A 72,089-nucleotide genomic window follows, 5' to 3' on the forward strand; every position below is an offset into this window, starting at 1 on the left:
AACAGAAGGTGAACCGTGGAGGTAGGACGATTAGAAAAAACCAAATGTGTGAAGTATAGTCTGGAGGAGCAGAGAGAACGGCTAAGACGCTGATAAGAGCAGAAGACAGAGAGCAAAATTGATTTCTATTTTTGGAAAAAAGGTATGACCGATGGTTGGAATGAGTCTAAAACATGTTCAGTTTCAAAGTCACACATACGTACTTTCTTGTATGTGCATATAAACATGCAGATCAGACCTGTCACAGATCGTGCATTCAAGATTGCGAGCAGCAATGTAATTGCTTTTTTCTTTCGTTGCGGTGGTGGCGGCTGAACGTGACTTGAGCTCCTGAGTGTGCGCGGATGTCTGCCTTGTTACGGTGCAGCCGCAGCCATTAGCCATTTGGTTTAATGGGCAATCTGCACCACGGGCTCCGCTGACCCCCGGCACTCGGTAGGAGGAGCAGGCCAACCTATTAACAAAAGAGTGAAAAGCTCCGAGCTCACCCTATCACGCAAGGCCACACTTAATTAGACTGTTTGTCTAGCAGACTCTAATGGGAAGGGTAGCGCGTGTGTGTGTGTGGGGGGGGGTTGACTTCTCTCCTTGAAACTGCAGGCTGAAAAGACATCTGGCCAAGGATGTAGACTGAGGACATGGGGGGGCGGGGGGGGGGGGGGGGTACTAGTGGAACGTGGCCTCATCACGTTTTGGCGCTATCCATAGAAATAGAGAGTAGAACGGACATTGACCGGTTTTCATTTTACTAGTGCAAAAAATAAAGGCTAATGTTGGTTTTCATGGTGACAACACACGTCAGTGGGGCCGTTAGTTAGCTAGTTAGCTCGTCCTTCTCCGTTATCAGTCAATCAGTCAAAGTTTTATTCATATGGCACCTTTTTAACAAATCAAATGCAAAATCAAAGTGCTTTAAAAATCGAAAATGGAGTGAAGATAAAGAGACTAATGCACACCAAATTAAGCTAAGACAAATAAATAAACAAATAAAATACAACAATGAAAAGAGCATAACAAAATAAGAAATAAAATATGTATAAATACTAAAACCATAGCCTAAAAACGATGTAGAAAATCGGATGTAATAATAGGCAATGATAATAAAAAACAAAAATGATATAACACTATATCAGATTGAATAGATGGGTTATTAGTTTCTGTTTAAACATATTAATATTTTCAGCTACTCTCAGATCCTTTGAAAGGCTCTTCTGTATCCAGTGTAGCATTAAAGCATGGTAGAATTAGCCAGCTAGCTAACTAGTTTACCCTGCTAGCTCCACCATGCTTTAATGCTACACTGGATACAGAGAATCAGCCGAACAAAGTTGTCCCTCATCTGTTGATAGCAATGATCTTTGCTACGCTGCGACAACAGAGTGTGGATGAAGCATTAAGTTAAGTTTTACTCATTAAATCAGGCTCTCTGCGCTTCGTAACGTTACTACTCCACTTCTTGTTTTAGTCGTTACTGTTGAAAGCTCACCTTAGTGAGTCCGCAACTTGCCGTTAGTTTATACAGAAGTTATGTTCCCAAAGGTCCCAACGGTCCCAACGGTACTCGTGTTCTATTCCTACGGCCTCCTCTCATTTTCCCAGGGCAAATGCAATGATGCAGATCAACAATGGACAATAATCATAAATGTTAAATTGAGTAATTACAATAACGTCAACATAATTATAGCCGGAGAAAAAGCACACAAACTCTGAAAGGCCAGAACACATTGATTAGATTGATCACGCAGCGAGGAGAGACAGTGAGTGAGTTTACGGGTATTAAGTCAGTAAGTGACAACAGTTGGATACATCAGGGACACAACCCTTGTATGAAATTATATCTAATTAGTGCAATCCTTCAGAAAAATTACATTTCTCTTCTTCATCCATCCCTGTACCCTTTCAGCCCTCTCCCTTGATGCCTCTCCCCGTTGCAGAAGGCTAATTAAAGGAGAGGATTTGGATATGGACCTGTGCGCACACTAATTCAGCTAGAGAAAGAGGAAGGAAGGGAAGGAGGGAGGAGGGAGGGAGGGAGGAGACTGAAGGGTGAGGTGGGGGAGAAGTCGGACCCGGAACGAGGGCACTGGATCAGAACCGTGACGCCTTGTCACTTCTCTAGGTATTAAAGTGACGGCGAGGGCGGACAGGATGAGAGAGTCGAAGTGTGAATCCAAAAGAAATCCACCTCGTGTTGATCCTGATTTATGCCGAGGCGGACTCTCTTTTACCACTCCATCAATCTCTGGGAGGACCTGCAGGACCAGAGCATCAATGTTTATCTACAGAATCACCCTCCTGCACACTGGGGTCAGACGTCTGAGAGGGGCACTTGATAAATCCATCCAAAGCAATAACTCATTGAAAATGTCCATCAACACAAACTCTAATAAATGGTTTATTCATTTGAATGAAATTGTATTTCTATTATAGCGAGCTGTGTTAAGTGCCTTCAACCTGAGATACAGGATTTATTATCGAGTTCCTTTAAGGATAATTCCTCTTTATTGCAACTTTGGTCGCATTTCCAGAGTTTTCGCCACAATGTAAGTCAAGTCAGAAAGGGTAAAAAACGTAAAGGTGATCCCCACCGATTTAGCATTTCAAAGTCTGTTAACATGTCTTTGTGCTAGGGATAACCCTCGAACGCCGGTTCTAAATTAGTAAAACCCGGAGTATTGATTAGGTCCAGAGTTAGCAGTTCTGCTATCGGTACTTTCTTAGTTCTGCAGTGAGACGTCCTCGTCTCAGAAGTCCTCTCTCTGTCTCTTTGTCTCTCTGTTTCTGTGTCTCCTCTCAGTACAGCGTGAGACTCACATCATGATCAGAGAGAACTCTGGTCGTCTCAAACACAATAAAACCCTCACAAGTAAGTTCATCACAACATGTGACCAACAAGCAGAACATCAGTCTGTCTGTGGAGCAGCCAGCAGGTAACGGTAGTGATGTCATACGTTAGTGATGTCATACGTTAGTGATGTCATACGGTAGTGATGTCATACGGTAGTGATGTCATACGGAGTTTGATCAGAAGAACAAGATGATCAATGAGATCATTGATTAGATGAGAATGTGGTTTAAAGATTTTAGAACGTCTTGTGTTTGCTGCTCAAGAAAGACTTTTTGTTTACATAGAAGAAGAATAAAGAAATGCGGATCATTTTCGTAATTAATCGTCTTTTATTCTCACAAAATGATCAAAAAGAACTGTTAAGAGTATCGATAAGGAACCGAATCGATAGGCAGAATCAATAAGAGTACTAGTATCAATAAAATCCTTTTTTTGGCCCTTTGAGCTCCACAAGCCAAGCACCATCTAGTCTCATAATCACATCTCCAACACTCTGTAAATAACACCAGAACCATCTAGATCGATAAGCAGCACTGTAGGTAAGATGAACGATATGCGTTTTTGATTTTGTCCCATTAATGCGATCATAACCAGTAAAGAATAACGGCCAAAACGACAAATATCAGACCCGAGCTGTAATAAAAAGTTTAAAAATCCTTTAACCTTTTAAGATGTCACTCAACCGAGGGAACAATTTATGAGCACGGTCGATCTTCATCAGTCCTGTCGGGACATTTTTGAGAACTGAAGCAGTTTATAGAGGTGATGGTGATCCAGGTGCAGCTGCAGGGCTGAGAGCTGATGATGGATGACAGGACGGAGTGTGTGTTCCAGAGGATTCTCCCTGCGCTGCATTGTATGCGACGATGGACACATTAACACACACACACTGTGCCTCTGTAAGGGTTAACACACTATTACCAGTTTTACTTCACTACAGAGGCCACTAACACATTTGGCTCCAACACCAATTGCGCCAAATGGAGGCAGCAGCCAGCAAAACAACAAAGAGTGTATTTGTCTGTGTAAAGCTAACAAACCACACCCCCCACGCCTCCACCATCGTCCCACCCACTGAGGTGCTGGCTTCCCCCTTCTGCTTCATCTGCATGTTCACACACACACACACAGACTTAAACAAAACTAATATGTCAACAAAATGAAACAATCATTTTGAACCTGGCTTCATTCAATGCTCCGATTTCTGTTCTGGAAATGAATTCAAACTACCACATATTTATTAAGAGAATGCCTCATTTGCATATTTTAACATAACATTTCAGAAAACTTGTAATACAAAAGATAATAGCCGTCATGTCAGTAATGAACTGGTGAAGTTTCATGCTGATATCTATTAGTTAAATATTTTACCCTATTCACCTATAGTGTCTCCCCTTAAGGAGGAAAACCCTAAAACGTCGACCCTCCTACAGCGGTCTGTCGACCCTCATGCTCAGAGAGACATTAATTAACGGGTTGTGTTTTGGGGGGGATTTGTCTCCAGCTGTGTGCTCGTCTCCATGAGAGCCTGTCAGGGTTGATGGCGAGCTTATTCACTTATGTCTATCAGTGAACGGATGGATGGAAGCCACCCCGGCAGTCTCTGCACTGGACAGGATCTTTGGATATCCTGCATGCTGAGCTTAGCCAGACCACCACACACACACACACACACACACACACACACACACACACACACACACACACACACACACACACACACACACACACACACACACACACACACACACACACACACACACACACACACACACACACACACACACACACACACACACACACACACACACACACACAGTGTTGCCTCCAGTGGCGTAAAGTAGTCACGGTGGTGCACACTATGTCGGGCCCTAGTGCACTCTAGTCATGAAGCACACAAACCATAGACTGTACATAAGTGAGTGGAAGTGACCATATTTGGACTGAGGAGGAGAGACGTAGAGACGCCGTATACGTCTCTGGTAGAGACCTGTCAATCACCGTGTAGCCCCGCCCCTAAAGGATCCCCTGCTTTATGGTCTGTTTGACTCTAAATGGACCATAATGTACTAAATGAACATCATGCTGTACTGAAGAAGACTTAAAACTAGAGATTGAGACCATAAACTCATGTTTACAATGTTTACTGAGGTAATAAATCAAGAGAGAAGTAGAGTCATTTTCTCATAGACTTCTATACAACCAGAGGAGTCGCCCCCTGGTGGACACTAGAGAGAATGCAGCTTTAAGACATGAAGCATCGGCTTCACTTTTCAGATCCGGACATTGCCACCTTACACAAACATGCATCGTCATGTCCTCAAATGATCAAATAGAGACTTGACATTTGACAATATCAACATGAATTACCCAGCAATCATCACTGCATATCTGTGTGACATAACTACCAAAGAAAATAAGAAATTACTTATTTAATTGAATATTTTTTATAGTTTATGTAAAGTAAGCACATCATTTTGTGACCGCTACTAATTATTTTTTCCCCCCAAACAGATAAAAATTAAATTAAAAACATTACAGAGATGGTTTCCAAATCACACACATTGACATGCAATGTTACTTCTCCTTAGAAAACAAGTGTTTTACGGTACAGGCCATCAAATAGATTGTTACAATGGCTGTTTTCTTTATGCAGCCCAGAAGCCTGTGCCTGAACCGTCTTTATATTTACGCCCCTGGTTGCCCTCATGCCTGTTCTTGCTGTGAACAGACGAAGGACCAAGCCGCTCTGTTCCTCCTCTGATAAAACATCCCTGCTCCTGGATGACGTAGACAACACAGTGCCAGTGGCATCATTTGTATGGCTGCTTATCACAGATATGACAGCCAGATGTCCTGAGAGATTTTAAAGCAATAATTACATAGCGTGACTCGCTGTGCGGCAGCCAGATAGACGGAAAATGTAATTCTCTCAGCAATTTACATGAAGATGTGGGACAAATAATGTCTATTATACCATTTAAAATTCAGATTTCCTCCCCTTGTAATTGATAGTCACAGGCCTGCAGCTGACAGCCCACCGAAGACTGTAACAGCGACCTCCTCACAGATGGAAATCAATGCCAACGTTAACAATCACCTCCGCTATCATGCTGAACAAAAACATTCACGGTTACCAAACCAAGTCCAGGACGTCCCACAGTGAAATGAGGAGCAGTCTGATCTCCATTCTGACGATGGAATGAAGTATTCCTGTGTCTATTTCTTCATCGCAGATTTAGCTTTAATAATGATTACACCCCAACCAACAGCTCTGGGTGAAATAAGATAAAACATTTTTTACAAGTTCCTCCCAAACAACAACTCTGTGATCTTTCAGGGTCCCTGGTTCTGTTTGAGAATCAAAACCCTGTGTATGTCCTCAAACAGTCTTTAAAGTTGAAGTGGCACGGCACACTATCAGCCCATGGCACCGAGTAAATTAATGATGCTTAAGTAAACTATGGATTAATTATAGATAGCACAATGTGTCAAGCGGCATACATGCATATGTGACCCAGTGTCCTGCGTCCCAACAAAGAGGGAACCTGCCTCGGTAGACGGAGGACAGATGGGAAACACACTTGGCGTTGGCTCAACACTGACGCTGTCACACGCGGTATTGCCCTTGAGCAGAGAGAGCCTCTGATTAGGCTTCACTTAAGTTAGTTAGCCCGGAGCAAACACCGGCAGCCGAGCACAAGATAAAGGGACAACAACAACAACAATACAACAATTATATAAGAGCTTTTTATGCAGAGAATGTTAATGGCTTTTTCAGCTTTGTCCCTGAAGCTGGAGAAGTAGGCGAGATATCTCGCAAGAGGCCTTCAAACTGCAGGAATGTGACCTCATCTAAAGAGTTGTGGTCTGTTTGACTCTAAATGGACCATAATGTACTAAATGAACATCATGCTGTATTGAAGAAGACTTGAAACTAGAGATTGAGACCATAAACTCATGTTTACAATGTTTACTGAGGTAATAAATCAAGAGAGAAGTAGAGTCATTTTCTCATAGACTACGATACAACCAGAGGAGTCGCCCCCTGGTGGACACCAGAGAGAATGCAGCTTTAAGACACTTCGGCATCGGCTTCACTTTTCAGAACCGGAGGTTGCCTTCTGGTTTCCAGACTATTGCCTCCATTCTGTTTCTAAAAAATGATCATCATGGTGTTTGAAGCAGGCAGCCATAATGTATCACAGACACATCGTCGAATAAGCGGAGGCAAGAACTATGACGTGCGACTGAACCTCCGTGCCTGTTTGTCAACAACCTGAAAAACAGCTCAAGATGTTTGGCAGTAAAATGTCGACCAACTTTCTTAACAGCCACGACAGTTGACAATCCTTTAAAGCCCGGTTGGCTACGAATTTCAAACGGGAGAAGAAAGCCAGATGTAAACTTTGTGTAAATTGTTCGACATCGGCAATTGTGAGCCATATGCAAAGTAAGAAAACTCCGTAGTCTAGTCAAAGCGTCCTCTGCACCGTGGGTTACAAAGTCAAATACAGGGTAAAAAAATCTACAGAGAAGTTTGGAAGTTGGAGTCAAGAATGAAAGAAATGTGGGGTTTGCTGTCACACCAAAACCAACACAACAAGCCAACTAATCCGAAACTATTTTGATAATCTAAGTAGTTTCTATATTTCTAAAAGCAAAACAACCAAACATTTGCAGTTTCCAGCTTCTCAAATGTGAAGATTTGCTGCTTTTTCTCAGTTGTAAAACATAATACATTGAAAATCTTTGTCAGTCAGACAATACAAGCTATTTGAACATTTTGATACTTTTCACTATTGTCTGACATTTAATTGAACGAAAATATTGATTCGATTACACACGAACGAGAAAGATACATGTTCCTAGTCTACACTTCAAAACAATATGCTTGTATTTACATCGGACTAGTTTGTTTTTGCATTTTCAGTGAAGTTTGTGTTTGTAAGTGAAGTTAAACTGGTTTGGATGATGGTGAGGGTGTGTGTTTGGTTCCTCCTCGTTCAGGACCTGGAGCTCCACTCCTTTGATTTCTCACATTTCTAAAGAACATGACATTTATTTTTGTCTAAAAGGGCACCTCTGTTTACATCATTTTGTCTCTATTATTACACAAAACAAAAGCACGAAGAACAAAGAGCGCTGCCTCATTGTTAAACTGCTGAGCACTAATTCATCCAGCTGAGGCAGGTGCTGGCCCTCAAACAGAAACAGAAAGAACAAATAGAAGCACGGTAAACACTGGACTTCTTTCCAGAAGAATTTGAATGAATCTGATTCTGATTTCCAGTAGAATGTGTCGGCTGCTTAACATATTAATACAAATATACCAGAATAAGGCACCAAAGAAAAACGGTAGATACTTTGTGACTGCATGTGGTCATTCATAAGTTTCACAAGTTTGTCAAATTCAATAAAAGACAATAATAGAAGAGTCATTTTGTTTTGACGGGATCTGACATCCTGCGATGATTCAGCTCCAGGAGATTAATCCAAAATCAAGTAAATTACACACATATTGTAGTTTCTACAGCTACATTTACCTGCTACTGTATCTTACAGTGACGCTTTTGATGAATCACATAAAATCACAAATATAACTGTTAGAATAATGTAATTTAAAAAAATCTGAAAGTAGTGTAATGAGCTCATTATTGAGTTTGGATGCTGAGGGTCTGGGTACATGCTGTGTAGTGAAATAAATACGCGCTCCTACCGTCCACAGCCATGCTCGGTCTCAGCGTGTATCGCTCCGTGGTGTCAACAGGGCTCTCCCATCTCTCTCCGCCGGATGGATAAATAAAATAAAAAGATGTGGTGAGGATATAAAGAGTGCTGCTTGCCCTCTCTAACCTACGATGTGAGCATGGAGACGGCTCTCATGTAGTCGCACAGAGAGAAGGAAAATAAATCATGGATCACACTCCCCCTCTCTGTCGGTTCACGGCCATTTGTTGTCCGGGACAAGTCCGATATGAAGCGGCTCCTCCTGAATCTCTCCCCCCCCTCTCTCTCTCTCTCTCTCTCTCTCGCTCTCTCTCTCTCTCTCTCTCTCCGTATACCTGACCGCCTGGAGACAAATGGTCATTAGGCATCGACACCAGCTGTTAGTGGATACAGATAGCCCGACGTCTGTCTCTCTCTCTCTCTCTCTCTCTCTCTCTCTCTTTCACGCACGAACAGCCACACAATCACGCCTCTTTTTATGATTATAGCAACGCTACAATAGGAATATTATTTGGTATCTTGGTATTATTTTCAGAAAAATATTCATTTAAATAACACCCAATATGATTTTTTTTTTCAATAAAGTGACACAAAGCTGACAAAAACAAGCATAACATCACTTTAAAGGCGCTAAATTATATATTCTGAGCATTGATGTAGCGTCAAACTAATATTGTCTAAAGATATAGTGGCGCAACGGTGAGTATGATATTTTACCAAAAGTTACTCCTTGTTTTTTGTGCGTTTTCCTACGTTTTTTTTTTTTTAATTAGTTAGAAAAAGATCATAAAATGCTTTGTTAGGTTTAAGAAAAAATCGTGAAATATTTAATTAGGTTTAAGAAAAGATCGTGAAATACTTAGTTAGTTCTAAGAAAAGATCGTGAAATAGTTAGCTAGGTTTAAGAAAAGATCGTGAAATACTTAGTTAGTTTTAGGAAAAGATCGTGAAATACTTAGCTAGGTTTAAGAAACAAAACTACTAGTTTGCTTTAGAAAGAGATCATAGTGCCATAACTACATTACGCAGAGTTAAAGTTATGTACTGCTCTTATACGGCGCTAAGCTTAGCGACCACCCTCCGGTTCCCCCTCAGGTAAACACTGTTAGCTCTGTCTGTCAGCACATTTGCGGTAGTTTGCTACAAGTCCCCAGGAAGAGTGGCAGGGTTTGAGGCTAATTTTACATCGTGGCCAAAAAACTTCAACTTCTGGGTCAGTCACGTGATGCCATCTATGGGGAAAGACTTTTCCCCATGAATATCAATTATTTAATGTTGGTGATATTACTGCAGTTACTGTGAGCTGAAACTGTCAACTGAGCCACAAAAGACGGGAATTCATATCAATAATTGTGTCTGTGCATTTGCGGTGGTGCATAAAGGGAAATCATGGTGTTTATCAATATTTTTGTTGTCTATGAATCTTGGTCGAGATAAGGTTTTACTCAACAGCTCTGTTCTAGACTTTTGGGAAATGCCGGCTGACGTAAGGTGAAGGAGCACAAGCCTCCTAGTCTTCAAAAGAACCCTCACTTTAACAGAGATGTGATGAAATACTTGCCTTTCTATCTGACTGTAACACGGAAAGTAGTCAGCAGGGAATCTCTCTAAGGAAGAGCTCCCTTTATTGTATCGGGGCAGCAATGAAACATGCACAGTGTGTACCTTGTCATTTTATTTGTTGCAGACAAGAACCCTCGTCTCGTCTTACTCGAACAAGCTAAACCAAAAGTGAGCCGCCATCTCAGACCGACATAAACAAACATGCATTCATGAATAGAGCAAATAAGTCAGCCGGCATGTTGACAGTATGGATCAGCTGTATGAGGCTTTTCGTGTTCACTTTCAGTCACACTCGGCTCTTTTTTGAAATATGAAAGAGATTTGACCCACAAGTTTCCAATTTCTTTGCAATGTCGGTTGTGAGATAAAACATTTTTATGGCAAATAAAAATGCTGTATTGCACTTCCATAAAGTTTAGGTTCTCACAAGAGACAGATGAATTAAAAAAGAATAACAATAAGCAGAGGTCGAGATATCCAGCATCCAGCTTCAAAACTGTCCTTTTAAAAGGGACAAACGTTTCACCGAGTAGCTCAAAACGATAAATACGGTGTGTTTATGTTTAAGCCTTCTGGTGGCTGTAGTACCAGGCAGCTGGGATGATGTATTTCTGTACGGAAGTTAGCGTCGCACTGGTTCCCTCAACAAAAAGCCAATGAGGTTTTTCCATTGGATTTTGGATTAATGCAAAAAACCATCTCTGTGGCAGACACACATTTACGATACTTATACGTTTAGTTCAGCAAGATAATCCTCACAAATAAACACTACATTTATGATTTTTTTTAAGCGTGAATGTATTTAGAAAAAGTAAAAGCTTCAAAACTCACCAGAGGGGTTTTTGCTGACCTTTTTTATATCATTGAAACAAAACGTTATAATCTCTTGTTAACCACAGACTTTAGTTCAGGCATCTAATAAAAAACACACCGACTTCAAGACGAGGTGAACGGGAAGCGCACAAAGACGTATTTTTATTAATACCACTTGATTGTTATTGAAACCGTCACATCAAAGGACCCCTAACCTTAAAGAGGAGGAAGTCATTTCAACCCAAACCATGTTGTTTTACTGAACCTAACCAAGACGTGTTTTGTGCCGAACCAAACTTTAACCTCACGTAAATTGACATAATGCAACAAAGTAAGGTGTGTCATTAATCAACTGTTATTCGGGCCTCATCTTTGAAATTCCACATCTTGAATATGTAACGTGGCTTTCTGTCGATAATTTGACATCATCAAGGTTATTTTCTCATCTCCCTCTGGAGGATGTTACACTGTACGCAGCTGTTATTTAAATGCTGAATAGTTCTCTTCACGATGAATCAACTGAGTTTCTTTGTGTGAAGTCGGTGGAGTGCCTCTTTAAGGTGGAAAAGCTTCACTGGAACAAAAAGGTCAAGAGCATGTGTGGGCTACCATCTATGCAAACACACGATCTTTGCACAAACCAGGAAACAGAAAGCAGGATAGGAGATCCACTGGGTGCTTGCAGAAAATCCTAAAAACAGCCGCAGACACCCACATCAGCCGCTATCCGTCAAACAGCCGAGCTTCACTTCAAAGAGGAGGAATTCAGGAGCAGAGTTTGTGAACGCGTCTTTGTCAATGTAATCTCACAACATACCTGGCTAATTGATTCTGCCGGCGCATCAGATGCACGAAGCTCTGCTCAACGCTGGTGGAGACACGTCTCTGAAAGACTTCAAGACAGTCCGTGGGTCTGCGTTGGAGGTCGAGGGCCCTCCCCAGAGTCCAGGCACTGGATCATCAAAAGGGTGAAGAACGAGGAACACGGCTGGTCCATCGGGGCTTCACCAGAAACACACGGCTGCTCATACAGATTCACAGCATTGCACTTACTCTGTGTTTCTCTGTGCGTGGACACTCATTTGTCTCTGCTCATGCTCTCAAAGACAGAGCTTAATTTAGAAGTGTGCTACTGTGCGCCCAAGGACATTTTGTCCTGTAAAACAAAAAAGAAATAGAGCAGTTGTAATCTTTAATTCAGAGGATGGTCAGCGCCGTGAATAAGGAACAGGCCGGGCCCTGCAGAGATCAAGGGGTTAGACTTGTCGAGTCCCGGCGCCGCTGGTGACAGGTGGCAGAAAAAGAAGATATATATAAGACGACTCTTGTGAAAAAGAAATGTTTGCACAGAGTTCTGTGGCGCGGCACAGATAAACACGAGGGAATAGGAGCTCAGGGGAAATGGAAAATGTTAGTGTTTATATTCATTCTTTACTCTGGAGTTTCCACTGAGAGTTTGGTTGAAGCATCCTCCGGTGATAAGCAGTCGGGGAAGGGAAGAGTGATGGGAGTCTCTATACAGCCAATACGTCTTGTAACTAACAGACGATGCCATTAAACTTTTACTGTCACATATGGCCTGTTCTCTTTGTGCCAAGAGACCTGCCTTTGTTTTGCTCTCACAGTGCCACACAAACGCATAGAAAAACACATAAACACACACACACACACACACACACACAACTTAAACAGCTGTAAAAATAAAAAAACAGTACGTTTGAACAGAAACATCTTGATTATAACATGATGAAAAGGGGTGTCTGTGCTAGAGAGACGGAGACAGACAGAGACAGAGAGAGAGAGACATAGAGAGAGAGACAGAGAGAGAGAGAGAGAGACATAGAGAGAGAGACAGGGAGAGAGAGAGAGAGACAGAGAGAGAGACAGAGAGAGAGAGACAGAGAGACAGAGAGAGAGACAGAGAGAGAGACAGGGAGAGAGAGAGAGAGACAGAGAGAGACAGAGAGACATAGAGAGAGAGACAGGGAGAGAGAGAGACAGAGAGAGAGAGAGAGAGAGGCAGAGAGAGAGAACCCTTCCTCTAGAGACACATAGAGAAGCCATTGATACTGGAGTGTAGCATCAGCCTTTACCAAAGCTGGTGTCATGGTGAATGGCTTCCCCCCGAGTTGGCACTTAGACATAATGGTGCCAAATAGGACAGGCAAAATAAAATGGTGGAAAAAAGAGCAGTTGAGGAAGAACCGGACTAACTTCAGGTGCATCGAGATGCTCAGAGTAAAGACTCAAAGAGGAGCTGGATTTCTGTTAGAACATAAGCGTTCTCTACTGCCGGCTCCTGGGATCTGAAAGGGGAAGTCTCTTTCAGGTGGAAGTGAAAAGCAGTCTGATGAATTCCCACAGGAAGCTATTTCCTCCACCGAGATGAGTGCAGATGATAGAGAGGAATCCACTTTATAGTGTTAAATTGTGGCCCTGAGCTGTTTTCCTAATCAGAGAACCTTGGAGACTTTTCAGTGATTCTTAACGCGTCGTATATATAGTGAGGTCTCCTTTGAAAAGAAAAAAAAAGCCGGCGTTGCCTCTCTGGATTTATTGAGGATGTGAAGTACAAAAAAAAAAATACAAAAAAATGACAGAACCTATTTGAGAGAGATATTCCCTCTGCCACTCCCTGATCATCACCGCTTTTCTCCTGATCTGCACCCTATGTGTGTGTATATACATGTATGTGTGTGTGTGTGTGTGTGTGTGTGTGTGTGTGTGTGTGTGCGTGCGTGCGTGTATGTGTGCACATATGTGCAGGGAGGAAGGGATGGATGGGAAAGGGAGACGATTCACATTCCACTCACTCTCTGATGGTGACCTCACTGTTATGCAAATGACCACAGTGTAACAGACAGTGTGTCTGAAGCTGAGCTGAACAAACACAAACTCTCACACACACACAGACAGACAGACATACATACATATTCTTGTCGGTTCAGGCACATCTAGCCGTCTGGTTTTCTATCCATCTATTTTCTTTACAAAGTGCACGTCAGTCTTGACTGAATAAGGAAGAATTCAATCCTGAGCCTGTGGCTGAATGTCATTGATTCCTTTGAAACAAAATGCTCTGTAGACCCTTTTTCTGTTGGTAAACATGAAGACATATTTTTGTGAGAAATAACATTTATTTTTTACAGTCAACGCTTGAAATGATGAAGGCAGTTGCAAATGACAAGATAGCACAAAATGTAAACCATACTTCACTTTTACCTCTTTCCTTACGATTTCTTTAAAGAGCAGGCTAATTAGCTAGCTAGTCTCTGGAGCTCCCACCCAGTGTTGCCAACTTGGCGACTTTCTCGCTAAATCTGGCGACTTTCCAAACCCTCATGGCGACTTTTTTTGTCAAAAGCTACTAGCGACAAATCTAGCTCCTTTTTCTGGTGTTGTTGGAGACTTTTCTGGTGTTTTGACTCTGACGTGAAAGCACGTACCGTTCGGCACGCGGAAGCTGCCGTGAGCACCTCCGCCGCCTCAAAGCACTCAAAGGTGTTTAGTCTCACAGTAGCCCCTCGCGCAGCAGTCCCAGCTGCAGAAAGAGGAGACCCACACTCTCCGTGTCCAGACTGCAAATGAATCGCGCATGCGCAAAGCCGCCGCTGTTCCCACCTCTCTCCTACAGCGCTCATTACAATTATGCAAATTAGGCGATGACGTCATTTAGCGACTTTTAGGACAGTCAATAGCTACTTTCCTTACTGAGGAGTTGGCAACACTGCTCCCGCCTGCTCTCCTCCTGGCAAAGTATTCTCTTAGCGCCCAGGAGTGAGGCAGAGGGACCGTTAGACCAAGCTCGCTGTTGGTCTTATTTTCTGTATCCAGTGTAGCATGAAAGCATGGTGGAATTAGCAAGGTGGCTAGCTAACTAGCCAGCCGCTAAATGAGTAAAATTTTAAATCATAATGCTTCATCCAAACACTGTTGTCCCAGTGTAGGAATGCACATTGCTATCGCCAGATAAGTGACAATTTAGTTTGAATCATTTTCTGTTACCAGTGTAGCATGACAGCATGGCGGAATTAGCAAGCTAGCTACGTATCAAGCCGTCCGCTAGTTAGCCTACTAATTCCATCATTCTTTCATGCTGCACTAGTTACAGATAATTAGCCCAACAGTCGGCCATCTCTTTGCCTCTCTATTAGTTTAGCCTATTAGCAACGTTTATGTCCATCTTTCTAATAATTTAGCGGCATCTGAGGTTAGCAGAAGGCTAAGCTAAACTATTAGCAATATTTTCACTCCATCTCTGACATGCTCTGCCGATATTGTAGCTCGCTGAGAGCCTCGAATCACAGTTTATCATCTCACATGTCTGCAATATGGATTCTGGCACCAAACGACACAGCGAGATGACATTTTCAACATGTAACTTCAGCTCACTACTCCGAAATGATTCGTGTTTAGCCTCCAGTGTTTCCTTTGTTATGCCTCCACTTAACACTGTGACGTAATCATGACCTTAGCTGTAAAAGGGTCCATATACTGTATGTGTATTTGTGTGCAGAGTGAGAAACGACCAAAAAAAACATTCACATCCTATAAAGGCCTGTGTGACATGCATGAACAAACATGCTTAGCACGCCCAGTTGATTTTCATGTTGGATCAAGATGACAAGAAGGAAAAGATGTAACTGACAAGGTGAGTGCACATTTGAGTGTATGTGGTGCAAAACCCACCGGCACTGGTGTTCAAATGTGTGTGAGTTGACCCTCCAGGGAGGTGATCTGTTATGCTGTAAATGTCTCTGCAAATAAATTCAAATTTATTCTGAGTGATTATCATAATTTTATGATGATACATTTCTACGCTGATGAGAGTGATCTCTTTCAGGATGACAATGCCTCCATCCAGAAGGGCACGAGGGGTCACCGAGTGGTTTGATTAGTGTTAGAATTATATGAATAATATGCTAAGAGCTGAACAGTAGTCAGATCTCCATCAACAACATCAATACACCAAATCAGGGAATATGTTTTTGTAAAAATGCTGTTTACCGTTCCTTCAGTAGGACACTTAGAATCTGTGCCAACGTCTACTATGACCATTTATCTCCCTTTACTGTAGCTTACTGACATTTTATCTCTGTTATCTCTGTCAGATTAGTTAGGAGGTGGACTGGATGAACAGTTGGAGCTATAGTACAACTCCTTTCCACACAGACTGAGAAAAGAGTAGCAGTCGGAACAACCACTGACACAACCCCCAAAAAATAAAGACATTGTAAAAGACACAGCAAATGAAAATAGCAGACCCTGCAAGTCAAAAAAGAAAGGAAAGGCAACAATTGCACCATCACTCATCATCCCGCTCTCATCGAGCCTCATCTTTGAGAGGCAGCGCCGCTGGCTCCAGAGGTCACTCTTGTCTTTCTCCAGAGATGGTTCCTTTTGAGCATAATTGCTTTACTGAGAGTTGATTTATCCCTTTTTTTTCAGGATTTTCCCTCGATAACGTTTCCTTAGATTGGCAACCCACGGGTCTGAAAAATGAAGCCGATGCAAAAGTGCCTTAAACCTGCATTCTCTCTAATGTCCACCAGGGGGCGACTCCTCTGGTTGTATAGAAGTCTATGAGAAAATGACTCTACTTCTCTCTTGATTTATTACCTCAGTAAACATTGTAAACATGAGTTTATGGTCTCAATCTCTAGTTTCAAGTCTTCTTCAATACAGCATGATGTTCATTTAGTAAATTATCGTCCATGTAGAGTCAAACAGACCATAAAGCAGGGGATGCTTTAGGGCGGGGCTACACGGTGTGTCACATAGTGTTTTTAGATCATGGAAGTTAATAATTGTAACATTTTGGTCGCTTAAAAATGTCTTATTCTGCGTTCTGTTGTACTTAGCTCCACCTATTCATGTCACTTCTGGTTGCAAAAACCAGACGCCTAAATACCAAGATGGCAACCGGCAAAAATCCAAACGGCAACTGCCAAAAACCCAAATGACGACGACCAAAAATCAAGACGGCGACGGCCATAAGCCGAAATGGCAACGGTAAAATAAAAGACGCATATGGCCAAAAAACAAGATGGTGACAAGCCAAATTCCATGATGGCGATGGCCAAAAAACAATATAATAACGGCCAAAATGCAGAACTCGATTCCTCAAAACGTTCTTCAGATTTTAAATTGGGATGACCAAATAAAATATGCACACTTAGCTCCACCACCAACTTGTAGCCAATATCAATAGAAGAACAAATACTAATCGTGTCTTTAAAAGGAGATTGCAGTAATCTGTGTGGAATATAATCAAAATTCACATCAGACAGTAAACACTTATAGATCTTTCAGCACTTCAAACAATGAATGCGTAACAGAAGACACGTGTCATCACTAAACTCCCTTTCTGCTATCTGCCATCTATACGTCCTGCTTGTCTGCAATGTCTTTCATATTACAAATGTCACTGCTGCTTGAAACAACTGTGTGTCCTTTTCCAACCTTTAAACTGCATGTCCTGTTGTTGTTTCTGTTTCTGATGTGTTTTAGGAAGCCCATTTAACACCTCGACCAGGAACTACAGATGAAGACCTCTTGGCTGATTCTGGCATTTTTCACACCATGTGTATTTATGAATTTACACTTTTCCTTCTCTCAAATAAACTAAAAAACACACAAGGTACAACAGAAATATTTTTAATTTATGCAACACAACTAGTTTTACTGCTTCTGAATACATAAAATGTAACACTATTCATTTTATTATTGTCCTCACAAAGGCTGTTTTATCACGAGGGAACAATTATTTAAATGCAAAGCACTAAAAATGTGAACAAATATCAAAACTAGACATTGCGTCTTCGCTGAATTAGACATCACAAAGACAAGAAGACGGTGCCAGGTTCACTTTCACCTTTATATATACTGTATATGTAAAAAATAAAAGATGTCTTTGTGTCGAGTCTCCAGGGATGCTTCTGTTCGGAGGGAATCCAGGTTTATTCAAGCTTCTACTAAGTTAGAAATGTCAGGATCGCTCTTCTCCAATCCTACTCATCTCTCTTTCTGTCTCTCTCCCGTCATGAATCTTTGTTTTTGCTGTCCATACCTGTCCAAACAACTCAAGCAGTGTACAGTCTCCCTTTTCCTCTCCTCTCAGGAAAAAAAAGAAAATGGGTCAGAAAAAATAACCCAGTAAATGAATCATGGTCTGATACAACCCAGCTGAATACCCGCCTCGCTCTAACAAACGGGTCTGCAGAAAACAGTTGCACGTCAATAATGTAATTTATCTGCTGAGCCATCGGGGGGAAACAAATCCGCTCTGCTGCGGGGTCACGTTAGGTGGAAAATATGAAAACCCTCTCACTAAACCAGTCTGAGTGTCATTCACTCTCCCTCCTTTCTTCTCAGTAAACCTGAGTGCTTACATGGAGAAATGTAACACAAGAAGAGAACACGTCAAGCTTTGAGTTAAACTGCTGCTGTACGAGCATCTTTAAGTCTTCTCCCTCAGACTCAAGGTGAACCCATGAGGAGTGGAAGGGTGTCCTTTTGTTTCTCTTTGCATGGCGATCGGGCCGAATGAATCATTTCCGATATGATTAACCCACAGCTTGTGCGTGTCACATTTGTCAAGTGCATTAGTATTCACAACACAAAATCAACCATCTTTCAATCCTTTGTGCAGAGTCTCAGATCCTACCCTGGACTAATTACCGGACTGTCCTCATTCAAAGCTTTTGTTGTCGCACTAAGCTCCAGATCAATGAAATTCCATTTTGAGCATATGATGCCCAATATGACTCTGGTTTGTCTCTCCCTAAAGGAAGGCCCCCTTATAGCAATTTACAGTTGTCCTTTTCTCAAGGACACTTCTCTTTGTGTCTGAATAATACACCGTTAATAATAAGAGCTAAATAAACCATTAATCCTCTCAGGACTTTCTCCCATGTACCAAATCGGGCTTTGTGCACGTATAACCGCTTTCAACTAAGAGATGGTAATGGAGTTTAACATGTGTGTAATAGTGAAAAATGATAATGTCCATGTCCTATTTTTTTCTTTCTCGCTTTGCCCACATTGTATTGTCGAATATAATGAGCTAAAATTAACTCACAATGCAGCTTAGGCTTTGTGAATGATGTGTCTGTGTTTCTTTGTGTGTGTTTGCATGAAAGTAGATCCATCAACCTGTCATCTCCACACATCTTCTCCTGCAGCTTTCTCTCAATCACCGTTTTATTTGCGTGATTTCGTCTATTTTAATTTCTGGTATCTTTTTCTGCCTCTGCTGCATGCAGCTCCACCATACGTACTGTACAGCACATCTATTTATCATCACACTCTGGACATCTGCTGCGACAGACAGGACAGATAGTCCGGTGGCCTTAGCCTCCGTCCCCGTATGTGCACTGAATAAACAGATTAAATGGATTCGAGCATCCGTGCAAACTGGCACACATACCAATGCATAAACATACAGAGGCATGAAGATTATTCTATACTTGCGCGGAAGAAGACGCACTATCGTATACACAGTATACCCCGGCTATAATCTGCCTTGTTTATAGCTCGTCGTTTTAATTCCGCAATTACTTCTTTTCTCACACATCAGTTCGTTTCCGCAAATTGAAGTATTATTCACAAAATGAGGGATATTATTTTGTGAATCTCTCTCATCCAAAATGCAATTCTATCCAAATTAAGTGATTAGTCTTTGTTAAAAAGAAACAAAAAAACGGCTTAGCAATTAAATGACTGTCTTTCAGCTTTCCTCACATAGACAAACCTCACTAATGGCTTATTCTAAGAGAAGGAAATTATGTTTTTTTTGCCTTCAGCATAATAATAATCTTCAAATAGACTGTCAATCAAAAACCCAGTGTCAATTAAGATCACTTGCTTTTATGTTGGAAAAAATTATTAAAGAATTATGTGATTTCAGTGCAAAACAACTGTTCGTCATTGACAGCAGTCCCTTTTAGTGTCATGATTACAAGTTGTTGTGATGCAGGTAAACTAGAATAAGATGGTTTCTTTTTTATATCTTTTGTTTTCCAGCTCACAGCTGCGTTTACAGGAAGCTTTTGCCAAAAAAATATCATGGCAGCACATGAAAGGGAATGAGGTTCGATCTTCTGGTAGGACCGCAGTTACTCAGTCAACCGTCACGACCCAAACAGATAGCACATCCCAAGAAGCTATCTTCTGCTGCCACTGCCTCCACAATTGCAGATTTGTACCGTGTGCGTGTGTGTGTGTGTGTGTGTGTGTGTGTGTGTGTGCGTGTGTGTGTGTATGTGTGTGTGTGGTGGAGATTGGTGGATCAGGAAACACTTTTAACACAAGTTGTCAGAACTCCTATTTTAGCCATTTGTGGACAGTGTGGTTACTAAATGAACCCCATACTTCTGCAAATTAGACAGTAGCCTCTACGTGTGCTTGGACCAGAATGTGAAGGATTTTCTCCGTGTTAACGTTGGTCAGCATTACTAATGATTTATTTATTGCGGATGAGACTGACCTGGATCACTCATCCGTGGGTCAGCGCGATGATCCGCACACACCCACACATCATCTGGGGTTTGGTTTACTGTCTTTGTCTTATTGTACAGAACATACGATGCGAATTCAAGCTGCACTTCATGCTATCTATGATCGTAAAGATAATTCAGATTAAATGAAAATAATCACAGGAGTGTAAAAGAGGCCGCGCGTTAGAGATGTAATGAATGCTTGGGTTGAGCTTCATGTTTAAACTGGTCTTCAGCTGTGGGAGCTATATGTCCTCGAATGTATCTGACAGTCCATTTCCATCATCACGTTCTTCTCCCAGGGGAGAAATAACGTCTGCCCTCCAGGCAATGTAAGTGAAGAAATGATGTAAAGGCCCGGGCCGAGGATCAGTCAGCGGATGGGTGAAGTTAAAACGTGATTCTGACTAATTGATGTATGGCCTCACTTCCTCTCAAGGGATGAAACCCAGAAGTGTGGCGTTAGAATGTGATTACCTTTACTGCAGTCCAATGTTTGAATATAGACTCTCCAACATGGATGCTTTTCACTCACAATGCAAGAGTTGTAACACATACACATGTCAAGATTTACTCTAAAATCCCTTCATGAATGGCTGAATCCACTCTAAATATCCTCTTTAAGACCTGAATTCTACTACTATTTTATTCACTACTCTTACTGAGCACCAGAGTCTGCTTCAGTTAGGGCCCAATACAACCTGCTGTGGCTGTAGAATACTGATCCCTTTTTGAATGCAGGAGCCCTGTGAGAGCCCTGACATTAAGAAGAATGGGAAGGTTCATTTGAATTGAGCAACATGCAACCTTCAGGGGCCTGGTTGTTTATTCAAACAAATGCCAGCGGTGTCATATGTGCCATGATTGGGGTCACAGGTCCATTCATGACACTCTGTCAAGGGAGGAAATTAAATAGTGCACAAAGAGAGTATTACGCTGATTACTATTTAAAAAATAATAATTAACAGGCCTATTGTATATGCCTTTGAAATTTGCATGAATGCTCTTTAGAAGATTGTGAGAATATTACAATAAAGTAGCCCAAATATAGAAGAAAGACGTTCTAAAATTATGCCCACCCAAATTAATTAAGTTGAACTTTCTGGGAGAACCTTGTACAAATACATCATGATGTTAGTTCAGGCAACACTCACTGTAAAAAGGCTCATTAGGAATACTAATCTATGAAGCTTACAGGTCTACTTCTAATGTGATTGATAGCAGTAGTTTAATAGGCCTGTTATTTCTCAGGATGTGACGCCCTCATGTGGCTTCCCTGGAAAACTGATATTAAATTTCCTATGAAAGTCAAATAATAAAACAGTTACATTGTGAGGCGTGGGCAAATCAGCACATTTCACGATTCACGTCAACAATTTAGATCTAAATGAATATCATGAGTGTATATATACACTGTATACACTGTGTACATTGTGCAATACAATTATTCTGTCTGTATATATAACATTGCAATACAACAAGTATTCTATCTGTATATATAATATTTGAGTTATTGTGGGTCTTTTACTTTTTTAATATTGAATATTCTTTACTGTTTTATTATTATTACTTATTTACTTATTTGTACTTGTACAAGATCAATACTTGTATTGATCTTGTTTTTACTATGTAGCTTGTTTGCACTATCCACCATGCTGCTATAATCCTGTAAATTTCCCCACTGCGGGACTAATAAAGGATTATCTTATTTTAATTTATCTTATTTTATGAGATAAGTGCAAATAAACAGAAACCCGCCTGTGCTGTAGGGGGCACTGTGACAAACACCAACCGACACGTTGACACGCGCACAAGGGGTCGCTGGTTGCTCGCCACTGACGGAAGTGCGACTGTTGTTTATCCGGCAGTTAGCCTCCTCGTCGTCGTCGGAAAAACGAAACGATGGCAGCAATAAAACAAGGACCTAAAATTGTCTCCAAGTTGTCTGCGGGAGGCCCCGGGGCCGCGGGGGTCGGCGGCGGCCTCCCGGCACTACCCATTGCTTCTCCGCTCATGGGGAAGAAGAAGAAGCCGTTTCTGGGGATGCCCGCTCCGCTGGGCTACGTGCCTGGTCTGGGTAGAGGGTAAGCTAACATGACTAGCTTAGCATGCGAACTCTCTGTAGCTCTTGAGCTAGCCAGTAAGATAGGTGATGTCTGTTAGATTGAAGTTTGTTCAGCTAACAAGCCTAGCCTAGGATGCTAACTCTCAATATCTATTCAGTTAGCCAGTAAGATAGGTGATGTCTGTTAGATACAGTTTGTTCAGCTAACATGCCATGCCTAGCATGCTAACTCTCAGTAGCGCTTTAGCAAGCCAGTAAGACAGTACGCTAACATGCCTAGCTAGCATGCTAACTCTCAGTAGCTCTTCAGCTAGCCAGTGAGCTAGGTGATGTCAGTTAGATGAACTGTTATTATTTATTTATTTATTTAAACAAAACATTTCAAATGTAAACATTTTCCCGTTCTTCATCTGTTAAAACTAATTCATTACAATTAAAATGTAAGTGCAAAATACACTTTTATTTATTTTATCTGTAAAATGAAGATTTTCTGATTTTATTTATTTAGTTAAATGTGCAGCACTTTGAGCTACTTAGTCTGTATGAAATGTGCTATATAAATAAATATAATAAATATGGTATTATCAATAGAGGCATTGATTCGTTATCCTCCTCGTAGTGTCAAAATAAACTAAATTAAACAGCAGTTACTCTTAAATTATTAACTTCTATTTATTTCTGACCACACATTTGTTGTGGAAAGTGAAAACCTGTGTTGGTCACATAACTAACGTTAGTAGTGTCTTGCTGGCCAACTCGACAAGTGACAAGGCAGCATGATCTACCGTTAAAAAGTAAATTATCAAAACGCCTTCATCAGCTGGTTGTGTATTTAGATGAAAATCCCAGTGAATGAACACCCATCACAAGTTTACCCAGGTTTATTTGAGTGAAATTAAAATGAATTGCTCCTCTTTAGTGCAACTGGTTTCACTACCCGATCTGATATCGGTCCTGCTCGTGATGCCAACGATCCAGTGGACGACCGACATGCAGCGCCAGGGAAGAGGACGGTTGGGGACCAAATGAAAAAGAACGAGGACGAAGAAGAAGATCTGAACGACACAAATTATGACGAGGTGCTTATGATTGGACTGTCTCTGCCTTTAATTTGATGATAACATTTGCTGTCGGGCTGTTTGCAAGGACTTAATCCGTCCACTCAAGAGTTAAAGTTGACCAGACAATATCTCATCAATTCTTCATTCCAGTTCCATAATTTTGCTTCTTTTTTTGTCTTATAGTTTAATGGATATGCGGGTAGCTTGTTCTCCAGTGGGCCTTATGAGAAAGATGATGAAGAAGCAGATGCTATATACGCAGCACTGGACAAGAGGATGGATGAAAGACGCAAAGAAAGAAGGTCACTACTAAACTAGTCTATTTCCCACCCAGTCTTTGGTGGACAAGCGAATCCTTTGTTTTCCACAGTGTGTGTGTGTGAGTGTGTGAGAGAGACATCCTGCTCACTTGATGCTACATGTGAGCGTTGTTTTGAATGCTGTGCTGTTTATTTTCAGGGAGCTGAGAGAAAAGGATGAAATCGAGAAATACCGTATGGAGCGACCCAAAATCCAACAACAGTTTTCAGATCTAAAGGTACAATAACAAATGATTTGAAATGCTGTTCGCTTTCTTTTCACCCTTTGCTCACATTGTATTTTCCTCAACTGTCCTGGTCTTACGCCTGTCTCTTAACATTTTAGGAACATATAAGATTTTGTCACTGTTGTGCCTACAACCATCTTCCCAAACGCACAAATATAAACTTACGTAGCTGGACTCGTAACTGCTTTATATTATCACAAACCTGTGAACTGACACACGCGAAATGTTTTTATTTTAGAATTATACGGATCAACCGTTACACACATTGTAGCACTTAAAATGATCCTGTGATCAGAGAGAAGTTTCAACAACGTTTCTGACATTCCATGTCGATTCACATCTCTCACTGCTTGTTTAGAGAACAGTTCTGTCTTATCTTTACTTTAATCTGTCCCGCTTTGTTTTCCATAACAGCTGTTTCTTGTAAGCACTTTGAGACAGATGCAAAAAAGGCAAACTTCGCCAATAAAGCTGATTCTTTCATCCGTCATCATTTCCTCTTTTCCATCGCTTCACAGAGAAAGTTGGCCGAGGTGTCAGAGGAGGAGTGGCTGAGCATCCCTGAGGTGGGAGACGCCAGGAATAAGCGCCAGAGAAATCCTCGCTATGAGAAGCTCACACCTGTCCCCGACAGCTTCTTCTCCAAACACCTGAAGACCGGAGAGAACCACACCAGTGTTGACCCTCTGCAAGGGGTCAGTACACATACAAACACACGTCAACGTACTGTAGACATCCACACAGAACTCGCGTCGTTGGAAACACATGGTGTAGTACCAGCGTGCACCAGCAGGAGTCAGGAAATCTCACTGGAAACAAGGAAATCACTTCAACTGTGGTGTTAATGCTCCTATTTCTTCATGCAGTCATGTAATCTCTCTGTATAGTTATGTTGCACCATATGGAAAATATCCTACCAATGTTTCTGATCAATATCAATCAATCAGAGTACCTGATCGATGAGAGTAGAAGCATCATGTCTTCTTATATTTTACATTATCACCATGAATTCAGTGCACAGTATAGTTCGGCCCTGCAGCACATGAGAGTCTGGTTCCCACTCATAATTTTCACAGGTATCATTTACGTTGCTGAGAAAGGTGTCATATGATCCGGGCCTGTGTTTCATAAGCCTTTTTTTGCCGTAACATTATTCTCACAGAGCGTATAATGCTCCGCTTCATCACCACTGTGTCTTCTCTCCACTAGCTGGGAGGTCTGAGCACACCGTACCCAGGAAGCATGACACCGGGCACGGGAGAGCTGGACATGAGGAAAATCGGTCAGGCCAGGAACACGCTGATGGACATGAGGCTCAGCCAGGTAACCAACGATCAGCCATCACCCTCGTTCCATCGGTCATGCTCTCCATGTAGATACACAGGATTTATAGTTTTCTCTCGTCTGTGTCGGCCTTCTATCGATCTTCAGGTGTCCGACTCCGTGAGCGGACAGACGGTGGTGGATCCTAAAGGTTACCTGACAGATCTCAACTCCATGATCCCCACACATGGTGGAGACATCAGGTAGAGACACACTGGTGACTTCGCTCCTTCATAGGGTGTGTTTGTGTTAATACGATGTGTGTCTGATGGTCTGTCCTTTGGTTCCGCTCGCCCCAGTGACATCAAGAAGGCTCGTCTGCTGCTGAAGTCGGTGAGGGAGACCAACCCTCATCACCCGCCGGCCTGGATCGCCTCTGCCAGGCTGGAGGAGGTGACCGGAAAACTGCAGGTGGCCAGGAACCTGATCATGAAAGGCACCGAGATGTGTCCGAAGGTAAAGGATGGTGGACGAGGATATTTAATCTTTTAGAATGGCAGGTAGATAGGAAGCCAGGGAGGTAGGTAGATGGGTAGGTTTGCAGGCAGGTAGGTTTCTTCTCCCTAATGTGTAAAAACATACTGAACCGTGTGCTTGTTGAACCGCTGCACCGCTACGGTCCAGTTTCAGTGGTGAAATAGGTCCTTTCCCTCCTGTTGAGGTAAGAGTTTCTCTTATTCTCTTTTTCTACCAGAGTGAGGATGTGTGGCTGGAGGCAGCCAGACTTCAGCCCGGCGACACGGCCAAAGCTGTGGTAGCCCAGGCCGTCCGCCACCTGCCGCAGTCCGTTCGCATCTACATCAGAGCTGCAGAGCTGGAGACGGACATCAGGGCCAAGAAACGAGTCCTCAGGAAGGGTGAGGCTTCCAGATAATAAATAAATATATATATGTATATATAAGGTTGCATATTGATGTTTTGACTCGATATGTTGATGTTATGTTGCTATGAGGAGAGTGTTGTTTTGCCTTCTCAGTGAATGAATACGTAACAATTTCCCTGCCAAAAGGAAGACACTAATTCCTGCTCGGCAAAAATTCAAAACCACTCACCATCTGTCCGTTGTCTCATAAAAGCACCACTTATGATTGCGTTAAACATTTAATAAGAGTTGCATTCTGCAGCTGCGGTTCTGGCTTCTCATCAAAGGCCAGGCACCCTATCTGAAGCATGGTGTCAATGCCCCGACACGTACACACACACACACACACACAGCAATATTTCCCAGCAGCATACCCGACTGACAGAGATGGATGTGGAGCTTCCTCTGTGGGAGAGCTCTCTCCGCCTCTACATGTTCAGTTGCCTCTGCTCTACTTTTCTCCGTTTCATAACACTCTGCCTTCCCACTCAGACGCTTTTGAACTCTGCTACTGTTGCAGGAAAAGCTGTTTGCTGTTTGTTTTTAATTGCTTGTGTGTTCACTGAAATCTAAAGTGCCTCCATTTCCTTTTTTAAGGTTTTTTAAGTTGTGATTTATCAAACGTATATCTCTTTAAAATGTCCGCTCTACCTATTCAAGATGATATAAGGTGATGTGGAAATGGCAGTAAAAATGGTCAAGTACGTTAACGCACAAATTCGCTCCTCATATATTTAGGGAACCACCATGTAAGTGACAGTGAAATGACAGCTGTTGATTGTGACCCGTTTAGCCCTGGAGAACGTGTCCAAGTCCGTTCGGCTGTGGAAGACGGCGGTGGAGCTGGAGGAGCCAGAGGACGCCAGGATCATGCTGAGCAGAGCTGTGGAGTGTTGCCCTACGAGTGTGGAGGTACGCTCAGCTGTCACTCTATTTACCACAAATTACAGCCACCAACGCCTACGTCTTCATCTAATTATTTCTGTCCGTCCTCTCCAGCTGTGGCTGGCTCTGGCCCGGTTGGAGACGTACGAGAACGCCCGGCGTGTCCTGAACAAAGCTCGAGAGAACATCCCCACCGATCGCCACATCTGGATCACGGCCGCCAAGTTGGAGGAGGCCAACCTCAACACTCAGATGGTGGACAAGATCATCGACAGAGCCATCACCTCTCTACGCGCCAACGGCGTGGAGATCAACAGAGAGCAGTGGATACAGGTGTGTTTCACGGGTTTCCTGCTGCCAGTGCTGCAGTCAAGACCACCTGAAGTGTGGGTGTACCGAGACCGAGACGGGACCAAACCAGTCCGAGTCACACACCACATGACACACTTAAGATAAAATGTGGAACATGCAAATCAGAGACACTCCTCAAATCAATATCTTTAAATAGCGAATTCCTATTTTGCTGTTCATTAATGCTCTGAATGTCGTATATAGAACCGTTACATGTATAGCTCCAGATCCAAATTGTCGCTTTAAACAACAATGCTAATGCTGAAGAAGTATTTTTAAGTTAATGATGTTTTGTGCTTTAACTAACATCAGTAATATTCATAGAAGTTGGGTTGAATCCTGTAGTTTCAATCAAGATCAGCTGATGAAAAATTGGTTCTTCTGATCTGAATAAACCCGTACCGTTAACAAAGGAATGTTTTTTCCTTTTAATCCTCTGTGTTGACGGAGTACAGAATACGTCATGTGTTTGTCAGCTTTGATAGCAAGCCAGCACATTTTGGCAAAAGCTGCCGTCAGCTATTTCATCTGGCTGTAACAGAATCCGAGCCTGCACCGTGACTGACGTTTTGTTTTTGTGCCGATCACAGTTGTTTTGCAATCGCAGGCCTTTGCTGCAAACCCTTTCTCTTCCTGGTGGTACACGGTTACTGTAGTAGGTTTATCAAGGCGTACACTCGCCACAACACCAACAACTGATTATCTATAAACTGTAAGTCATCTACGTGGATGTTTCTGGGGCTTTCTAGTCTCAGTGGTTGTGTACATGTAGTATTTATCCCCACAGTACTGGGGTCAGTCGTTCATTACCGTAACTCTCTTGCATTCCTTTTTCTTCTCGTGTTGCAGGATGCAGAGGAGTGTGACAAAGCAGGCAGCGTGGCTACCTGCCAGGCCGTGATCAGGGCCGTCATAGGGATCGGCATCGAGGAGGAGGATCGCAAACACACATGGATGGAGGATTCAGATAGTGTGAGTGCTGATGTCTGTTTATGTTTTTTTACACAGACCCTGACTCCTAGAAGGGTCTTTCACATTCTCACTTTAGGTGTTTTCAGACCAAACACTTCTGTGTAGTTCTCTGAGGAAACTACACAGGTTCAAGGGCTTGTTTTCTGTTTGCATTCACACCGCTAATAGGAACGCTGAAGTGGCGCAAATTGACCAGCGCCTCTCTGGCTGGCAAATTAGCAAGCACCGGGTTCCCTACACGCTCTCTTAGCTTATTTTTTAAAGTAATATAAGAATAAATAAGCAACTCTGCTGTAGAAACAATCGTATAAACACAAGCACGTGCTTTTGTGCTTCTGGGTTAGCATTTGTGCTACTGGGCTAACTCGCTGAGCAGCTCCTCTCGCTCGTTCTTTGTCTCAGTGGGTGTTTGCTCACTAACGAGTTAACTTCTGGACTTCACTGTCGGCGCATTTGTCCATGTTTTATTTTCATTTTTTTGTGTTTTATCTCTTCACGCGGGTTTTTAGAAATGGCGGTTACCGGCGCTGCATTAGCTCATGTGTTCGACCAATCAACGTACTCTTACATCCCTCGTGGTTCCTCTTGTGCTGAGGGTTACTTACTCTGATAAAGGAGCTGAAAGAAGTCCCTCAAAACTATTAAAAAGTTTCTGCGCTCGGGGTTTAACTGAACTGAGATGCTTGTGTGTTGTGTTTCAGTGCGTGTCCCACGGAGCGCTGGAGTGTGCCAGAGCCATCTACGCCCATGCTCTGCAGGTGTTCCCCAGTAAAAAGAGTGTCTGGCTCAGAGCCGCCTACTTTGAGAAAAATAACGGCACCAGGTGACCACACATGCTTTCTAAAGTGTTGTAGTCGAAAGCTGAATTTGTGTCTTTAGTTTCTAACATTGTGTTTTTCTCTTCCCATGTCTCATCTCTCAGGGAGTCTTTGGAGGCCCTGCTCCAGAGGGCCGTGGCTCACTGTCCCAAAGCAGAGGTCCTGTGGCTGATGGGGGCCAAGTCCAAGTGGCTGGCTGAGGACGTACCTGCCGCCAGAAGTATCCTCGCTCTGGCCTTCCAGGTGATGATGAGGATGCAAACTTTTGATTGTTCACGTAGCATCCACGCAGACCTGTGTCTAACTCTGTTTCCCCTCTCGCTCTCGGTCTCGGTCTCGGTTCCTCTTCTTTTTGTTTCTCCCCCGTAGGCTAACCCAAACAGTGAAGAGATCTGGCTCGCTGCTGTCAAGCTGGAGTCTGAGAATAACGAGTATGAAAGGGCCCGTCGACTGCTGGCCAAGGCCCGCAGCAGTGCCCCGACAGCCAGGGTGAGTGTGTGTCTTGTACTTCATCGTGAGGACAGAAACAAACACAATGTCCTCACTTCTTCAAAGGCCTGTTTGAGGCTCAAGACTTGGTGGGTTCAGGCTGGGATTCATTATTGTTCGGGTAAAGGTTGCGGTTCGGCATTTCGTTTTAATTCCACGGTTTAAGTTCCCAGATGCACCAAAGTGACTTCAGAGAACTAGCGGGGACAAAGGCCCACTGTTGCGTCGCCTGTGTCTTGGCCAAAAAGGTTGCACTTGAACACATCGTAAAGCCAACGGCTAACTAGCACATCTGTTCTGCGCCTGTGTGAGAGGAAGTAAAGCTTTGTTTATACTCACCGAAGGGCCCGTTGCCGATTCAACATGCTCAATCGTCCGAAGAGCCGCCGCCGAGGCTCGACTGGTGCCAACAGTTCGGCACGTACTGCAAAAAATAGAGCCACAGGAGTGTGTCAGGGCCTTTAGGCCAAGGGGCAATTATGTCAACGAGGGTCCTCACAAAGATAGAGGTACAGGGATAAGTGTGTGTGTGTGAGAGAGAGAAATCTGCACAGATCCACTCGTCTGCTGGATAAACAGTTCGTCTCCGCATTTAGGTTTTTAACGTATCAGTGTGTTATCAATCAAAATCCTGTCATCGTCTGGTATTTATTGGATTGTAATACAGATCAAATAAACACACCGTTCCTTAACTCTCTCTGCTGGTTCATCTGTACAGGAGAAGACTGGTTAAGTATTTAAACTGCCCGTCCTTTCACAGCCCTGCTGTGACCTTCTGTACCAGTGCAGACACTTTATCTTTGTTATGTAATGTTGATACGAGTAGAGCTGTGACCCACGTTGTGAAGGTATCTTGACTATCAGGTTTTAATCTTCTCCTGCTTTGAAGCCAGCGTTTAACGGTAAAAGTGTGTTATTGTACTTGAGATATCTTCGACAAACACGCCGTCCCTCTCAGGTTCAGGCTTGCCGGGTTTCTACTCCTCGACACAGTCGTCCCCTCTCCGGTTGACCGACGCTGTCGGCGGTGCTCTTTAAGCGATCACTCTCTCAGGTGACCCGGCTACACTCCCGTGAGTTATCGCTGCCTGAGAGAGCCCCATTCAATGTGCTGATCGTTCCGTCAGATAAGAATCCTGCAGCATTTAGGCTGTGCCCTTGGAAGTTCTGTCATCTATACGTGTGAAAGCTGGTACGGTATTTATGTTGCATAATCGGGCGACAATATAAGGATTTTGAATTCTTTTGAAAGAAATGTGAGAACACGACAAGCCCAGGGGGATTTAAAAAGGGGAGTTCATGGTCTGGTCTGTCTATACATAGTTCCTGCCTGAAAAGCTTGTGTGTGTTTAATTCTACAGGTATTCATGAAGTCTGTGAAGCTGGAGTGGGTGTTGGGGAACATCGACGCTGCCCAGGAGCTGTGCACCGAGGCCCTGAAACACTACGAGGACTTCCCCAAACTTTGGATGATGAGAGGCCAGATAGAGGAGCAGTGTGAGAACATGGACAAGGCCAGAGAGGCCTACAACCAAGGGGTGAGGGTTTGTTCCGTCGTTTGTTTAGTCACACGTGTTTGGATAAAGTTTTAAATGAATCGTTTGTTGCCGTAGTTGAAAAAGTGTCCCCACTCGAGTGGCCTGTGGTTGCTGCTGTCCCGTCTGGAAGAGCGAGTGGGTCAGCTGACCAGAGCCAGAGCGATCCTGGAGAAGGCCCGACTCAAGAACCCCCAGAGCGCCGACCTATGGTGAGGAAACACACGAGTGTGTCCGTCTGTCTGTCTGCCATTTTTTTGGAATACAGCACAGAAACCCAAATTGGAATCGATGTAAAATTGTGTTTCTAAAATGATGTCATTCACCAGGCTGGAGTCGGTGAGGCTGGAGTTCCGTGCCGGACTGAAGAACATCTCCAACACGCTGATGGCCAAAGCTCTGCAGGAGTGCCCCAATTCAGGTTCAATATGCTCTGAACCCTCTTTCAGAAACGCACCAAAGCTGCTTGTTTTACTTTAATGGCAATGAATAGTCTGTAAAAGTCATCCAGTTTGATAACATAAGGTCTGTACTTCCATATTCATCTTGTTTTTATCTGAATTTAGCTGATCACTTGTATTTTTTAATAGCCAAAGCTAATGCTGACTTCTTTATCACGTCAATATACTTTATTTTATATTTTGTTATACCTGCAACAACCACCTGATTGGAAAATGCTCGTTCTACATAAACCAGACTGCCGGTTATTTACCCGTCGCTCTCACCTGCAGAGAGGAATCAACATGCTGCATGATGAAAACAATCCAGAGAACGTCTTATTTTCTTTACAATGACTTCGTCTGTGTGTCCATAATCTCAAATTCTGTGTTCCTCCGGACTCTGTCCTTCTCTCCCAGGCATCCTGTGGGCTGAGGCGGTGTTCCTGGAGGCCCGGCCTCAGAGGAAGACCAAGAGTGTGGATGCTTTGAAGAAGTGTGAACACGATCCCCACGTCCTGCTCGCTGTAGCCAAGTACGACAGCATCTCTTTACCGTTCTCTGCTCTCTTACTCAGTAATAACGACACGGTACTTGAATTCATTTTAATAACCTTGTGCACACACACACACACACACACACGTTAGGTTGTTCTGGAGTGAGCGTAAGATCACCAAAGCCAGAGAGTGGTTCCTCAGGACGGTGAAGATTGAGCCGGACCTCGGAGACGCTTGGGCTCTCTTCTACAAGTTTGAGCAGCAGCACGGCACAGAGGTAAGGATCTTAAGATGGTCTTTATTCACATTGGTGTCAAAGGTCACGTTCTCACAGAAGCCCTCACAAAGCTCACGCGGTTCACTTTAGACGGAGAATGACTTCTGCACTTCAGTTCATGTAGTTTTGGTAAATCTCATCGCAGCTATGACTCCACTGGATAGATATTATATATTATATGTCTGTCTGTCTGTCTCTCTCTCTCCCCCTCTTTCTCCCCCCCTCTCTTTCTCTCTATCTCTGTCTGTCTCTTTCTCTCCCCCTGTTTCTGTCTCTTTCTCTCCTCTCTCTCTCTCTGTCTGTCTCTCTCCTCCTCTCTCTCTGTCTGTCTCTCTCTCTCTTTCCCTCCCCCTCTCTCTCTCTCTGTCTCTTTCTCTCCTCCTCTCTCTCTGTCTGTCTCTCTCTCTCTTTCCCTCCCCCTCTCTCTCTGTCTGTCTCTCACACTCACACTCAGCCCCCCCCATGGGGATCAATAAGTGTCCGGTACACCATTATTAAGAGTTCTTACTGAAGACGACAGTATTGATGCAGAGGAGTACATTCAAACATTTTCTGTCCGGTCTGTTTTCTTTAGTTATTGAAAAGTGAAAAGTCAGCAGATTTACTCATACATTGATGCTTCTAGACACAAGTGTTAAACGTAAACATCACGGCGCTTTGCACGGTGTTTGTTTGAACCACACCTGGTGGATTTGATGTAACCTCACCTGTCCTGCGTCCCATCAGGAGCAGCAGGAAGAGGTGAGGAAGCGCTGCGAGAACGCGGAGCCCCGACACGGAGAGCTGTGGTGCGCCGAGTCCAAACACGTCCTGAACTGGCAGAAGAAGACGGGAGAGATATTAGTGGGAGTGGCCAGCAAGATCAAGAACACCTTCTGAGACCGGGGGGAAATGTTGGACTGAAAACAAGCTGGAGGACTCGGCTATGGACACGCTCGACTGTAGTTCTCTACCCGGATACAAAGTACTCACACATACCCCCCCCCCCCCCCCCCCTTACCTTTATTCAGGTTTATTGTTTTACTAAATAGAATCTCAGTTTGTGTTCTTATCAACAGAGAATGGTGATTTAATGTCAAAGTGAAAACAAAAGCACCAATTTAATACTCAAAACCACTGATTTCAAGTGACTAAGGAGACAGGAGGGAGGAGACAGGAGGGAGGAGTTTGTGGATGAATCTGTGGTTCTGCAGTTTTCAAGTTCTCGGATGGATTGAGGTCAAGACTTTGACTCGGTCACTTCAGGACAAGATAGAGTCCCAAAACGTGGAAGTGAGTCGGCATCTTTTCACTTCCTGTTCCCTCTTCTTAAAGTTTTTTTTATATATTTGTGCTTACATGCCTGTAATAAGTTCTGTGTTTCACACAAGCTGAATAGATCTTTTTAATGTTTTGTTCTACCAAATAAAATACGTCAGTAAATACTTAAACGTGTCTTAAAGGAGCCGGCTAAACGTCATCATGTGTTCTCATCCTCGTGTAAACTCAGTCATGTGACCGTGGTGGAGTTCCTTTACGGCCTCACGTTAGCGTTTTACTTGTGCTGATTGCATTCACACGTCAAAAATCATAAAAGTGGTGTTCATTTGTGATGATTATAATCCTCGTCCCTGCAGCTCTATAATGTTGTTTGAAGCTTCTTCCTTTGAGGCGTCTTTCTGACGGCTGCAGGTCGTCCTCTGGGCTTTAAACTGTATCTGGTTGTTTCACTCTGAGCCTGTAAGTCCAGTGACATGGTCTAAAGGTTTTCTTCCTCTTGGCTTCAGTCTCCCACATGTCTTCTGGCAAACACTCGCTCAGATGTTCTACAAGCAAAGCTGCACCTGGTGAGTCTCCCAGGTAACAGTAGTTGTTTGAGTGGTTTCCTAAATAACTAAAGAGAAACAATAACACCTCCTCTGCTGATTCAAGAGTCTGTAAATCAACCTGGGCTCTAAAATGTTGATTTACAGACTCGCCAATTACATGATTGCATCAGAGTTGAGAGTGCAGCTTTGTCCTTCAGGCGTCTGATGTTTGTAGTCAAGACCAGCTAAACTGAGACCAAGACCAGAGTTTATCGAGACCGAGACGAGACTTGGAGAGGTCCAGACCAGTGTGAGTCCCACGCTGCACGCGGAGGCAATCAGTTATGATGCCAACAGATAAACCGGACGATGCACAGGGACGTTTAGAGATATCCTCACCGCTGTGGTCTTGATTTAAAAACCCAGAGTCGTCTTTATCTGAGACAGAGACGAGATATTCTACAACACCGGTAAGCAGAGTGTTTTCTATCTTCAGCCGTTAAAACCCTGCAGCTCCGTCCGTCATGCTCATTATTGAGCATAACGGACATCTTGTGTACTAGTATCTATCGTTGGTCAACGCGCATTTTGTTTAACTGCTGCACAAGCCTGTGAATCTGTGAAAACCGCTTCTATCCGGCACCAACCGGTCCGGCAAAGTATTGTTCCAGTAGTTGGAGGCAATCGGTTATTTAGTTTTATATTAAGTTAGAATGATTGCACTGATTTGTTTTCACTTTGACATTAGTCAAATTTATTTTTCTGCTGATTTTGTGTCGAAACTTTTATTTCAGTAATTGTGAATTTTGTGTAAAAAAAAAAAAAAAATGTAAAACAAACTTGAGCTCGACATGAAAGGAGAGAAATCCACCTTTTACAGATTGTTTGGAAGAAACTCTTCAGGTGATCAGCTGTTATTGTCAACACTTGTTAAAAACATCTTGTGTTTTTTCTGATGAATTGTATTTTCATGTCCACATTTGACTGACTGTCGTAGTTGTACATAAACTCATGATGTCTCATGTTGTAGTAATGATGTGCTTTTTTTCTAGCTGGCTTGAGATGTTTAAATACTTTGCAAAGCATCCAATAAACAAAGAAACACTGTCTGTTGCACAATTTCCTGTTTCTCCCAAACAAGTCCTGTTCTATAAAAATCAAAGCGTTGTTGTTCTCTGAATGTCAAACGTGCTCGTTTAGTTTCTAAGTGAGATGTTTCAGTCCAGAGATTTGCTCCCACACTGATCCTCCCATGTGTGCTCAGCATTTTTGGTTGCTGTGTTTTGAGGTTTGGATCTCTCCATTATGGGATGTTGCACCATAACGTTTGGTGTCCCTCACACTGTATCTCAAGGGGCTCCGCCGCCCCCTACTTTGAATTCACCCACTGTTAAATATTTACCCAAACGGCGCTTTGGATGCAAAATAAAATGTAATAAAAACATGCACCAAATTACACAACTCCTCCTCGGCATCACGTCTGTCTGCCCGACGAAACCGAAAGGATGAAGGCGAGTGATTGATTGCTGAAAATTTTCCTTCGCCTGTGAGTTTGGTGAAATCCAAAGCGCGGCGTCAAGCGATCCATGACGGGGACGGAAACCGGAGCAGCGGGGACTTTGGTGATGTTGGAAACCGCGGAGCACCACATCGGAAGTCTACCCGCCGTCGCGCTCACCTATCCGCCCGAGGAAGTGTATAGTGTTTGCAGACAATGAGCGCGTGCGGATCAGGAGGAGCCTAATTCCTTTTGGGTGTTGGTGCTGCTGATGGAGATGGCTTTGCTCGTCTGAGGATCCTGCAGCATACCATGATAAATGGTGAGCGCGCGGGGGGTTTTGAACATCTGGTGCGTATTTACGCAACAGGCGGGCTGATGTGGAGACTTACTGAAAGTTGCGCCACTGACTCTGAAGTCTGTGCGCACCGCCGTACTTTGAGTTGGGTCTGTAATCACTTCATGTGGTGCAATAAAAATAGAAGCTGGAAGCCTGCGGGTCCGAGCCGGAGCCAAATGATTGACGTTTGAGCTCCTCGTTGATCCAGCTTTTCTTTGCATGATGTGTTCTAACAGCTCTCTGTTTCTCTTAGTGTCTGATCGGTGCTCTACTCCGTAGTGTCCTGGTGGTTCTCCTGCTGACCGACGCTTGTGGTAAACGTAGATGTAACTATAAAGAGATCCTGGTCACCTACAGACAGGTCATCTTGGTTGAGCTGCAGCATCTGGTATGAGGCCTTTGATCGTGTGTGCATTTAATAAAGACTGTTTATTTATTTGATTTATTTTCTCCATTGTTTTTAGGAATTTTTGCGACATACTGTACTATGGCTTTTAAATTACTTTTTTACATACTATATGATGAGTTTTTTATGATTTTTTTTCAATATACTTTATAACTTATGATTATTTACGACTTTTGTATGACTTTGTGACATGCTATATTATGTCTTTTAAAGTACTTTTATACTATTAGTTTTTATGACTAGTTTTGATATTCTGTACTCTGACTATTCTATGAATTTTTTTGACATACTATACTATGACTTATTTCGAACTTGCTATACTATGGCTTTTAAATTACTTTCTTTTTTACTTACTATACTATGAGTTTATTGAAGTCCGTTGCAGCTGTGATCAAACATGTGGGATCAATGCTTGAATACACTGATAAGCTGCCGTTTCATTGTTTGCAACTGTCTTCACTGCACCAGTAAAGCTGCTGTTTAGAATAAATCCATATTTGCTTCTTTTTTTTTTGCAGAACTTGACTGGCTCATCCAATACCCCCAAAGTGAGAGACCCCTGTCCCTCAGCAAAGGTAAATGGCACTGTAGTGTGTGCACTTTCAGCACCATGGACAGAGTGATAATGGACTCATAACAGGTTAATGTGTCCTGATAAACTGTCACATAGTCTCCCCGTGTGGCTGCCTCGAGGAGATTATGAAGTGTAATGCTGTTTTCCATTTCATTCACCACGGCAGGCACGTCGCATCCTGGTGTCCATCTATGGTATGACTCAGCAGATGAGGTGTCAGAGCAGCGGCAAGCCGATGTCTGACCTGGAGAAGCCTCTGGCGAGCATGGGGCAGCTCATCGCTCACAACTGCAGCCCGGATTACCTGGTGAGGACATCCCACTCCCCACCGCCTCGCTCATACTTAAAATATGAAACGCCATATTGGATAAAAGGCAATATTTTGATGCATAACACATCTGTTTTTATTTGTTCTTTCAGGGGAAGAAAGTCTCTTGTTCAGCGGTCCAGAAGACACGAGGGAAGAAGAGAAAGAGGATCCGGTTAATCAGCGTTATCAAGACCCTGATCACCTGTTGGCAGAAACTTCAGAGTGTCTCTGTGCTCTCAAAGTAGAACATGTTTTCCTGCTACTTTCAAGTGACTTTCCATATCCAAATACAATGTTTACTGTTGTCAAGTTCTCAGTGTTTTGTGTGTTAAAACTCTACCAGACATTGCATGTCGGCGTTGCTCGTCGTCGTATGGAATAGTTAACCACAGATAAGCTAAAGATATCCACAATGCATTAAAATACTCTCAGAATATGCACATTTTCCAAAGGTCTCTCTTGTTGTAACAATTGTTTTTTTGTCTTTGTAAAACCGGACAGTCAGCAAACCCATGCATATGCAATATAATAAAATCAACTTTTTTAAATGTCTGATTAAGTCCCAGTACTGTCATATCATGATAAAGATTTAAGTAAGTATATGAAGTATATAACTATTATGACAAAATATTATAGAATTGTAGAAATAATAATAATAATGAATGGAATAAATATAACAATAATGGTACAAATAATTAATAATTGTTGATGTCATAATTAACATTATTTTATTATTCTATTTATTATTATTATTGATGGTGGTATAGGTGTTTTTTCTACAAGAGTTTTGTATAGTACTTTAAAAATAGTTATGAACATAATCAGTGTACAACATCGTCAGACAGCTTACAATATTACATTATTACAAAAAGGATAAAGTAAAAAATAAAAGTTAAAGAAACATAACAGTAATAAATAATACTGGACCAATTAAATAGAACAAACATTTGTCACACTTCATAACCTAAACAAAGCAAATCATTTTAATGAAATAATTAAAATAAAAAACGAGTTATATTTATTTAATATTCTAATCAGGGGAATCAAATATTTTGGAGTGAGACGAGTAAACAGACGACCTCGTCTTTAATATTATATATTAGTTTAATATTAAATTATTAGTATATATTATCTTATCACTACGGAAACGGAACACTTCTAATGGGGAACTGTTTCCGCCCGGAGCAGCAGACACGCTGCACAGCGCGGACCAAACGACTTCCTAACGACACGAAACGTCAACAACCAGCCACGCGAGGTATCGTTGCGGTAAAACGAAACACGTTTAAATCAAATGTACGTTTAAAACTTTGTTTAAATGTTTTATTTCCGGATAAACTGCTTCCGTTCAAAACATTTTTAAAAAGCAGTATCACTCCGCGGTAACGGTCGGACGTAGTTTTAGTGACACCCGTCGAGGAAATCCTCCTGAATGTTCTGGGAACTATAAACTCTTGAAAGCGACGTTGAGCTCGTGTTTGTTTTAAATAATTTGGTATAAGTCGAGCAGCAGACATGGCCAACAGTGTGGACATGGACCCGGATGTGGCTCTGAGGCTGTTTGAGGAGGGAGCCACGCTGGTGCTGCTGGGAGTTCCTCAGGGCACCGAGGTGGGCATCGACTGCAAGAGCTGGCAGGTGGGTCCCCGCTTCAAGGGGGTGAAGATGATCCCCCCGGGCCTGCACTTCCTCCACCACTGCTCCGTCAACTCCCCCAACTGTGGAGGAGAAGTGGGCCCAAAGATGGGCCTCTTCCTCACCCTGAAACCCAGAGACATCCTGCTGGCCACCTGGGACCCCAAAGAGGAAGACCTGGACTTCTCCGCCTCCCAGAGCGAGGAGGAGGTGAGCCGGATCAGGGCAACCCTGCGAGACCTGGATCCCTTCCTGGGGCCGTATCCGTACGAGGTGATGAGGAAGTGGGTGTCGCTCACCGACCGGCTGAGCGAGGAGGTGGCGACCGGCCTGCAGCCCCTCTCGGGTCGGATCTGTGCCTTCAGCGACGTCATCCCCGAGGTGCAGCTCCGACACACCAAAGACCGGGCGGAGCAGCCGAGGAACGACGCGGCGTGTCAGAGCATGAAGGAGGGGCTGGACAGACTCCCCCGGATGAAGCCCAGGGAGGGCACGGAGATGCGCTTCTCCGTCATCCCAGAGAAGATGTACCCTCCGGGGGCCACGCCGGCCGAGATCACCCAGTGCAGCCTGGACCAGAGCTACGCCCTGGAGACGGTGCTGCAGAAGCACCACGAGCTGCAGCCTCTCAACCTGCTCGGTATGAGTTAGAATCAGACGCTCTTAATATTAGAACATTGGTTACATTTTATACATTAAATAAACTACGTTATGTCTCCCCTCCGCTCAGGTGAGCTGCAGTTCTCCTTCGTGTGCTTCCTGATAGGAAACGTCTACGAGGCCTTCGAGCACTGGAAGAGCCTCCTGGCTCTGCTCTGCCGGTCGGAGGAGGCGATGAGGAAGCGTAAGGATCTCTACCTCGGGCTCATCGCCGTGCTCTACCACCAGCTCGGAGAGATACCGCCTGACTTCTTCGTGGACATCGTGTCTCAGAGCAACTTCCTCACCTCCACGCTGCAGGTAGAGAGAAGAAGAAGAAGAAGGTCTTCACTTCACTGGCTCTCTGAGTACAAGTGAAGGAAACAAACCGTGTGTCAGGAGAAGCTTCATCAGGAGGCTTAGAGAGAGAGAGAGAGAGACACGAGGGAGATGGAGGGAGGAGAGAGACAAAAGGGGGAGAGAGAGAGAGACAAAAGGGAGCGACGGGGAAGATGGAGATGGAGACAGGGAGGAGAGGGAGATGGATGGAGATGGAGGCAGAAGGAGAGAGAGAAAAGGGATAGATGGAGGGAGAAGAAGAGAGACAAAAGGGAGAGAGGGAGGTGGAGAGAGAGAGACACAGAGGGTGAGAGAAGAAGAGAGACAAAAGGGGGAGGGAGATGGAGAGAAACAGAGTTTTCCAGAGGATTTAGAGAGCTGGAAAATATTGCACCACATTGCAGTTGGTTTTGGGAAAAATTAATGTAGAATGTCAAAGCATTGCCTAAATTCTTCTTCTTCTTCTTCTTCATCTTCGTCGTCTTCTTCTTCTTCTTCTTCTTCTTCTTCAGGATGTTCACATTAACACCATCACATGGTTTTGACTCTTTTCTTTCTCTCTCAGGACTTCTTCCAGTTCGCCAGTGGCTCCGGTGTGGACGTCACTCTGCGTAAGCGAGCGGAGAAGTTCAAAGCTCACCTCACCAAGAAGTTCCGCTGGGACTTTGAGGCCGACCTGGACGAGTGTGAGCCGGTGGTGGTGGAGCTGCCCGACGGCGTCACGGTAGACTGAGACCCCTGAGCCGCGGGTTCGATGCCGAAACGGACTGAAATGATACGGACGCTGAAGGTGAGCGGTGAGGCGAGAACAGGAGAAACACCGTCTGGTATATGGACGCACTCAACAACACGGTGTGGGTCAGTGGCGCCCTCTGGTGGTGGGTTCATATAAGTTGCCATGTGACTGTTTTAGAACCACAGTTGCGACACATTTATTGCCAAAATGTACTGCATAGATGGAGGCACTTCACCTTTTATAAGAGTGATTCTAGAATAAAGTATTGTATAGTGTGACTAAAGGGTCGACCTCGTATTGTTGAATAATAAATAATGCTTTTTGTTGATAAAAAGGTTTTGTTGTCGTCTTGGTTTGTGATGGTGAACTGTTCAAACTTCTAGAACACATCAGAGGTATTTTCTCTAGAACTTTTCTAAAGGTTGACTTTGTCGATTATTCGTTGGATCCACATTCTCTTGAATAAAAACACTTTTTATACTTAAACATTATTGAGATATTCATACGCAATCCTGAAAACCGTCATGGAAAAATGTGTTTAATCTAAAGACATAACTTGTGTGATTGATAATAACAATAATATTAACAAAAGGTAGCACACAATGCAGATGCACACACATTTCCACATGAATATATATATTTACAAACGCGTGAATAAATCTGAACGAGGTCTGAAAACTACAAGTAGCCTACAGATCGGATCTAACAGGAAGTAGCTGTTTCTTTGACTTCCTGTTTATTCAACAGCTGCTGCTGCTCTCGTCTACTTTCCAGACAAACGAGCTTAATAATTCATGTGAAAATGAAAATGTCTAGAAAAGAGAATAACATAATGTTTTAGTCTCTAAACCTGTCAGGAGTCACCTCTCTCTCTCTCCCTCTCCTCCACTAGATGGCGGTCACGGCCTTTTTGTTTAATTATTACAACTTCATGTGGATCCTTTGATGGTAAACGCTCAAATGTGAGTTCACACACAATGAAGAGCTGTTTGGTGGTTTTTTGGGGTTCTGGTTTGAAGTTCTTCACAACAGCGTTAAAATCATGTTAAAGCTTCTCTGATCCCAACAAAGACCATGTGTGAGGAGCAAAGACGACAACTGGATCCACTGGATGGTGTGTGTGTGTGTGTGTGTGTGTGTGTGTGTGTGTGCGTGCGTGTCCTTTCTTCGGTGGTGATGGATTGGACAGGCCTTGTTTCGGCCTGTTGGTCCAGCTGGACTTTGCTTTCATCTTTAAAGCTGATGTGAAGGAAAAGGACTAAAGGCCGACTAAATGGAATCGTGTGAATCAGTCTGAGCTCATTGATAAAGATCCAAATGCCAACACAAGAAATCCATTCTCCTCCCAGAAGACAGATGGTGTTGTGAAATGAGTCAGTTGGTCTCATGCTTCAGGCTTCGTGATGAAAAACACCCTCAAATGTACGCACATCTTAAAAGGAGATCAGGGCTGTAATTTGTGGTCCACTTCTGAGACCACTGGGGCTCTGAACTCGTTGTTATTTTCCTCTTTCAATGCAATTAAATGGAGAAAATGTCTTGGAGCGCACGATGGAAACAAATCACAGCACAACATGGAAGAAGAAGAAGAAATGACCGCCAATTATTCCTCGATCTGTCTTCCTCTCTGGGGAAGAAGTTCTGTACATCGTCAACGAAGACTATTGCTCTGTTGGGACGTTTTTGGCGTTGGAGTCGCTCCATTAGTGCTGGAAACACAGCGTAGCATTAAAGAGGTCCCGCACGTTTAAACTACGGGTGGAACGGATCATAAAACTCACGGATCGGATCAGCACAGAAGAAAAAAGGGAGAAAATATAACTTTTAGATCCATGATCGCATTTCTTTGCCGCTAATTCTAATTGCTGATCGTTGATCCATATTAACAGATGCAGATCCCTTTGTTTCATTATAACAGCTGGTCTACAAGGATCAAGACTGTTGTTGTTTTTTGTCACTGTCCCAAAAATCATTTCAACGCTCTGAAGTCTGTAAATCATCAAAACTCTAAATGTCATACTTTTACTTGGTTAGTCATTCATTGTGTTTTTTCTTCATAAAAACACAAAAGATTAGATTTTATTGATTAAAACAAATCTTGTCATTAGTAGTTTTAATGATGTATTATTAAAGGAAGTGTTAACAGCTCATAATTCATCTCTAATATCATTTTAAAGGGTTAAAGTTGTAGAGACGAAAACCTCGGACTCCCAGACCGGACAACGCCGTGGTAGAGACCTGTCAATCACCGTGTAGCCCCGCCCTAAAGCATCCCCTGCTTTATGGTCTGTTTGACTCTAAATGGACCATAATGTACTAAATGAACATCATGCTGTATTGAAGAAGACTTGAAACTAGAGATTGAGACCATAAACTCATGTTTACAATGTTTACTGAGGTAATAAATCAAGAGAGAAGTAGAGTCATTTTCTCATAGACTTCTATACAACCAGAGAAGTCGCCCCCTGGTGGACAGCAGAGAGAATGCATTTTTAAGACAAGAATCTTTGGCTTCACTTGTCAGAAATGGAGCTTGTCGTCTGGTCGAGGCTATCGTGATACAGAAGTGGGCGTGGTTTCATCTCTTAGCCCCTTTCCCACTTTTTTCTTTTTTTTTCCGCATTTTTGGATGAATTTAGGCTTCGACCTTTGAAGTTACACTTTGAAGCGTCCGGCTTTTCTGTGCAGCATAAAACTCTTTCACCCTTCTGCGATCTCCTCTCCTCCCTGCCATGTTCCTGGTATGGCAGCCATTTTTTTACTTTTATTCCCAAGGGAGAGTGAAGCATGCTGGGAAACGAAAAGAAAGAGGGAGTGTGCGTGTGTGTGAGTGTGCGTGTGTGTGTGCGAGCTCAACATCTTGACCGAGACTCTTGTTTTTTATATAAATTATTGAACAAGTCAGGTGTTCGATCATGTGTGCATGGAATCAATGAATTATTAATTGACGCAGTTGTTTCCGATCACCAGAACAATGAAACATTTTCTTCTCTGCTGCTGTGAGAGTTTGTGAATTATCAGCTTCAGTTTCTCCTTATCTCCGTACAGATCAACATTTCTCTTCTTGCATAATTATAACGAAACACAACAAATACTCATCTTAACGTGAGTAATGAACTGGTGAAGTTTCATGGTGAAATCTATCAGTTGCGTTTTCTTTTACCTGTAGTGTCTCTCTTCAAAGACGGGAGCTAAAAACAAGCTGCAGACCTGTTGGAGGTCTGGTCAGCAGCTATGTGTGCGTCTGTCTTTCATGAGGATACGACAGCTGGGCCGCTACTTGTCCCGGGCCAACCAACTAAAGCTGTGGAGGTGAAACAAGTGCACAGCAGAGGCGGAGATAACCTCGCCGTCGTCATAAGAGTGTTTGTAAATCATCCTCGAGAGCTCGAAAACAAACATCGGCCGAGTCATCGAATCAAACACGGATCAAACGAACCGCAGTGAGGATCCTATCCTGGTCCCTATTCCCCGACCTCCGTCCATCCAGATATTTTACACTCCCCCCCCCACCTGCCCATCAGGTGACTGACTTCCATTTGTAGTGTGTGTGTGTGTGTGTGTGTGTTGTCTTTGGCTGTGCTACTCAGAGCCTGAACTCTGGCAGACCTTGTCCCAGCAGAAAGGATTTGAAACCCCTCTCACTCCCCTTATTTTTCTGTGTGAGGGTTTTGAGGTGTAAGCGGACCCCTTTCTGGTACCCCCCCCACACACACACACACCCAGGGGAGCACCCACTGAATGGTGGAGGAAGGGCAGGAGGGAACCCCACGATCAGGCCCTTTTTTCAGATGAAAAACATTCAACGCTCGCTGGTTTTCTTCCGCCCTTTTCTTTTTCTGCTGCTTTCTGTCAATTGTCTCGTTTCTCTTCACCCTCCGACGTGAATAATTCAGAGACTTCTGATGTATTATTCAGACTTCTCTCTCACACATATTTGTGTGCCTCCTCTCCCGACCAATCAGAATCAGGTACGATCTACGATGTCAGCAGCAGGTATTTCCTACAAAGTGTTTTCATAAACTTAACATTAATTCTTAATAGCTTTCCCCTCAAAGGGAATACAAGTAATGTGAGTCATTTCATTGATTGAGTAAATTAGAAAGCAAAGTTTATTTTTCCTGCATTAATATGTTTTTCCCTCTTAACTCTCATTTGTCTTTGGCCGCTGCTGTAAAGTTTAATATTCGGCTGCTTTGGCTCAGGCCGGCTATTTTAGTTTTGTCTTGTGGAAAAATGAAAAGAGAACTTGGACGGGCAAAGCTTCTCATTTATCTTAGAAGGAAACAGCAAATAAAAAGTGGTCGAGAAAAGAAGTATTTTCAAGAGCTTAGTCAGTGAAAGACATTGACACGTTTCTCTTTAAATCATCATGAAATCTGTTTTTCTGTTGAAAAGCTGAGCATGAAGAGTCGTCGACTTAAAGGAACAGTGTGCAGCGTTTATACTGAGCTCCACACTTAACAAAAAACACACTGAGTATTAGAATCCGCCAATAAATAAAAACGGTGAGATGTGGCTGAAAGCTCTGGAAAAAGTGATGAAGTGTGACTTATAGCCACTGAATATTAGAAAACCTCAAACATCTGTTTGATGCAGGTGTCAATTTCCTGCATTCTCTCTAATGTCCACCAGGGGGCGACTCCTCTGGTTGTATAGAAGTCTATGAGAAAATGACTCTACTTCTCTCTTGATTTATTACCTCAGTAAACATTGTAAACATGAGTTCATGGTCTCAATCTCTAGTTTCAAGTCTTCTTCAATACAGCATGATGTTCATTTAGTACATTATGGTCCATTTAGAGTCAAACAGACCATAAAGCAGGGGATGCTTTAGGGCGGGGCTACACGGTGATTGACAGGTCGCTACCACGGCGTTGTCCGGTCCGGGAGTTGTCCGTGTTTTTGTTTTAACTTTTTCTCAGAGTGTTCATGAAAGTAAATTGTAACATTTTGGTCGCCTAAAAATGTCTTATTCAGCGTTCAGTTGTACTTAGCTCCACCCTCTCGTGTCACTTCCGTTTGCAAAGAAACAAGATGGCGACGACAAAACGCCGAACTCGAGGCTTCAAAACAGCTGACTACAAACCAATGAGTGACGTCACGGTGACTACGTCCACTTCTTACACTCTGACTTCTGACTTGATAATATTCCAGTTTGGATTCAGCTCTTCATTGTCATTTTATTTTAAATCCCCAGTCGCCCGTTTTATTCCTGCATCTCTTTAATACAACAGTATATCTTCCTCTTCCTGTCTTCCTCTGTGTACTTTCTTTTTTTTCCACCATTCCTCTCTCTCCTACCACATCCCTCTGCTTTTCTCTGTCCGGGTTTTAAAGTTGAGTTATGGGACAATCATCCAGAGTAGCAGAGCACGGAGAGTTGGCTCTGATCTGTTATCAGTAGTTTCGAGTTCGCCGTCTCTTCTCTGTTCTCTGCCCTCTTAAATCTCGGCTCCTCATCATCATCATCATCATCAGCAGACCAAAGTAAATAACTCTTAATTACCAAGTCCCTTCCCCTCCGACTCTCCCTCCAGTGTCGCTGGCCAGAATCCCAGACACATCTCAGCTGATCGTCCCTAATCGGAACCCCTCGCTGTCTCCTGTCCCGTCCTGCTGCTGTCACCACTGCAATTATGTCCGTCTAATTTGGACAGGCTTCTGTCGGCACGTGTGTGTGTGTGTGTGAGCGTCTGCCTCCATGTTGTGGCCAGGCTTGCTGGAGCCAGGTGGCCACGTGTTTGGCTCGCAGGAGTCCGTTTTCCTATCGATGTTGAACCACAGGCGATAAGCAGGAAGAAGAAGGTTTGAAAGCACGACAAAGACTCGGCAACACGTGCACGGGAAGACGTATATTACCAGGAATGGGACATTTAGCCGGTTAAAGAGATATGACCGAAGCGGTTTGAGGTTGGGCTGATATGTAAAAGGCTCTGTGAGGAAGCGATACCGGCCCTGGATCTGAGATATGTGGCCTACATTAAGCTGTAGTTGTGTGTTTGCTGGGTTGGGCCTTGAAGCTGACATGGGAGAAGTTCGTTAAGTCTCGGGTCATGAGGCGCATTATTACAAACAAAACTGAGAGACAAGTAAAAGTATTAAATCATCCAAATTAATTTAAAAAAAGCAACAGTCCAGCAACATGTTGGGTGAGGTTTGTCAGCTTAAGGATAATTGACCCTTCGCTAAGTCCCGCCCCTTGAGCGCAGACTGGCCAATCATAACGTAGCGTCGTCCAGCTCCAACAACTATCCGGCTCTGCTCCATAGATTCTCATGCAATTGGTTTCAGTGGATTTGGAGTTCATCGTGGTTAAACCCAGAGAGGTTGGAAGGAGATATACGTTTCTAAAACGTTACGTTTCTACGTAAAATCCTGTGGCGGTAACGTTAGCAGAGCATGTTAGCACATCATTAACTGCTACCCTAGCTACTGAAGATATACTGAATGTATTTAATGATTGTAACATGGTGGGGGATGGGGATGACTAACAACTCTCAGAAGCTGCTCGTCTGCCATGATGTCACTGAAAGCTTCAACAGAGGATTTTCTCTGCCATAAACACTTCATCTCCCTGCAGCAAACCTCAGAAGGAGCCTCTCTCTCTCTTCGTGGTTGTGTCTGCTGGTGATGTTTACCTCTCTGACCCATGTGGTCTGGCCAGTAAACAGACATTGCCTCCCCCCCCCCGGTCCTGGTCTGGACCGGCTCCATGTTTCTGCTCTCCATATATCTGCGTTAGCGCTACACCACAGCTGGCTAATGAAAGTCAGGCCCTGACTGCCCTCAGAGAGCCGGCTCACTACTGGAGCGTCCTGAGAGGACGACTACTGTGGACATGTTGGAGATCACAGTGGAAACACTCAGGACATGAGTTTGCACACAGTATTACAGTATTTTTGTATAGTATACTAGTCAATCCATTTGCTAACATGCTGTATTTGTACTGAAAATAAAGTATTACATTAGTAAATTCAATTATGTGTTCAGAAACACACTAAAGCTATTCCCTCTGTTTTGCCAGGTGGGGCGTCAGAACCTTACAGGGTATCCACCTCTCTGGTCAGAATCGGGGGTGTCTTGTTCTTGTAGTTTCTTCAGGGGGGAAGACGTCCGGTCCAAAGTAAACATTCGATCTGAGAGCTCACTCAGTAACAGCGCAGCTGGCTCTAGACGGGCCCCGGGGTCATGTGTTGAGTTTTTACAGGGATGCAGAGTGAAGATCTGCTTCATGGCTAATAATGATATTCTACTCTCACAGCGTCCAGTCGGCATCCCTTCCTGCCCCCCCCCCCCCCCCCCCCCCCCCCCGACACAAGAGGCTGCCGGGATTCATGGGTAGACAAACAAAGACCTGTGCAGAGATGGAAATGCATGCAGTGATCTGGTTGTATTTAATGGTCTGAGAGGGGGGGGGGTTTATGCAGCTACTTCTGCTAATGTTAAACTCTGGGTTGACTGCTGCGTACCCACAGACTGTATACAAGAAGTGGACGTAGTCACCGTGACGTCACCCGTTGGTGCACTGCGGGTTTGAAGCCTTGAGTTCGACATTTTGTCCGTTGCCATCTGGGGTTTTTTTTTGCAACCACAATGTACATCAGAGGGCGGAGCTAAGTACAACCGCATGCTGAATTTGTTTTAGGCGACCAAAATGTTAAAATTAACATTTTTATTCACTGAAAACACTCTGTGAAAGGGTTAAAGTTGTAAGTCATAAACACGGACAACTCCAACACCGGACAACGCTGTGGTAGAGACCTGTCAGTCACCGTGTAGCCCCGCCCTAAAGCATCCCCTGCTTTATGGTCTGTTTGACTCTAAATGGACCATAATGTACTAAATGAATATCATGCTGTATTGAAGAAGACTTGAAACTAGAGATTGAGACCATAAACTCATGTTTACAATGTTTACTGAGGTAATAAATCAAGAGAGAAGTAGAGTCATTTTCTCATAGACTTCTATACAACCAGAGGAGTCCTAACACTCGGAAATGATTCAGCATATTTGCATATCTGGTTCCCTCGTCTCAAAGTCAATGTTTTTTTTATGTGTTTTTTGTTAGATGTCGGAAATGAGGTCAAGTTGAAGAGATACGTAAGTGTCTGAAAAGAGACGGTTGCCAACAAGTTCCTTAATAAGACTACAAAACCTCATCACTCCGACTAGTCCGCCCTCACAGCCTCGTTGTGTCTACTCACATTTATGTAGTTCATTAATAACTTAGCTTTGTCTTTTTACTTCTGACGATTGCTTCGCGCTTTAAAATTCATAAAAGTGGTTTTAATTTGTGAAGATTATCTCGCTGTAAGTATCATAAACGTCTGTTTTCCACAGACTTTATTTTGTGCAGTAATCCAAAAGCTTTTGGTCGAGGAAACCAGTGCGACGCTAACTTCCTAATTCGGCTGACAAAAATACGGAGTAAAAACAAATGTCTGCATGGCTTCACTACTTCACTTCCTGTGTGTAACTGACAACACTGAGTCGGTTCACTGACTTTACGACTCGTCTCTACTTGTGCTACCAATGTGTCTGCATGTTTTTCAGCTTACTGTTTTCGGGAGAGACGGCTTATCTTCTTATGTTCAAAGACCGACGGGGGAATCATCCATATGTTTAAATGTTTGCCTCTCGCGTCCACTGACTCAGGCTCTCGTGAACGATGAGGGATTCCCTGACGTCTCCGCTTCTGTAAAACGTTTCTTTTCTTTTTTTTTTTTTACCTCTTTTGATTGTGAACGGATGAAACACAAACACGTTTTCGCACACAGCTCTTAGCATCTGTTCCACTTGGAGAAGTTTGCAGAATGTGCACGCTGATAGAGAATGGGCGATTCATTGATTTATTAGAAACAACTGAAGTTGTTGAAGAGTCCTTTTTATTTTCCCTTTCCTCTTTCTTCTTCCAGATTGTTGCCGCTCGGTTTTAGTTTTATCTTTGTGTGTGCACGTATTTGTTTCTTCTTCTGTCTCCTTTAATTTGAAAGGCGGTGTTTTCACTCTTCTCTTTTCCTTTTGGCAGCCCTGTCAGTCCCATAAAAGCAAATGGAGTGATTGGCAAATCGGCGGCTATCACGCCCGACCAAAATGGAGTCCAGCTTTTCACACAGTTATTTCACACGCCCCCGCGGAGACCTCAGTCTCCAGCAAAGAGGACGTGGGAGCGTATTGTAAATGTGTTTGTTTGGGTTTTAATGTTAAGTAGAAAAGATCTCCACGCTTTATGAGTCGAGGGTTGTTTTTCCTTGCGAAGGGTATATATCAAACGTATACATCCCATACAAAGCAATGAGACCCGTCCCCCCCCGTCCCCCCATCCTTTTCCTTTGGGACGCACCGCTGACGCCTGCATGCTTTAGGGGGGATTGAGGGCTAATCTGACAGGAATCCTGACTGGTCCAATTGGGAATTGCTTCGGTTGTAGCCGTGCCTCACTTTCTGCTGCGCTGCTGAGTGGATACAGTCCGCCTCAAAGGCAGATACCTGGGGTCACCAACGCACAAATTCTTACCTTAACAACCAATAGCCTGAGAAAACACACGGCAGTCTGTAGATCGGCACATCGGGGTCTCTTAATCCAAACCACACGAATTTACTTACATGTGCATGCATGCACTCTGTCTCTTTCCCACACACACACACACACACACACACACACACACACACACACACACACACACACACACACACACACGTGTTTGACTGGCACATGTTCTGTGATTGCTGTGGCAGATATCCTTCATATCCTGTCCAGTAAAGAGTGGAGATTTGTTAGTCTTTCAGATTCCTGGATGAGGGGCTAAATCCATACTGCTCTGGGAGGCTGGTGTGTGTTTTTTTTTTTCTTTCATTAAACCAAATCATCTCCAGAGCAGGAAAAGGAACTTTTCTCAAAAGCCACCAGGGACACGATCAACCCCACAAGTCAAACACAGCGTCTCTGTCAGGTCCTCACCACACATGTGTCGAACAGAGCTGGGAGCAGAGGAAGATATTCTTAAATTTGAGCGCATGAATTACTTACTGATCAACAACCTGAGCCTTGATACCTGCAGTGGCTTTTTATTTTTAAAAAAAAGAAAAAAACTGCCGAGGAGGAGAAACAGTGAATTGGAATTAACTGAAAAGGAAGTTCATTAGCACTGCATGCCTCTAGTGAAAGGCTCGAGAGCCCACGTAATAGGCATGAAGGTATTTTGTATCATCAATGGACTCTGTAGATGGGGGGGGGCTTTGGGTCATGGGATCTGGGTTGGGGGTCAAGGACAGGGTCACGGGGATCATAGAGTTATTAGCACATTCACACTGCATTACGGTGTGTTGATGGGTTACACTGTTGTGATGGAAAAGGCCGTGTTGAGGTGTTACAGCTAACTTCTCTGGTGTCTTTCATAACTTGCTTTTTACTGATTTCTGTATAAACCAAGGCCCTCTATCAGTATTTTACTATTAAAAGCACAGTTAGGATCTACTGACTTTCTCTCTCCTTGAATTAAAACTGATGTTATCTGAGAGGAACAGACGACAAAAAGTCCATTAACGTTCTCCAAAAGTCTCTCAACAAACAAGTAGAATAATGTCCAAAACATTGCCAGCCGAGACGGGGCCACATCGTTGGTTTACGTAGAACAGGAACGCCCAGGAACGCCCAGTGACCAGAGCCGTATGAAGCAGTATGAATCTCTTTATAGAGGTGAAGTCCCGCCCCATCTGGTGTCCCAGAATGGGACCTTGTTTCGTTCAAATTTTAGACGATTGATTGCGGGAGTTCCCGTTTGAATTGTGCCATGAATTACACAGATGATGTTTGTCACTTTTAAAAGATAATTTTGCATTTCAAGAGAATCTCAGGTTGTCGTGGTGTCATTTAGTTTTGTGTGAAACCGCTCAGTGAGCGACATCTCTCGTCTCGCACAATGTACACCAACACCAACATGGCTGTACCTTAGCTAGCGTGCTAATGTAGCTACGTTGCGCTCTCAAATGGAACGTTATCTTACCCGATGTGTTTTTATCCAGCGAAAGAACGAGTGAGACCTCGTTAGGACATCCTGGTACGAAACACACCGGCATCGTAGCTTCAGAGAGAGACGTCACTTACGTCACGTTTTGGTGTGTCGTCTTTGCAATTCCGTATTTTCACAGTCTTATAATTCAACAGTTTTACGACAAAATGTGACTTTCTTGACTTGCAAAATTATCTTGTAAATTGAAAACATCACACGTGATGATGCTTACACGTTTTTATTCAGCACTTTTATGGTTTATTGAGGCGTGAATACAATCGGTAAAAAGCTAACGTTAGGCTATAAAGGAACTCCACCACGGTCACATGACTTCACGTTAGTCTATAAAGGAACTCCACCACGGTCACATGACTTCACGTCTCCACCACTAGGCTAAAGGAGGACTCGTGTTCTAGTGAGGACGCTTAGTCGTCTCTTTTACACTCTTTTTTTAAAGACACGTAAAAGCTTCTAAATTCTCCAGACATATTTTATATCATAGAACTAAACGTTAAAATCTCTTCAGCATGTGTGAATCACAGACCTTATTTTAGACTAATCTAATCTAATCAAAGACACATTGACTTCAAGATGAAGGAACCAAAAGTGCAAAAATGCTGACTCATTTCCAGGTTTTAGGACTCACTCCCGCAGTATTCTTATTAAGGAAGTAGGAGTGCTCCTTTTGATTAAGCTGCTCGTGTAGTTTGACTGCACGGACGAACTGAAGGGGCACAACGTGGAGCTGGGACACGATGACGGCGATACATTTGCAACATGCATTCCCTCCCAGCATCACACCCAATCTCAGGCTCGGTCCTCTCGCAGGCTGGAGGAAGAATTCCTGTCTTTATTAAAACGTGAGATTTGTTTGGATTATACTGTGTCATATGAAGGATTACACTGCCAGACAAAAGAGTCTGTTTAAAACCTCCCAGGGCCTTTACTGCAGCTCTCCTTTAAACCAACATGCTCCGGCTCCCATGCTTAAATGCTATGCTTCATCACTGATTTATTGACACTGATCCACCTATCAAGCACGATTACATTCCTAACTGTATTATGACAACAGTGCGTTTTCAGCCGTCAAGTGTGAGACTCGGAGGCTCCCCCCTGAATGTATGTGTGCACACATGCATGCTTAGGATTTTTCAAGTGTGCATTGGTATGTAGAGTAGAGGCACTGGCCGCAGCTGTTGTGTGTTTTGCATGTGTTCTATGCATTCATAACGGCGAGTATAACCTTTGTTGGCTCTTTGAAACAACAGGAATAGAAAGTCTTTGTGCAGATGTGTAGATACGGTGTCTTTCTGTGTGTGTGTGTGTGTGTGTGTGTGTGTGTGTGTGTGTGTGTGTGTGTGTGTTTCAGGAATGTATTGGTGCACAGTTGCTGCTAAGTTCTCCTCTGATCTTCACTTCAAGTGCAACAGTTGACTTTTAGAGCCTTCCACTTGTCCAAACTGGCCAACTTAGTGATATCTTCAAGTTTTTATGCCCTACGGTGAACCACACACACACTCACACTCATACCAACACTATCGCCAGATAAGAATGTTAATAGCTCACAGGACTGTTTAACCCTGGATCACGTTCAATGACAGCATTTCTCGTTTGTTTTTGTAAGCCCAACGCCAACCTTTTAAAATGTTTCCAGCACTGCACTCTTTATTCCTCTGTTATCTGGCAATCTTCACACATCTCTCTTTTTATTCACTGGTTTATGCTTCATCAGATTTATTGGTTACTACGAACAACCTCTTAAGCAATCGGCTGAAAGTCACCAGTTAACACGGTCACTTGTTAAACTGAAACACCTGTTACTCTGGAATTCTGTAGAATTGGGAGCCCACTGTCGGAATATCGATTCTGACAAACGAAACATGCAACAACCAGGCATTTTGATGCTGGTAGCAGTTTCTATCCAAAGTTAAAAGCTCGCTAACTCATCTGGATGGCTGCAGCAATATGCCACTTCCGTTGCACATGCATATTTATTTAATGACGTCGGCTGTAAAAGGGTCTATTACATCCTCAGCAGAAGAGAGACCCCTAACACACACACACACACACACACACCGCCATGTGACTGGACCTCCAGCTTTCAGAACTCTCCATGCTTCTCCTCTGTTCTGACCCTGTGCCAGAGGCTGTGAAATGAGATTATTATGTGTGAAATGAGGAGCCCTCTCACTTCTTCTTATGATCCGGGCAGGAACAAATCAGGGTTAAAGACAGACGATAGTGAGAGATAGCTGCAGGCTAACGCTGCACCACATGGTGGTGGTGGTGGAGGTGGTGGTGTGTGTATGTGTGGGGGGGTGGGGTGGGGTGGGGGGGGGGCAATACTTGGCTAAATTCTTCCACATCCTAACTTTCTTTGAATTCTGCCGCCTGAGGGGAGAAAAGCGTATCCAGTGGGGGGGGGGGGAATGCACGCGTATTAACTCAAATCTCCAGTGACAACCTATTTTCCCCGTTATTGTGGATGAATCTTTCCCAGGCTGTGAGGGTAGAGGGAACCCGGGTCAAGCTGCCGAGTGAACGGAGGGTGATGGGAGTGGGGCATAAGAGCGAGGAGGTTCAACCCTTGTCGAGTGTGACCTCTGACATCCCGACGTGGAGCTCAGCGGAGGCCAACCTCCTCTGACGGAGTAATTGGCGTGAACAATAACGCACGATTGGTTACAGTTGGATTAGCTTGAATTTATCTAATAAGGCATGCAATGCACCAAGTGGCTCAGTGAAGCGCTCAGGTTGGGGAATGATACACACTCTTTGATGTTTTAATGAAAGGCATCTCTCTCTTTGCCTCCGTTCACTGGTTTCATCGCCATACGCACTAGAATGGACGACCAACTGAATACAAACTTCAAATCACCCCCTCTCATATGTCAGTCTTAATTTTAAGGTACAATACACAGAATTAAGCATATTAATATAGCAGCAAATGTCTCTGGTAGAGACCTGTCAATCATAGTAGCCCCGCCCTAAATCATCCCCTGCTTTATGGTCTGTTTGACTCTAAATGGACCATAATGTACTAAATGAACATCATGCTGTATTGAAGAAGACTTGAAACTAGAGATTGAGACCATAAACTCATGTTTACAATGTTTACTGAGGTAATAAATCAAGAGAGAAGTAGAGTCATTTTCTCATAGACTTCTATACAACCAGAGGAGTCGCCCCCTGCTGAGCCAAGTCTCTTATAAAACACCTTTAACACATTTTAGTTATTTCAGAATGTCTCCCCTGCTTTCTGTTGAGTTTGTATGATATTCTCCATCTGTTTCTTTTGAGGCCCTTAGATGATGCAGTCCAGTCAATAATGCCCATTGTTAGCCGCGTATGTATTTAATTGTGTATTTAAAAGTGTTTTCATGCCAAGAATCCCCAAAGCAACACACAATTCCCCAGATTGCATTTATCAATGGGACCCACAACTGAAAAGAGCTTTTCTCATTTTATACAAAGAGTTTAATTCTTACATCAAATGTTCCATCAGTGCGCTGAGTTAATACTGAAATGTAGTCCAATTTACACAATGTTAGTCAAAGACCTTGAGGGCAGTTTGATTCGGTCAATTATTGCTCTGATCAGTCAAATGCACAAAGATCTAACGGACATGTTTCTACTAAAAGTTAGCAACTTTTCATGGATACCACATACCTTTGTCTGGCCTTTTTGTGACTATCTCTGACTTGTCAAGATAAAAAAAAATAAGTTGAAAATACATATGTAAAGTTAAGACCAAAAGACTGTCTTTAGACTAACATTTAAACGCAGAATGATCCGGTGTGCCATGGTCTGTTATTCTGTGACGCAATTATAATCAATTGTAATCTCCGAGCCCAGTGTTTTGCACATTTCCACCTTTTTTTCCGTCTTTACATCCGATTGATTCAAAGTCTGTCTGTTGATTCTCTGCACAACATACATTTTAATCTTTGGGCTCCGGGAGGAGAGCAGGTCATTCCAGGTCAGAAGGCTAGAGTCCTAGTGAATTCAACAGTCATTAGCGTTAAAATCTCATGTGTGGAGTCATGTGTTTTTTTTTTTTTTTGGTTTTCTCAACTCATGTCTAAAGGCATCAGATTCACGAGTCCCACTTGAATCCAAGTCATGTGACTTGAGTCCACGTGTCTGTCATATACCTGCTTAACCCCACCGTGTCACCACATGTCCGTTTGTCAGGTAAAGAGAATCCGGCCCAAATGCAGAAGACCAGCGGACCAATTCCAGCTTTTAGTTTCTTCCAAGTAAACTCTCTCCTTTAATGCTAGTCCGAACCGTCCGTATATAAGAAGTGCACGCAGTCATCGTGACGTCCCCCGTTGGTTTGTGGACTGACGTTTTGAAGCTTTGAGTCCGGCGATTTTTGCCGTCGCCATCTTGGAGTACGGCCGTCGCCATGTTGTTTCTTTCGCAACCGATGAACGGAAGTTAACATATTTGGAATGTGGAGGAGTGATGTAGAGACGCCGGACACGTCGCTGGTAGCAGCAGCGACCTGTCAATGACAGTATGCCCGCCCTAAAGAAGTAGAGTAATTTTCACATAGACTACCATATAATCTGACTCTTTGCAACCGGAGGAGTCGCCCCCTGATGGTGAGTGGGGAGATTGCACGTTTTAAGACACTTCCGCATCGGCCTTACTCGGCAGAACCGGAGGTTGCCGTCTGGTCCAAACGTAGACTGGCCAACATGGCGTTTGACATCATAAACACAAGCCTAATTATTAAAATGTTGACCTTTAAATTTGAATTTGGGTTAACAATTGGTGTCAATGTTAGAATTACATACCATGTAGCCATTCCTTTTGTAACCTAATCGTAGAATATCAGCATTTGGCAGATGTTTTGATTCAGTCTATGCTTTGATTAATATCTCAACCATATATTTCAAATGCATTTTCCTCATTATTGTTGACTCCCACTGGTTTAGGGAGGATGTTGTCTCCCTCAATACACCAATTATTTTCACCTGCTAGCAAGCAGCTTCAGCAGGACGAAGCACGCAAGGATGTTGATGCCATCCTCCCCCAGAGACCCTAATCCCCATCCCCACAGGTGCCCTGCTAGTGCAGTAAACAGTCGTGTTCGATTAGACCCGAAAACAAAAGCAGGACGGCCCCCAACTGAACCCGGGTCTCTGCAGTGGTGGGAAAGCGCTTGTTCCCCAATATTTCCTCTGTTTAACAGAGAAAAGCTCGCTGCCAGACTGCAAGCGAATGGAATACTTAACCACTCTTCCGACTTTCTCAAGAGACAAACTCAAATCCCTACAAAGACCTCTGGATCCTCTTTTGGAAATACTGTTTTCAATAAACTGTACCACATTTTATTTTGTCACTGTTCACCGCTGTGCCACCATCGTGGGCACAGTGGCACGAACGATGAGGTGATCTCGTCGCAATCACTCCCATGAGGCTTCCAGTGGCAATGTGGTCTGTTTACCGCCCGAGGTGCTGATTGATTGCAGCTCTCTCAATGTTTACTGTAGAGGAGCTGACTCCAGCATCATGAAGAGAACCAAGTGGACTCCAGACCTTCATGCAAACCAGCCTCTGGTGAGTTTTGTTGGATGCTGGTCAGCAGCTAGAGACGGCTTCCTTCCCTCCTCGCTCCAGTCCCCCACCCCGGGCAAAAAGAGTGCCTGAACGGAATGCATTTGATTCACTTCAAATGTTTTGTGTTTCCATCTTTGAACCTCCAACTTTTTCTTCACTGTATCGTATTAGCATGTAAAGAAGTAAATACTGTACGCCTCTGAACGGGATTTCGATCAGATATCCCAAATAGGTTTCATCCAATTAACAATTGCAGCCAAAAAGAATGCTCAGCAGAGGAAAATAAGAGATTCAAAAGAAAAGAAAGTTTCCCTGTTCAATGTGCAGAGATTTAATCCCTTGCAGTAGGGGAATGTGAAGGGGCGAAGCATGCCAACTTGGTCCACGCAGGCTTGTTTCCTGGGGAAATTACTCCGACCAGCCCTTCTGGCTTCACCATCTGTGTGGATCAGCAGCATATCACCAGTAACACATGCTGTCCTCATTCTCTTACTGCAGGTTCACACTTCTGTTACTGTACATTAACATTAAAGAGTAAAGGTGGAAGAAACTTAATGCATACTCTCGTTATTGTAAGTTATTGTGTTTACTTGTACTTTTTTAAATATGTAATTTAACTTTTACTTAAGTACATTTTATTGCAAGTATTGCTACATTTGAAGCTGCATCCCTTACAGAGTAAAAACAATAGTCGCATGAAACGGTCATGATAAATTGTGCCCTACTGTGATTGGCTAGAACTCGTTGACTTTGTCTTTGGCTTTTCTGCCAGAAAGGGATTATTTTATCCCAAACCATGATTTTTTAACTAAACCTAACATAGTAGGTTTGTTGCTTAAACCTCAGGATATTGCTGGCAGAGGCAAACTTCTCCAAAGTGGGCTCCATTTCGGTAACCAGTGTAGCATGAAGGTGGAATTAACAAGCTAGCTCGCTAACTAGCCAGCCGCTAAATTAGTCAAATTCAACACGTTCCATCCACACACACTTGTCAATGTGGCTGTTGTGAGGGGGTTAACTTCAGTATTAACTAAACCAACTTACGACAAGTCGCGAACTCACTGAGTTGAGGTTTTCTAGTAAATACTTTTTTATTGAGTTAAGAGAAAGCACGAATTACCTTTAAACATAAACTAAAGAGACGGCTTAAAGCAAACCAAACCTGTAACACTGCCGTTACATGCTCTCATTATTTTTACAAATCTGCTACTTATGTAATGTATTTTATAGTATTGTATAGTATTGTGTTGCATTGTGCTGTACCGTGTTGTACTATAGTGTTTGCTGTTGAACTGTACTGATAATATTAGGGCCACTAAATTGCAATAACCTGCCCAGGGACCACAGACGAAAATGATCTCTGTAGCTAACTCTGGCACATTGAGGTGGAAACTGAAATGTTGATTAATGTGCACTGTCCCTGATAAATAAATAAACAAAATGCATCTAGACCCCAATGTGAGTTCCGTGCCATACTGACCCTTTATGTAGTTGTATGTTTAATCCTTAGGGGTTTGGTAGGAAAGCACAGTCTCTCGCCAGATAATCCACCAATCACAGCGTAGCAGTTCTCGTGAGTTTGAGCCAATTACAGCGCAGTAGGGCAGGATTACAACGGTCACATCCGGGCAGTTACAGTGACAGAAAAAAAATACACCAATTGAATAAAGTGAAAGATGACTTCATAACGGGTGTATGGTTGTGGTTAGCGCCATCTCGGCCTAGTTAACAGGTTTTAACTTAACTAACTAATCACCTGCGTTCCCATTGACTTTACTCAAACAGGTGCATTCAGGGTGTGGCTAACAAGCTGACAGACGGGAGGACTTCATACAGGTGCGTACAACAACACGCTCACTGGACGGGTCCTCCTTCTTCTTTGGCCAGGTCCTCCCTCTTCTTTGGCTCCTCTTTTTGGCTGTGACTTCATTGGCTGACACAGCTGCATATTTGTTTTGGTTGATTGATTGATTGGTTGGTTGTTTAATTTAGTTTGATGATTTGTCTATTTATTACTTTTATCACTCGTCTTGTCTCCCCTATGTTACAGCCTTTGAGCTGTGTTGTAACCTGGGGGCTCGTCCTAACTTGATTGACCAGGTAACATATGGGGGCTCGTCCTAACTTGATTGACCAGGTAACATATGGGGGCTCGTCCTAACTTGATTGACCAGGTAACATATGGGGGCTCGTCCTAACTTGATTGACCAGGTAACATATGGGGGCTCGTCCTAACTTGATTGACCAGGTAACATATCGGGGCTCGTCCTAACTTGATTGACCAGGTTTCGATTTGTGTAGAGAAGTTGGCTCTGCTGGTTGTAATTGGCTTGATGAACAGAGACTGATTTCAGGATCAGTAGCAGCCTTGTAGGCAGGTGCACTCGTTTGGTGAGTGAGATGTGCAGTCTGGTTGTTTGGGAGACATGGACGAGTGTGGTGAGTAGGCTGTTTTCCTGTGTTTGGTTATTGTGAGCAGCTGTAATGATTAGTGTTCCTGAGGAGTGTGTTTGTGTCACTCTTTGTGTTCCACTTTTTGTGGAACCGAGTTCAGTCATGTTTTGTTTGAATGTCTGACTTTTAGGTGATTTCAGCACGGCTGGAGAGGAAGGTGGTTGTATCAATAATCGATAATCAATCATAGTATGCAAATGCTGCATAGTGTCTATAGAAATGCATTGTTGGTCACGTGATGCTCCACTACTGTATATGTTGATATTGAATGCAACTTTTGACTTGAGTAAAACGTCTTTACAGTAACAATGAGTTTACTTGAGTATGATATTCTACTACTCTTTACATCCTTTACTGAAGTTTTGTTAAACTTATTATTTTGGGTCTTTTTTACAAAATCTACCAAAACACTGGCAACGAGGAAGATCTTGGCTCGATAATAATGAGAATAAATATGAAACTAAGTTTATATCATACCCTATAGAATAAAATGATCATTGCTGATCTGTGGAGGTAACCATAGTTTACCACCATTTGGATGGAGAGGAAATGCTATTGACTCGTTCAGGGGTTGAGGAACCTTCATTTGTAAATTTTGCAGACATCAAACTCATACAAACTATGAAGTGAGACAGAGATCTTGCTGATATGCACACTAGTCTTGATTACTTTGCCCTGGTGGGGGGGAAAGAAAAGCACACAATCATTTAATATACAATCACAGCCTGTTCTGTCGGGTCATCCGGTACGATGGCGAGTCAAAGTCGAGAAGTGGCAGCAGAATCAACCGACCGAGGATTTATAATGTACTCCACCGGTGCTGTTTAATAAGATCAGGGGTGTCAGGGGAGGACCGGCCTCTTTTACCTCTGATTGGTGGACTGGAATGATTTCCATTCCCCCATCAATTAAGTCCAATGGTGGAGGACCTCCATCTGTTTGTGGTTACAGCGCCTGGCTCTGAAATATCTTCTACCCTCTGCTATTCTTTTATTTTTTTTAATGCTGAATGGGCTTCGTTACGATCAGAGAACTTTGCAATCCATGCTTTGGGTTATAAAATACCGTTTAGCGCAGTGAGCATATCTGTGTGTGTGTGTTTGTGTGTGTGTGTGTCTGTGTGCTCATAACTGGAAGTAGACTCTCATCCATTTGGCAATTTGAGGGGGAAACTTCTCCAACAGCACTGCGTGGGATCTTCATCAGCAGTTATGTTGTTTACCGTGCTTGACTTTCACACACCGCGTTCAACAGTTTGGTTCTGGTCAGAGGAACGTTTTATGTACATGCAAACTAACTTGTAAATAAAGTCTATGAAAGCAGGATTATAATATATTACGAGCCCATCCCTCGCTGTGAAGAGAGGTTTTTACTATGGGGGAAAAAGTTGCAGTATTGCTGTTTTTAGTTTGAGCACAAAGCAACATGAAACAGACACGCTGCAAACCCGACAACGTCACTTCTTGCACATTGCCGTGGGCGTGTCAACGCTCTTAATATTGTTATTGAGATAAGAAAATGCTTCATATCGAGACAGAAGATTGTGGGCATGTCGCCCAGCACCAGGGTCTGATATTACACCAAGTGCTGCTAATGAAATTAACGATGTGCTCTTTGATTCGAGTGTCCCAATAATCCACACTTCTGAAGTTCCTGTGGATCTCACAGCTCGAGGAGAAGGAGGGTTGAATGAGTGCATGACTGACTGGATCAAACATGTCAGGAATTCTTCGCCGTTCACCAGGAGAGATGGCTTTCATTTTTATGATCGCAACCATAAAACGTCTTGTTCTGTGTCACCAGCTCGGCCCACGGGGGTGCAGACTCCGAAGTTTGGGATTGATTTGTTGTTTTTCGTTGTTTCACGGGAGAATCTCAACAATCCCGCTGTTATGCTCTCATTATAGTTTGTGACATACATGTTAATGACTTCTGCATGTATTCTATTTTGCAAAACAGTAGGCCGCTCTTTGCATGTGGCGGTTGGTTGCTCACACATCGATTCAGCAGATATCACACGTAATAATATGTTAACAATTTGCACAGGCACATATCCCCTCAGCTGTTGATTTGCGGCTCGTCCATATGGCAGTCATATTGAGAGAGACAGAGAGAGCTGTTATGATGTGCTTGGCCGGTAGCCTGTGTTAGGATTTGCGCGGTTCTGTAGATGTGACCGGGGAGACTTTCGGTGATTTTCGTTTCTAATTTGGCCTTTTCATGTGGCTCCAGAGGTTATGTAACGGCCCTGGCCAGTGGCTGCTGTTACATCAGCAGCAACGGGACATCGATGTCCTTTCGGAGTTGCGCGCACAGCTGCAGTCAATCCGAGCGGCACATATTGGGGCATTACAGCGGCTAAATGGCGCTTGACTCTTTAATTTCTGTTTTTTCTGGCACCGTTTTTGGATCGCATCGTTGATAGGCGGGATTTGTTTCAATGGGTCTCCATCTCCATCAGATAGGCCCGCAGGTTCAAACCTCCATTAAAACGACAAGTTGGCTCGTACTTCATCTGGTTTATGATGGACTGGATGCAACAATCCTTGAAAAGGACCATGAGAGAGGTTAATAAATAATAGGGAACTAATACTGGAAGCCAGGATAGCATCTGGCTTTTGTTTGACCAGCAGGCCACAGAGTCTGCCTGTACCTCAGACCTGGAGTGTCTCTGTTTGTCTGCTCTGTTTATCTCTCTGTTGCCCCCATAAACAGCCAGCTGCGTCAACATGTGTTAGTTTTCATGTTTGGCTATGACTGACAATGTGTCACTCAGACTTGTGTGCGCGCTAAACAGATTGATTTCAATGGGAAACGCACCGAAACTAAAGTGAAACTAACTAACTGCAATGCTACAATGTTTTTTTTTAACAGTGGTCATTTTGGCTTTACAGATTAAAATTTTAATAAATGTTTTACTTTTTATACATTCACTGTAAGTCATCCTTTGGCATCTTGACCTCCGCAGACGGCAAGCGAGCCCAGACTTTAGGTGTAACCGGCAAAACGCCATAAACCTCCACTATGACCAGGAGGGATTGTAATTATCTATAAACTCACATCTCATATTCATGGACTACTTTATTACCTTTGTGCAAGTCCTGTGAAGAACAAGTAAAGTTTAAAATGCATTCTAAAGAAGGTTTACTCAGATTTTTAAAACCTGTTTCTGAAGCATTTTAAAAACTAATTGGCCTTCTTTGTTTAATCCCTAGACATGTAAATACTGCTTTTATCAGTGAACTATTTGTGACGTGATTGTACACGCCTAAGTTTACAAAAATTCAGAGGTGCACGACCAAGCGTCCCCGGGCACCTGCGGGGTCTACGCCCGCCATGTGCCGGTCGTGATTATGTCATTTTCTGGCGTGCGCGCCTCTCCGCCGGCTTCACTTCGGCGAGTATAAACTGAGCTTCAGAGTCCACCTTTGTGCAACTGGCCTCTGACGTCATGCTTGACAAAGCCCCATTGTCAAGTAAGGGCTGCCAGAGAAGAGAGGTCCTCACAAGGAGCTATTGTATGTCAGCATGGCCATCACACCCTCTTTAAGAGCACAGGGGGTCACAGGGGGTCAGCCATCGCTGTCATATTAACCAATGATGAACTGCGGCTCAAGCCAAGAATAACGACCTCGGTAACTATTACTTGTTGCCCATTTATCTGAATCCATGTCATGTTCTTATAGGCTGTGCGCTCACCCTCTGTTGTGACACATGATTTACTGTGTGTGTGTGTGTGTGTGTGTGTGCGCGCACTTTGTGAGACCTTCATTATGCTGCTCTAGTAACCGTGATTCTGCAGCCTCTCCATCTTCTCACATGTACACATACATGGCCCTCATGCACACAAGAGGAAGCTGTTTCTAATCACATTGAGATCTCTGGAATAGCTGATTGGATAATTAGGAATTATTTGGCGAGGGGTCATGTAGAGGGAAGGAATGCTGTATTATTATTTCGCCATTTCAGTGACCCCCCTCCTGCCTTGATGAATCAGTTTGAACTCTTCCTATTCCTGTAGAATTGGCCTAAAACGCCCATCCAAGGCCTGCCCAAAGTAAAATTTGGAAGCATAGTTGTGGTCGATGTAAGACGGTAAAACACGCAGAATGTTTTCCTCCAACGAATCAGAAATACTGTGAGTACCACTGGTAGCTACTTGGTTTTATTGCTGCCTGAATATTTTTACAGGTACACACACTGCAGAGTACGTCGCCGCAAGTCAGCCGCTACTAAGTGTACTAATTTGGTTTTTGACAAGATTGTATGAAATGCCTTGTACGCCGACTTTGAGCCGCTTGCCTGCATACCTTACCGCTTGTTATTGAGTTTGAAGGGAGTTTGTTTTGCGACGCCTTACAGCCCGTCGGTGTCGAGAGAGAGAGAGAGAGAGAGAGAGAGAGCGAGAGAGAGAGCTAAAAATCAGGTCAAAGTGGCGACAGGACCTCGGTGGTCCAAAACACAGATTGAGGAGCTCTGGTGTCTTAAGAGGTCAACTCTGTTTGTGGGGGGGAAGCCAACTTGTCGATTTGCATCAGTAAATAATTAGAAAAATGAGCTTTGCATGTGTATAGTCGCACTGATGAAGACAGGAGTGTCTGGCAGGTGAAAAAAGAAAGAAAGCTGCATGGGTCACGAGTTGTTTGTGAGTCAGTGAGCTGTGCGACGGTGAGTCTAACAGCTCCTCCACAGGACAGGTCTCCACCTGTGACTTTGATGAACTGGATGGGTTCAAAAAAAGACTCCTCTTGACCTACGACGCAGAGGAAAGGGGTGAGTAGTAGAAAAACACCGAGGTGGAGCCGTTTCCTGGAAGGAAAAGGGAACTGAATTTGGAATTCTGGAATTCCGGGATTCCCAGTGTTTCCCACAGCGGCTGCTGCGGAGCTGCAGGAATCAGATTGTGTGGAAAGTGACCGGATGGTGCAAAGTTTGCTTCCTGAGAGGATGTGCACCTATGTAAAGGAGCTTTTTGTGGATGGAAACATAAACTGTGATGTTGCAGCAGCTGTTGTGCATGATTTCACATTTTTAACACATCTCCGCCTGAACTGTTACGGATGCTTCGGTGGAGACGCTGTTCTTACAAACAAAAGCCTCGTTAAACACCTTTTAATGTGATGTACTGTATGGTTACAAACATAAAGTTAACTATCAAAGAAATCTCATAAACTCAAGTTTAGGAGGCATCAGATCACTGAAACCATGTACATTTTCTATAAATACAGTTTTACACTTTAATTAATAAAAAAATAAGTTTTTTAAGTTCCATGTTCTGTTATCTATTCATGTAAGCCATCCAGATGTTTTAGCTGTGGTATCATTTTAGTGTTGCTAGCGAGGTGTAGGGTATCCTACTGACATTTACTAATGTAGACGCCGCAATCACAATAACAAAACTAATAAAACTTCAGTTTCTTCTTTTTGTTAATTACAGTTTTGTTCAAATAAGTACAGAAATCAAAAGAAATATCAGGAAATGACTGATTTCTTCGCAGAAGTTCATTTTTATTGTCATTTCCAGTTTGACTTTTAAACATTTGTGTAACATCTGAACTGAGTATTTTACCTCTGTCTGTTAAGTCACTCCGGCTCTCTGTTGGGTGGTCTTGTTATGACACTTGTGCACACAAAAGCCCCCTTTGGGCACGGCTATAAACACACAAAGGGATTGCATTGCCTCAGCTTTGTCATTGTCACCAGTGATTAATAATACCCACTTCTAGTCTGCCGGTTAGACTCAAAAACAATGAGTCACTGTGTTGGACAGCGTCTTGCCTGAATTAATTTTGATTATTTGGAAAGCATGCTGAAAAACAACAACTCCAATTTGAGGACGACACAATGAATTAATGTACTGGAAGATGTGATCGGAGCACAAAGCAGTCCACAGAGAGTTAACAGAGCAACACAGGGTCACCCAAAAAGAAACAAACGCAACTGTTTCCTCCTTCTTTACATTAGCAGCCATTGAACAAATGGTATGTTACAGATTTGCTGTCGTAATGTTGTTGTACGGTAGGCCCTGTAGTGAGAACAGCTCTTGCAGCTTTTGATTTTAGCCCCTGGCACCAATAGCCCCGGGCATTTATCGAGCATATGGAAGCAGTATGTGAACGGTTGGCCAGACATGAGAGGAAAATACAAAAGGGAGGGATGAAATGTGAAACACTAATCTAGCTGTAAATTCAGAGCGTGGACGGGTGGTTGTGAAGAGGTCACAGAGTTGAGCTTGGACACCTTCGCCTTTGTGTCGTATTTCACACATGAGTCAGGTGTCGGGCACCAGCGAGGAGTTTTTTACAGTTTGTGAGAAGGATTTTGCGTTTCGTACGAAAATGTGTATCGAATGTCATGAAGCTGGGTTTAAACTCTGTGTGTGCATGTAGAAGGGGAGGGGTTGTCTGTGTGAACGTGGACTTGAGAATCATTGTGTTTTTTGCTCCATTATCACTGGGTGGGTCCAGATTTCTGGCAGGGATGATGAATATTGTGCTCTTAAAAACAGTGAAAGCCAACACCACAAACCTCTCGACTGCCCACAAACTCAAACCCCTTTAAGATGAGTACCGTCCACGTGAACTCCAACTGGTTGTTATCCTCTGCTTTTCACAGTGGGACATGATGACTTGGGATTTATATTATGTGCCAGAGCATTATGATATCTACCCCTTTTCTGTTAGTTAACACAATGATGTATTTTTGTGGGAGTAGCGTTGGTGGAGGAAGACAAATTCTTTGGTTAGAACGTTGAACGTAGAACGTTGGTTCACACAGGCTATCAAGTTTTATTTGCAGTTTTTTAAGAGTTTCTGTCCCACAATCACTCACCGCGAGTGTTACTGGGGAGAGTCAGAATCAACCAACTGGACCATATTAGCCACCCCTCTACGCCACTGGCAGACTACTTTGCCGGGAGGAGAGCCGACGGGGCGCTCCAGAGCGGACAAATGCTAGTTAGCTTACTAGCTTGTCCATCTCCAGAGCTGGCTGGCTAGCTAGCTATATAGTCTCCGGAGCTCTTAGCCTGCTCTACTCCCGACGAAGTAGTTTCCGAGCAGCAAGGTGTGAGGCAGTGAACCGGTGTAGCATTAAAGCATGGTGGAATTAGCTAGGTAGCTAGCTAACTAGCCAGCTGCTAAATTTGTCAAATTTAAGCAAGCTAGCTAAGGAAGCCAGCCGTCCGCTAGTTATCTTGCTAATTCCACTATGCTTCCATGCTACACTGGTTCCAGAAAATAAAACCAACAGCGGGCCAACTCTTCATTTCTTTTAATAGTTTAGCCTGCTGCGGTGCAGCCACCATGAAGGCTGAGGAGGTTTAGCAGAATGCTAAGCTAAACTATTAGCAACATTTTCTCTCTATCTCTGAAACGCTTTGCTGATATTGTAGTTAATCGCGTCAAATGTGTCCAATATTGATTCTGGACACCAAACATCACAGTAAGCTGACATTTTGGACGTGTACTTTAGTCCACTACTCTGAGGTGATTCGTGTTTAGCCTCCAGTCTTTTCCTTTGTTTGGCCTCCAGCTAACACCGTGATGTAATCATGACCTCAGTCAACATTGTTAGAAATTACTTAAATGTTCATTGACATTTGTTACCAGTGACCCCGTCCACTTTGACATTTGGTGTCAGTCTAATGTGTGTGTCACTGCAGGTGCCAGTTGCCTTGAGGCAGGTGTGTTTGGGGTTTCATAGCAAAACGCTGCCAGAGGGCAGAGATTTTAAAGAATGCTTGTCAGGCGATTTTCTGACACATTTTTGTACTCATTTCACTTCCCCTCTGAAAAGGCCAAGCAGGAGGGGATTACAGGGTACAAGCATGTCCAAATATCCCCATCACCACCCTAGGCTCCGGGTGTCAGGCCACGTTAGCATCAGCATCCCCCCCCCCCCCCAATAAACACACCTGTCCCCCTGCATTAAGCTCCAGATCTAACCTCCAGGCTTCCCGGACCCAGGACAGGCCGCACCTGGTTTAACCTGTCCACAGATGTTGACTCTGTTTGGGTGAAGGAGAAGAGGGAAAGCTCCTGAAAAGGGGGATTGGACTCATTCATTGCCTGAGTCCCAATGTTTGATTCCATAATCTAGCTACTGTCTGAAGAAATGAGTAGTGTTCAGTGGTAGACCGTAGTTCAGTTTAGTAAATATCTATTCAGTGCATTTATATCTATGTATTTATTTGTTACATTTTGTTTTACAACGTCAGGAAAGCAAAGTCAAGCCTGAGGTTTTCTTACACATAAAATAATGGTCCCAGTCTGGGAAGTGAGGCATAAAACGTAATGATTAAACACTGCTGTCGGAACTCGGTATTGACTGATACCTAAAGCCCAGGTATCGCTATCGGTATTGGGACTGAAAAAGTCGGATCGGCGCATGCCATAATAAAAATACAAACGATATACAAAAGAAGAGTTGCTTATCTCACCCTAGGACGCTGCACAACAACCTAAAAGGGGGTTAAGAAAGGAGAATGTAGACTTTGACGTGGCCATTTTTATATGGGGTCAGATTAGTGTAAATATTAACCAACGCACACAGAAGGATTCACAATGATCAGTATCAGTGATCTGACCTCATATCTTTAAGACTCAATAAAAGAATAAACTGAAGCTCAAACCGGCTTTATTCCAGGAAAACACACGACTCACGTCTTGGACCTGTACGTAAAAAAACAAACCCCACTCCATGGAAACCTAAAAACCCAGGAGTGAGCCTACAGTAGATCAGTTTGTAAACACAGCATTATCACCACCCCTCCTCTCTAACTTGTCATCGTTCCTGTCCAAGGCACTGGATGAGTTTTTGGAGCTCAGGACAGGTCAAACCCCAAACACACAGAACAGATCTGCTGATCTCTGAGGGTTCTAATAGGTTCCAGCTGCCCCCCCCCCCCCCCCCCCCCCCCCCCATCTCTTCTTCTCTCCCCCGGGTCCAATGCATCCCAGATGTGTCACGCTGACTGGCTGGACAGACTCACAGCTGGCTAGTAGCACAAGGCTGAAGAGAGAGAGAGAATCGATGGTACCGGCCAAAACCCGGATCGCTCTCTGCCGGTCCGTCACTCTGAAGTCTTTATGGTTTATCTCTTTGAGCTCAGAACAAATGGCGCACAGACCACAATGATACGCAGATAAGCATCAGTCGTTGTGTACGATCCAATGCCACGCATGAACAAAGACTAGAGTGTGCTGTATTGTGAGATATCAAAAGATTGCCACACAGGTAGACACAAGAGCGTAAACGGAAATAACATAGTTAGGTTGAGGAAAAGATTGTGAAATACTTAGTTAGGTTCAGGCAACAAAACTACTTAAAATAATACGGAAGTGCCATTACAGAAGTACCAAAGTTACATAAACAAATCAATGTTGCTTTCTCGTCTCACATGGGGAACAAACAGCGGTGTTTAGGGTGGAAGATTGCTTGTGTGATTTTTGTGTTCTTCATACTTACTCGTTCATGGTTACGTGGATAACATACAAAATTATTTCGTGGGATACGAATTACGTCGCATCATTTTTTGTAGGAATAGCTACGAATGCTGGATGAGACCAGCCTGACAGAAAGTGGAGGTAATGGTGTTTTAGGGATTGTTATCTGAGTCGTTCGGAAAACATTTAATTAGTTGTTGTGGCCTCAATGTCTCCAGCAAGCAGAAGAGAGACGGACCCAAGAGACCGGAGACCGCCTGCTTCCAGAGTCCCGTCACTCTGACACTCCCTCCTCAACCCAGATCTGCCTCTCCTCCGTGTCGCATAAAACTCCTGCACACACACACACACACACACACACACACACACACAGAGGCAGGCAGGCTTTCAGTCAGCCTCGGCCCCATGTGTTTTTGTCTGGAACAATCTATTAAATTCTGGAACACACCTTTAAATTGGTCTTTTGGGGATGATACCTAAAGCACATTTCGTTAAATGTTTTGACATGCACTTGTTTTATTTATGACAGCAGTTATAGGAAAGCGTTGGTCTGACATCTTTGTCCATGAGAGAAGGCAGTTGTGTCGAAAGTAATAAGTATAACCCTAAAAGCGTGCGGCAATGTGTTTTAAAGTCTGGGGTGAAGTCAAATCTGGGATTTCTTTTTTTTTCTTAAAACATTACTTGTTAGAAAATAAATGTAGTATTGAATTGTAGAGTTAGCTCGATGACACAACCGTAACACTATATGGTCGTGATGTGATTGGTTTGTGGACGGCCGCTTTGAAGGCTTGACTTCTATATATTGACCATTGCCATCTTGGATTTTCGCCGGCGCCATCTTGGTTTTTTGCAACCAGTGAGCGGAAGTGACACCGTGGTAGAGACGCCATATATGTGCTCTGGTAGAGACCTGTTAATCACCGTGGAGCCCCGCCCTAAAGCATACTCTGAGGAGAGCGAGTAACGGTAACATGTTTTTGCATGAAAACGTGCACCACTGGCTACCTCACGGTCGCCGCTCTGCACACACCGGTTACTGTTAGCTCTCTCACCACTTTCTCCTTAGCTAGCACTGTTAGCGCCGTTAACACCGTTAGCTGCAAGCCACCGGCTCGCTTTTGCCATGTTGAGAGCCGTCGGGAGGCAATCGAAATGCTCCCAATCTCAGGTTTTGCACCTTTAAGACCCAGTAAATTGCCGCTAACAGATGTTTCACTTTAACTCCTGCTGGACTTTTGAAATTTTGCCTTTCGGCTCCAGAAGGAAACCATGAAAACAAAATACAAGATGTCCACTTTTTTTCCTTGTTGTTTTTTTCCTGTAAACTGAAGCATTTGATGGAACTGAGAGAGGATATGTAGTAAACTTAAGGGACTTGTTAAAACCTTCATCCAGTGTCGGTGAAACAAACCTAAAACGAAGAGCCCTCGCACACAGAGATTCACACCACCGGTTTTAAGGTTCCTCTGAGGTTTGTCCGATCACCACCGTTTTACAGCAGTGCATATTTCACACATTGACCCATGTGTTTAGGCTTTGACTAGATGGGGGTGTTCACGTGAGTGTGACCACGTCGGTCCTCCCCAGGATCTCTCGTGGTCTGTTAACAGAAGACATTTGATGTCAAACCAGATGGTCCTTCTATTACTACTCCTGAATCTGCTTCAGGACCAGAGATGGCAACACATGGGAGCTGCTAATGACATGTTGACACAAAAAGGAGGAATGCATTTCTGCTGCCTCTGTTTCATATCTAAAACAGATTTGTTTATGGCCACATTCTCAAACGATTTAGGTAACTCTTCGGTGACTTTGAGGCATACGTTTATAGGAATCCAAGCACTTACAGCAATTCACTTTTTTTCCACATAAGTCTTTTGATTTAAACCATAATAAAGGATGAGATCAAAATGTCATCTCCTCCCAATCATCTGAAGATGTTTTACCAACACCTGTGCTAAATAATGCACTCTATCAAGGCCTCCATCACACCGTGACGCGTTGCTAAAAATTGCGTCGCCTGCAAAACCAGAAAGCGGCGTGCACTGCTTTCTTGCACCTAGACGGCAACCTCCGGTTCTGAATAGTTAAGCCAATGTGGAAAGGCTTAAAACCTGCATTCTCTCTAGTGTCCACCAGGGGGCGACTCCTCTGGTTGTATAGAAGTCTATGAGAAAATGACTCTACTTCTCTCGATTTATTACCTCAGTAAACATTGTAAACATGAGTTTATGGTCTCAATCTCTCGTTTCAAGTCTTCTTCAATACAGCATGATGTTCATTTAGTAAATGATGGTCCAATTAGAGTCAAACCATAAAGCAGGGGATGCTTTAGGGCGGGGAATATCACCGAACTCAAGGCTTCGAGGCCTGTACGTTTTTGATGACACAGTTTCTGAATTATATATTTGTTTCACTATGGACTTATAATGATTATCATGAATTGTATTTGTTGTTGCTGAAAGTCAGAAAATTGAGTCATGAGTGATTGTTGATGCATTGTTGGACGGGGCAATAGTGGGAGTGGGGGGTCGTGGGCCCGTGGTCCTTATACGTCACCCTTTAAACAATATCTAATCCTGCAATAAGTCCTTCCTGTTGGAAACCCAACCCTTGAGACACCCAACAGCAGCTCGCCTCAATTACATTTTCCTACTGCCGGGAGTTGTGTTCATGCAGGTGAGAAAATATTTTTTTGTAGCATAGTTCAACATGGAGTCACATGACTAAGAGTATAACTGTTAGTTTGGCATTTAGCCGTAGAAT

The 72,089-nt window shown here is 43.4% G+C and overlaps 2 protein-coding genes across 2 annotated transcripts; both read left to right on the forward strand.

Annotated features, from left to right (window-relative positions):
• Positions 1-22,296: 22,296 nt before the first annotated feature.
• prpf6 (PRP6 pre-mRNA processing factor 6 homolog (S. cerevisiae)) lies at positions 22,297-35,466 on the forward strand. The gene is made up of 21 exons (XM_076101080.1): positions 22,297-22,535; positions 23,436-23,595; positions 23,761-23,879; positions 24,037-24,115; positions 24,643-24,819; positions 25,334-25,447; positions 25,556-25,650; positions 25,747-25,903; positions 26,142-26,304; positions 27,103-27,221; positions 27,309-27,527; positions 28,395-28,517; positions 29,219-29,340; positions 29,440-29,578; positions 29,705-29,824; positions 31,186-31,362; positions 31,438-31,571; positions 31,689-31,780; positions 32,217-32,331; positions 32,444-32,570; positions 33,297-35,466. Exons 1-21 carry the CDS (start codon positions 22,354-22,356, stop codon positions 33,447-33,449), a joined length of 2,886 nt encoding a protein of 961 aa, XP_075957195.1. The 5' UTR covers positions 22,297-22,353; the 3' UTR covers positions 33,450-35,466.
• Positions 35,467-38,867: 3,401 nt separating this feature from the next.
• aar2 (AAR2 splicing factor) lies at positions 38,868-41,168 on the forward strand. Its single transcript, XM_076101105.1, has 3 exons — positions 38,868-39,760; positions 39,851-40,080; positions 40,664-41,168. The coding sequence occupies exons 1-3, from the start codon at positions 39,001-39,003 to the stop codon at positions 40,829-40,831; spliced, it is 1,158 nt and encodes a 385-aa protein (XP_075957220.1). The 5' UTR covers positions 38,868-39,000; the 3' UTR covers positions 40,832-41,168.
• The last annotated feature ends 30,921 nt before the right edge of the window (positions 41,169-72,089 follow it).

This window comes from Anarhichas minor, unplaced genomic scaffold (assembly GCF_050575085.1).
Source record: "Anarhichas minor isolate MPS153535 unplaced genomic scaffold, ASM5057508v1 ptg000003l, whole genome shotgun sequence".
In the NCBI taxonomy this organism is placed as follows: Eukaryota; Metazoa; Chordata; class Actinopteri; order Perciformes; family Anarhichadidae; genus Anarhichas; species Anarhichas minor.

Bases quoted from the DNA above. Each gene is read 5' to 3' on its own strand.
- prpf6 (XM_076101080.1), top strand. From the start codon at position 22,354: ATGGCAGCAATAAAACAAGGACCTAAAATTGTCTCCAAGTTGTCTGCG. The intron at 24,116-24,642 runs GTACAATAACAA...ATCGCTTCACAG, and splicing joins AACAGTTTTCAGATCTAAAG to AGAAAGTTGGCCGAGGTGTC. The intron at 29,341-29,439 runs GTGACCACACAT...CTCATCTCTCAG, and splicing joins GAGAAAAATAACGGCACCAG to GGAGTCTTTGGAGGCCCTGC.
- aar2 (XM_076101105.1), top strand. From the start codon at position 39,001: ATGGCCAACAGTGTGGACATGGACCCGGATGTGGCTCTGAGGCTGTTT. The intron at 39,761-39,850 runs GTATGAGTTAGA...CCCTCCGCTCAG, and splicing joins GCAGCCTCTCAACCTGCTCG to GTGAGCTGCAGTTCTCCTTC. The intron at 40,081-40,663 runs GTAGAGAGAAGA...TTTCTCTCTCAG, and splicing joins TCCTCACCTCCACGCTGCAG to GACTTCTTCCAGTTCGCCAG.